Source organism: Akebia trifoliata, chromosome 8 (assembly GCF_017979445.1).
Source record: "Akebia trifoliata isolate Shusen 1 chromosome 8, ASM1797944v1, whole genome shotgun sequence".
Taxonomy (NCBI): Eukaryota; Viridiplantae; Streptophyta; class Magnoliopsida; order Ranunculales; family Lardizabalaceae; genus Akebia; species Akebia trifoliata.
In genome coordinates, this window is record NC_141382.1 from 38,078,742 (window position 1) to 38,150,830 (window position 72,089).

Consider the following 72,089-nt stretch of genomic DNA (forward strand, 5'->3'; position numbering starts at 1 on the left):
CGTAAGCATATCGACCAGTTGATCTGAAGAAGAAACAAAGACTGTCTTAAATGCACCATATCGAACTTTCTCCCTGAGAAAATGAACATTAACCTCAATATGCTTAGTCCTTTCATGAATGATTGAGTTAAAAGTAAGTATAATAGCATACTTGTTGTCACAGAACAACATGGAGGAACCAAAAGTAGAAAATTCTAACTTTGTTAGTAAATATCAAAGCCAAAGAAACTCACATTTGCCAAGAGTCATCGTACGATACTCAGCTTCAATAGAATAACGAGAAACCACATCTATTTCTGACTTTTCCATGAGATAAGGTTACCACCATAGAAAGTACAGAAACCAGAGGTAAATCTCTTATCTGTAAGAGAACCTGCATAATCAGCATTAGTAAAATATGACAGATGTGACTGAGCAGTAGATGAATAAAATAGGCCTAGACTAGGATAAGACTTCAAGTAGCGAAAAATACGATACATAGTATCAAGATGAGAAGTACGCAAAACATACATAAACTGATTGACTATACTAATTGCGAAAGTCAAATCCAGTCTAATGTTAGTCAAATAAATCAAACAACTTATGAGTCTCCAGTAAGATGAAGGATCAGATAAAAGTTCTCTGGATTTAGAATGAAGACGATGATTCTGATCCATTAGGGAAGAGGCAAGACGACCAGCAAACATACCAGTATCCTAAAGAAGATCCAATGTGTATTTGCATTGAGATAACGAAATACTACGGTGTGAGTGGACTACCTCTATCCCAAAAAGTATTTGAAAAGACCTAGGTCCTTAATCTTATAAGTACTTCTCAATTGCCTCCTAACCCTGTTAATCCACTGTGCATCATCTCCAATAATTACAATATCATCCACATAAACTAAAACATTGGTGTTATGGCCATTCACTCCTTGTCAAATAAAACAAATATGGTCAGAGTAGTATCTAGAAAACTCCATAGATAGAATGACCTTAGAAAAATGTTGAAACCATACTCGCGAATACTACTTTAGGCGCTATAGAGATTTGAGAAGGTGATATACGTTCCTAAAATACTCTCATTGGAGAAAAAACCCAGGAGGGGAATCCATATAAATGACTTCTGTCAAATCACCATTTAGAAAGTCATTCTTCATATCAAGCTGGTGAAGATGCCATGAATGACATGTCGCTAAAGAAATAAGAAGGCGGGCAGTAGAAAGTTTGACTACAGGGGCAAAAGTGGTATCAAAATCCTTTTCTAGAGTCTGTGTAAATCCTTTAGTGATGAGACGGGCCTTGTAGCAATCAACAATATGAGATACTTGATTGTGAAAACCCATTTACAACCAACAGTCTGCTCCCTAGGGGGAAAAAAATAAATTCCTAGGTGTGATTCTTCTACAATGCATCTATCTCAATAGTTATAACTCTAGTCCACTTAAGATCATGTAAAGCCTCAGAGACAAGTCGAAGAACCCGAATAGAGTCTGTGTGGCAAGATAGGCTCGATAAGAAGGAGAAAGACCCTGATAGGAAACAAACTGGGTGATAGGGTGATTAGTAACACACCCTCACTTACCTTTGCGAAGTGCAATAGGTAAGTGAAAGTCAGAAATAGAATAAACATGACTAAATGTAGAAGGGGTTATACCTGAGTCCAATAAAGAGGTTGACAAGGTTGGAGAGGGGGGAGGGCGACGAAAGTAAACCTGTAGTGGCGACGAAGATAAAGATAGAGAGAAAACTAGAGATAGTATCATTATAAGAAAAGAATCTTGCAAAGGAAAAGAGTCCTGCAAAGAAAATGCACAAAAATATGGAATATTTTTAAAAAATGTGACATCTAAAGAATGAATAATACGATGAGAGAGGGGATCATAGTACCGATATGACTTTGACATTAATGAGTAACCCAAGAAAATACAATGAATAGTTTTGTCATCTAGTTTGGTGCGATAAAAAGTTATATCCTGAACAAAACAAGTACACCCAAGAACTCTCGATGTAATAGGAAAAAGGGTGTTATTAAGTCGAAAAACATGAAGAGGCACATGTCCCTTTAAGGTGCGGTTCAGAACACGATTAAAGAGAAAAATAATAGTAAGGACTGCTATATTCCAATATGACTTAGGAACATGCATCCATCGCAAAAAATAACAGGCGATGTTCATAAAGTGGCAATTCTTGTATTATGCCATCCCGTTTTGCTTAGGAATGTATGGGCAAGTTAATTAATGAAGCATACCATGCTTATGAAAAAGAAATTGAATCCCACCAGAAATATATTCCCCTTCATTATATGTTTTAAGAGATTTGACAATAATGTTGTACTGAATCTGAATCATTTTAAGGAAATTAACAAAAATAAGGAGCACGTAAGAACGAGAACACATTAAATAAATCCAAGTACAACGAGAATATTCATCTATAAATATAACATAATATCTATGACCATTAAAAGCAATAACAGGGGAAGACCCCACATATCAAAATGAACTAAATAAAAAATTACATGAAATCTATGCATGCGATGCATATAAGAGGTACGCGTGTGTATTTAGAAATTTCACACAAAGAGCACTGAAATTTGTGTCCACTACAATAAGTTTTTAAAATAGGAAATAAGTATTGAAAGTTACCATGTCTTAGTTGAGCATGCCATAAATCTAAAGTCCAGAAAAAAAAGGTATGGTTCCTAATGAGTGCGAGGACGGAAGTTGGAACAATAGTAGCTTGAGCTCCAAACAGGAATAGGCTATCCCTTTCGTACCCCTTGCCAAAAATCCTCCTCGATATCAGGTCTTGAAAGACAAATTGAGTAGGAAAAAAAGTTACACAATAATTTAGAGATTTAGTAATACTACTCACAAATATAAGGTTAAGAGATAGGTAAGGAACATTGAGAATAGAGTTAAGAGAAAAATCAAGGAATAGTACTTAAAGCAACGTATCTTCTCATGGCCAACTTTCCCACAGTAGCTACAAATAAGATCACTTTTTTTATCATGTCCACAGCTTCCACGACCTCAATTCCCCGATCCTTGAGTACATGAGTCAGAGAAATCTGAATTGATTGCAAGAGCCATCTGATCTGTATCTGGAGCAAAGATAATAACAAGAGATTAAGTCTAAAAAGGAACCACATGGCGATGACGCTCATCACTATCAATGGTCGCAAATGTTTCAAATAAGGGTGATATAGGAATGGATTTAGGTCCGAAGTGCCTCAAACTCAGGGTGTAGACCTAAGAAAAATTGAAATATCTGATGTCGAGCAATCCTCTGGACCACATACCCAACTGTATCGGTAGACAACTCAACCATAGACTCATAGTGTGAGAGCTTCTCCCAATAGGATTGAAGGAATCTAAAATAATCTGCAACACTCTGATTTCCTTGGTAGTCTGAGCAATATCCCGATAAAGCTCATAAATCCTCGAGTCATTCTGAGCATGTGCATATTGAAAGCGCCATCGATCCGCGGGGTGTGCGGATCCGCTTTTGACCCTTGAGGTTTGGGAGTCGCCGCCTAGTTCTTACGGTCTACGAACTGATCAATGACTCTAAACGGATAAAAAAAAACTAATCTAGAACCGAAAAAAGCTAAATTCGGGGATCATGTTACGGGGTTGGAAGGTGTTAGACACCAACCCCGCCCGGCCAAAGTCGGTCTCTACTAACTTCCCAAATAAATTACATTGCTAAAAATCTAGATAATAATAAATAAATAAATAAGTTATACCTTTCCGATAGCAAATACTTTGTTCCCTCAGATCCGACAAAAGTTGCTCCTTGTACCGTACTCCCTTGCTTCGTTCTATCTTCGGATTTGATTTTCGATCTCCGAGGCAAGGTATCTCTTCTTTCTTGGATCTGAATTCTTCAAATTTGTTGTGAATTTTGGGATGTTTTTTGAAGGCCTTTAAGTGTTTTTTAGGCTAAAATCGAAGGAGGGATGTTAGGTAAGGAGTTGGGACTCCAAAACTAGGGTTTATGGAAGGCTAGGGGGACTTTTAGACCTACTTCTCTCAAGGTTTATGACTTGATACGAAAATAGGGTGTGGGAACCTCTATTTATAGATTTTTTTAAGGGTTGATTTGGATAGAGTTAGTATTTAATTAGAGTTCTTTTAATTAGAGTTGTGTTTTAGTTAGAATTGTGTTTTAATTAGAATTGTTTTAGGTAGAATTATTTTTTAGTTAGAACTCTATTAAATAGAGTTATTATTTAATTAGAACTTTATTATGATTTTTGACTTTTGGTCTTATTTGATTGACTTTTAATATTTTGACTTTAGTCTTAATTGATTGACTTTTAATATCTTGACTTTAGTCTTACTTAATTGATTTTAATTTTGACTTTAGTCTCACTTATTGACTTTAATACCTTGACTTTAGTCTTGCTTGATTGGCTTTAAATTTTTGGAGAAGCCTCCTCCATTATTTCTTTAATTCTTTGGACCCCCAAATGGAGGGGTCCTTAAAGAAATATCTCACGAACCCTCAACAATTTTGCTTGAGAGCCCGATTGATCGATTTCTTTAGTTCAAAATTTTAAATTAATTTCATTAATGTTTCACTTTATTATTTAATATTTTATTTATTAATTTTGAAATTTTTAATTATGAAAATTGTGAAATTACCGTTTTACCCTCGGAGAGGACTTTTCACATTTTAAGTCAGTTTTTAATGTTGTAGGATGTTTTAGAATCGGTTTTTCGTAAGGAATTCAATGGAAATATTGGTTTGTGTCATTTATGAAATTTTTTTGTATGAAATGGTTGTGAACTTTATGAGGGGCATTTTCGTAATTTTGTCAAATTCTGTGAAAATTGGTGAAATGATTTATTTAATTTCGATTTATTGTTTTATGTGTTTAAATGTGTTTTCCTAATCGTAATGTAGGCTCTATGGTTGTTTTGAGGTTAGGGGTATTTTGATAATTTGATCAATTTTTAGTGATTTTTATCGTGAAGCTTCTTTTTGGTCTGCAAGATGATGATTTCTATCTTTCTGGAGTTGTATTTTCCTAGCGTAGCGTGGTTTCTAAGGTTTTATCAGTTCGAGATACCTCATCCGGATTTCTGAAACACATCTGGTAACAAAATAAAGTAATAGAATACACATCCATCATTGGGAATCATTGCGATCAGGTTGACGAGTTGATTAATCAGGCGGATGCAAAAATGAGGTGTCTACACATATGCCTAAGTGAGAGCTAACCACAAAGAAGAAACAATTTCATGGCACATAAACATAATGTAGATATACTGCTTCATGAAATTAAATAGCCATCCAAGAATGGTGCAATTATCAATTTCCCATTGTTCAAATTTGAGGTTAGTAAATGGTGGTTTAGGAATAACGCTTGACAGCCAATCGAAGTTACCTCTACTACCCAAATAGAGCCCTACAAACCGAAATCCAAATTGAAAATTACGACCATCTAATAGAGCAGTGGTAATCTGTTAAGCGAAAGAATTTGACCCAAGGCTCGTGTGGGAATCCTTGATCTCTTTGGAGGATGTCATGGCGCACAATGGACGGGAAGGTGTTTATGGATTGAAAGGAGATCTCCAACCAACAGAATCTGAGAAGGTTACCTAAGTAACAAAAGTTGTTGTTGCAAACAAATCAACTACAAAGCATGTATGGCTGATCGCAAGTTACCCAACATCACATTGTTGATATTGCAAGGATGTTTAGGCCTGTATGGCTAATCGAATTTCACCCAACAACATTTGTTGTTGTTGCAAGGTTGTCTGGGTTTGTATGGTTGATCGCAAAGCACCCAACAACACTTTGTTGCTGTTGTAAGTTAGTTTGGGGCTTGTAGGGTTGATCGAAGTTCACCAATCAACACTTTACTACTGTTGCAAGGCTATCTCGGCCTGTATGGCTGATCGCAAGGCACCCAACAACACTTTGTTCCTATCGTAAGTTAGTTTGGGGCCTTTAAAGCAGATCAAAAGGCTAGTAAAGGCCTGTAAGGGGTAGTGAAGGCCTATAGGGATGATTGCTATAGACCCAACAACACTTTGATGGGTTAATCTCATATAGAAACCCTAACGTAGGGCAAAAAACACAACACAAATCTCTATTGCAGCATATGAAGAGCTAATAAAATCTCAATCGCAACATGCGATTAAGAAAATATGAATCAAAAAGAAGAAAAAAGCCCCCAAGGGGAGAAGCTCCGAATGAGGCTGCTACTAGGTGATTGAGGTTAAAGTGTAGTGGGATTAGTGAGATAAGGAAAGAGAAAGGAAGAGAAGGAATGAAGATGAAGGACTGAATAGGGGGTCGTTAGGTTTTCTTAGGCTTTAATACCAAGAAGAATTTTAAAAAAGAAAAGTCTGGTCTCATAATGAGAGCTTGACATATATTTATAACCAATAATAAGTAAATGGACATAAATGCCCTTACAACAAAATAAACTAATATTAGTCAAACTAGAACTAACTATTCTAATATTTTCAATAAGGAAAATATCATCACAAAAAATCAGCCTATTCTAAAAATTTTAACCCTAGTTTATAAGTTGAAGAATCGTGGACCGTCAATTTTTTACCATTAGTTTGTAATCATTTTTCATGGGATTAAAAGTTTTGAAATGAGCTGATTTTTTGTGAAGATGATCTCCTCGTCATAGTAGAGATCATCCTCAAAAAAAAAAAAAAAAATCTGCTCATTCTAAAAAGTTGTCCACAATTTTGTCTATCAAACCTTGTCCATGTATGTATGTTCTTCACAAAATATTATACGTAGCCAATGAACCCAATGGAGTTTTTCTTTTGACTTGTGCATTGGATCAAGTTGACTAGACGAGTTGATTCATCAAGTTTTCATTTACCACTAAATTCATTTTCCCATGACTATTTTCCTAAGAATGTATATTCCCTTGAAAACAAATTCCTTACAATCATATAAGCCCTTAAATTTTAGGAAAATTAGTTAATGGGCCCTAAGGGAGGAACTTCTTTGTAATGACCACCCAACTTAGAGGTGGGTAGCTTGGTAACTTAGTTAAGTAAAATCTTTCTTTATAAATACCCCTCTTTCTCACTCCCTTTTATAAATTTTTAAAATATAAAAAATATTCTCTAGGGTCTAGTATAAAACTGACAAAAAAAAATTTCCAATGTCGGATTATCAGCATCCAACTCCAACAATCCACTCTAAATGGCGATCTAATGCTCGCATACACTCTATCTTTGCAACATCATGTCCAATGGAAGGCTCATAAGAAGTAATCCCATTTTTCATAATATTAGGATTTTCATGAATGAAAAATTGTGAGGATTATTAGAGTTCTATACAAAAATTGTATAAGAAAATGAAATGTGGTTTGTCACATAAAATGGGCACCCGAGTTATTTTCAATAAATACCCACCAAGGATTAGTTGAGATGGCAAGATTGACTGGATTTGCTCCCCAAGTCATTATTTCTAATCTCTCTATGTCCCTCCACAAAAAAAGTGACTATTTAATTAGTGACAAATACCGGGTGGGATGGTACGTGCAGCTCGTCAATGCAAAAAAAAAAAAAAAACAAGTTGTTTTCAATAGATAAACAGCTAGAAGTGGTGAGTTTGTCACTTGTGAACTCATCACAAACTCACCACTGCCATTCTCACATCAAAAAAAAAGAAAAAGTGATGAGCTCATTGTTGGGAATGTGTAATCGATGTGCTTATCGCTTGAAATATTCAAATTGACAAGCTTGTTCAAACTTATGAATTTAAAATGAGAAAAGTTGGACAACAAAATAGAAACCAATTAGCAAGCTCATCGCTTGTGTTAATCAACCAACTACTCCAAAAGACCGATCTGTGGGAGAAAGGGAGAACAATAATTATAAGAGGGTCACAGGGCTTAATTGGAGTATTGACACACCCAAGGGTGGAGGAAAATATACACTCAACAACATGGAAGTAAAAAAGCAACGAGCTCACCGCTTCCAAGCCAAGTTGCTCGTTGCTTCTTCTTTTCTTTTCTTTTTTTAAAATAGAAAAGGAAATTAATAAAAATTATATTTTGAGCATTTTAGTTAATTATTCATTTCTCCTTAACCAGGGTGCATATTGAAAGTTTTGGCACAAGTACTATTGGAAAAAAGAAATTATTGAACAAGTTATGATGGCTATTGGGGTGTCATAGTTATCCAGAGCATTGGATACCTTGTAGATTCATATCTTACCAGAGAGATAGATGCATCACAAGAGTACATGTTCAAGAAGACAAGAAGTTCGACATAAGGATGTTTCAGCTTCTTTTGGGTGTTGTTCTAATGGAAGATATACGCATTGGATACCTTTTAGATTCATATCTTATCAGACATAGATGAGAATCATCATAAGAATACGTGTTCATGAAGACAAGTACTTCAACATGAGGATGTTTCAGCTTCTTTTGGGTGTTATTCTTATGAAAGGATGTGACTAAATGCTATTATATTGTACAAAATTTATCATTGTGTGAGATGAATGAAATTTTATTGGTCCATGCATATAGTTTTTTTTTTAATTATCCAATTATACTTAAATAATATTGTATTGTACAAGAATATATTATTGAGTTGTGATTTTCTGACGACCCTTCTGACACAAGCCCTCATATGCCTCCCTATGTGGCATGGGCTAGAACCATAGATTTTTTTAAATTATCCAATTATACTTAAATCATACTTTTCTCACCACCAAATCCATAATCCAGTTGTTTGATTGAGGATTCAATAAGCTTCTTTTTCCAAGACGACCCATGCAAAGCTATTAATAAGCACCCTTGATAAGGAGAAATGAATAATTAACTATAACACTTAAAATAAATTATAAAATTTTCTATACAAAAATTTAGATCGACAAAGTTGTTGCTCTAAAAATTAGATAGTGATGAGCTCATCAATTTAAAAATCCACTTTCCAACATCCATGGACTTTGATTGATTAAGAAAAAATTAAAAAAAAAAGATGTAGAGAGTGCAATCTTTTTATTTATTTTTATTTTTTAAGTGCAATCTCAAGAATGGAGTACAAGAGTATCAAATGTATACCCATTTAATTAGAATTGAACCCAAAAACTCTGTTTTTTTTTTTTTAATTGGAAGTAATTAGAATTAGGTCTTAAGAACCAAATCAATTGATAATTGAAATCAACAGAAATTGAGATATTTTTTTATGATTCCAATTGTAATTTAATTTGTTTGAGAACCAAAATCAAAACTGACCCATTGACACCCCAAGTAGAGTGCAAGGGGTATAGTTTAAAAATCCATATGGTCTAACAAAAATTACCTTAGATACATAATTGGTGAGTGAAATTTTACTTCTAGAGTAAAAAAAAAAAAAAAGTTATAATGTAATATCTATATCATTGATATTAAGGGAACCTGATGAATATTTTTTGATACAGACGGCCATGTCAAAAGACAAAGAGACACGAAATTCACCGTTTTTCTTTTCACCTCGATTATCACCCCCGTTTTTACTTACCATTTACAAACCTCGATTTTCACGCCCGTACAATACGAACGATTCAACCAATTATTCACTCTGCCCAAAACCACCATGGGGATGGATGTAAACAACATGGATGGTTTTAACAACCGGGTCGGTTCTCACCCATTTCGGTTTGAAGCATCCAATCCGATCTAATCTGTTTCGAAACCCATCTCCAACGTATTATTAGATTTACTATACGAATTACACAATTATACCATATATAGTTGGGATGAGGCAAGGGCATTGTCAGGACAAATTTAATGTTTTGAGCCTAACCCTATTTTTACAGACTCAAAAAAATCCTTGTTTTTCAAGTGGATCAGATGGGATTGGGTTAGGGATCTAATGCACTTTGCACAGAATAAAATTAGGTTAGAAAATAGTAGAAAGGGATGAGGTAGGGTGGGATTGGGCATTTATAGATGTTTTAGGCTTTAAAAGAATTAAATTAAATTCTTTTAATTTTCAAAAAATAAAAAATAAAAATAAAAATCTTTTGTGTGCATTCAAACATTTGCCCATCACATTTTCACATGTGCACTAAAAGAAATTGATTCCATTAACACAAATGAAATTTACTGTCATTCCCAAAATTCTTACCTTGGAAAAAATAACTGATGTTCAATTATGGAAAGGAAAATGCTGGACTGACTGTCCTCGACACTGTGCTGACATGGCAGTGTCTCCAAGACCATAAGAGTTTTCACCTTGTATCTAGGGGAATAAAAATATATGGTTCTTGGGACACTGACACATCAGCAGTATCTAGCACTCTTTTAGAAATTGCAGTTTTTCCAAAAGTTTTATCTTAAAAAAATAAAGATATCAAAATTTTACTTTTCAAAACAGAATATAAAAATCACCGACTCTGCAAAAGGCTAAAAACCAATGATTCTTAAGGTTCTGTCCTAATTAGGGAGCCACACCAATTTTTTTTTATAACACATCAATTCAATAAATTAGACATAACATGATATGGATACACCAAACAGTGAGCTGACAGAAGCTAACCTTTGATTTGTTCTTCCATCATTCTCCACTCTAATAACCAATACCTTAAGGATTCAAATAGAGTAGTTAATCAAATTGATGAAGAAAAAATGAAATGGAGGTCCAATAGTTGAACCCTAAACGCCATATTTTATTTCATTGTTTGGTGTGTTATTAGAAAAAGTTGGCACGGCAGTATGAACTCTTTATCTTTCATACTAACAAGAAGCTTCCCAAGGGTGATTTTTTTCTTATTTTTCTCTATTACAAGCTTCAGAGCAGCTTTGGAGCTACACCACGTTAATTACCCAAACTCTCATCACTTTTTGGCCTATGCATTTAAAGGAAAAAACTCGAGTGTGCATACCATACACATGGACAAAATCAAAACTTATCAGGAAATAAAACACCATGCCAAATCTTGTCTTTAATTTTCAGTCTCTTTCTGTGAAGTCTTGATATCTATGTAACAAAGAGATGTGTGGACATATCTAAATACCTACTTCTACACTTGGATGATTGGTTTTCCCTCGCAGACATCGCAGATGATGTGCCCAAGGCCTTCGCAGTATGGACAGCTCGCTCCTTCATCCACCCATTCCATGAACTGCAGCATGAAAGTTAAAAGGGTTTCAAGTAATTCATGAAACAATGTTAAAAGCAAGAAAGGTCAAAGTTAGAAAACACAATTTTACCTGTGGTTCAATGTTTGGTTCGCCTGTTCCATCACATTCTGCAACGGTGCCATGCATATTAGTAATTTAACCTAACCAAGAACTACCACTTAATCTTATAGTTTACACACACGCACACATGCGTACAAACACACTGACAGGAGCACGCACACAAGTTTTTTTCTATTCCATGAAATCACAATGTGTTGCAAGCTTCCAATTTGTAGATTGGTGGTTTAATCATTTCTTTGTAAGAATTATATGCGCATAACCTACAGATAAAGTTCGACAACAGATCTCCCTTGTACTTTGACTAGTACTAGCTTTGTTATAAAATTGGAAAACAACAAGAATGTCCAGCGAGTCAAGTCAACTTAGGCAAGTCAAATTAATAAATTATACTTAAATTTTGTTTTCTGAAAATAAAACCGTAAACCTGGTCTAATTTTTAATTCAACTTGGTTCATTTCTGAGTTGACGAGGTCAGGTTTCTGAGTTGACTTGAGAGGGTTGGTCTAAATGAGTTTCAAGTCGACTCAAAATTCAATTGAGTTAATTTGACACAAAATTCAATAGCGTCAAGTTGACACAAAATTCAATAGCATCAAGTTGACACAATGAGTTTTAAAACACGAGGAACTAGTTTTCCAATTACAATGCAAGGGAGATTACGAGCATTCTGGTATTTGAAACCAAGACTTCCACTTGCCCAGGAAAGACATAATCCCCTTAATGATGCCCTAACCCAGAGGATATACTTCTTGCATAGATCATAATACATATATAAAACAAACAACTACCTGTGCACAACAAGCGGCCTTCCCCACGACAAGCAAGGCACTTTGTTGAAGCAATCCTTGTGCTGCTTCCGCCAGCCTGCTTGTTTCTGCCCTGAAGCCTGGATGGTTCCTCCCACCGATTCTCTCCAAGAAGAAAGACTCGATGGTGAGATACCTCAACATCTGTCGCACTACTTTCTTTAACAATGGTCTGCTTAATCTCTGACATTTCTGTGGCAGAAGCAACTGAAGCTCCATTTGCACTCTCCTAGCACAGCATTATTGTGAATTGAAAATCCATCAATTCCCCATAACTTCACATTGAGGTTTGAAACCCAAAAAAAGGGTGTGTTGTGTAATTTTTAATGTAACATAAAACAAAATTTGGGAAGTCAAGAAACAAAAAGTTCATGAGGAAGGGGAAAAATTGCAATAAAAAATTCCATCTTGCTAATTGGAGAACAATTTGGTCCCCAAAAATCAAAAGGGTCTTGGATTCAAAAGTTATGAATTCAGCTCCCTTAGGAAAATGGCTTTGGAGGTTAGGTTCCAAGGATAATTGATTTGGGTAGAGAATTATCAAGTCGAATATGGGTAGGACTAATTTGGATGGGATAGCGACCGGGTGAGGGCCTCTGATGGGGGAAATCAAAGCTTGAAGATTAGATTTTATCTTTATTTTATTTTTTGTTTAAGGGTTTTATTATCATGTTTTTTAAACTTATTTTCATGATTTATTGGCCCATGGTCTTTGCATAATATTTAAGGGGCAGTTTGATAAATTTAGTTTATCTTTTATTTAAGTTTATAAAGATTTAAAATTTAGAAGAGAAAATTACGAAAATTAAATTATTTATTTGGTATTTTAGTTTTATTAGGAGTCTTGGTTGATTTTCTTTATTTATGGATGGCATTAAGATTTATTGGAAGAGTTGATGAATGAAATAAAAAATAGTTTCTATATTTTTATCATTTGGATGTTGGTGCATTCAACATGGTTAATGCCATGGAAATCATTGGGATGATTCCAAGATAAATATATCATTTTTTCCTCCTTAATCTTTTTTTTATCTTCTATCTTCTATCTTCTATCTTCTTCTTCAATCCATCTTTTCAACAAATTTTTTGTTTATTTGTAAGAGATCAAGAAACCATTAAGTATCCATCAAGAACCCTTTAATCCTTTTAAAAAATCAATCCATAAACTTTGTTTTCTTGATTTTTCAAGAAATCTTGAATTCTTGAATTCTTTTACTTTGAAATCTTGAATTTTAATTCTTGAATGCTTGAATTTTTATTCTTGAATTATTGATTCTTGGTTCTTGAATTCTTGAAACCTACAAACCACAACCCTTAATCATTTTCCTATTTTCTTAATCCTTATCCTACAAACCTTAACCTTAACCCTTCTGTCTACCTTATTGAAAAATACAATAATTGCAAAACTTTTCATTTTACATTTTGGATTTACCCTATCATATCTCAAATCTTTAAACCCATCCCAAACCAGATTTCCCTAACCCCCTTTATTTTCATCTGCTTCCCTCATCATCTTGCATCAGCCTCGTTTGCGCATGAGAGTTTGGCAAGGAATTTCCAAGGTTTGTCAAATTTTTGTAGTAGGGTAACATTTAGTGTGGGGAAGGGATTTAAAGTTCGCTTTGAGGAAGAAAAATGTTTCTTGTTCTTTTTTCCCCTCAAAATGCAATTTCCATCTTTGCATTCAGATTCTTTCAAAAAGTGACAACCAAATAGTTAATGGTTTGGTCTAGGGATGAATTGACATGGAAATTTGGTTTTAGAAGAAGCTTCAACAATGGGGAGATTGAGGCCATCTCTCATCTCATTAGCCAAATTTCTTCCACCTCGGTCCTTCTAGAGGAGATAATAAGATATGGGCATCAAAGGGATAGAATTTCCTCCATTAGCCCATTTTATTATTCATTGTTTCCGCATTCTACCTCTGTATCTCCTGGTGTCGCAATGTGTGTTCCAAAGGTCCGTTCAAAAATAGCATTTTCATTTGGTCAACATTTATGCAAATATCCTAAATATGTACAAGATTATGGTCCTTCGTATCACATAGGTTGACTTCTGTTTTCTTTGCAAATATAGTGGTTAGTCTGCAAATCATATGTTACTTCATTGTGAATTTTCTCATGCTATTTGGTATAATTTCATGTCATTATTCAACCTTTGTTTCCATAGCTCTTTTAAAGGTTGGTAGTCAATGGCCTTGCAGTGGAGAAAAAAGATTCTCCGGAGCCTTACCTCTTTTGCCATGTGTTGTGTGCGTGGGTGGGTGGGTGGGTGGGTGGGTGGGTGGCGGGGGGTGTTGGAAGGAAAGAAACTCCTGGCTTTTTGAAGACTCGAACATTTGATTCAGGAAGTCATCATGTTGGTAATTGGAATATTGTATTTTTGTAGAGCTTTCAAGGAATTTAAGGGAGTCTTCTCGTTGGGGTGGGAGTCGGGTCGTCAAGATCGATTTGTAGGAGCATTCAGTGGCTATCCTCCTAGATTTTTCCTTTGACTAATGATAAATTAATGCGGCAAAACATACGCAGCTGACATGGCAAGGGCACAGAACCGTTGATCTCTTTCTTGTGTATCCCGAAGAAAAAGATCTACTGTTCTGTGCCTTTGCCACTCAGCCGCATACACACCGCGTATGTTTTGCCGCGTCGATTTATCAGGGCTCTTTTCATTTTCCTTTTCCTCTTCCTTTTTTTTCGTTTGTTAGGTTCACCTTTCCTCTTTAGCAGCTCTGCTCAACCTCCATGTATTTTGCTTTTTTTTTTAATTCTTCTTTGAATATGATATATACTTATCCACACAAAAAAAAGAATAAAGTAAATGAACTTACCTTCTCAGGTGCAGCGACAGAGTTTCCTCTCCGATCTGCACTTGTATGCAACTGTTCATTCACCAGTCCTTGCTCAATAATCAACCTTTCCAAAAGTTCTGCCGTCATAATTCCATCTTCAGGGGTACCTAACGAGGCCTGTCAAAAAAGAACATAGAGAGTCTTAGTTAAACATGTTAAAATAGTCAAGAAGCGAACTTCAGTCAAGAGTAACACCTTAGGTATATACTAGTCGTTCCTTTTTCTTTTCTTTTTTTTGATAGGTAGATAGGCATAAACTAGTCGTTCCATTGAAACAGGTTTAAGTAAGCAACTCACCTGCCAAGTTTTCACAGCACGTTCAGTATCACTTGAGAAGCTGGAGTATACCATATCTTCCTCACCTGAATAAAAGCCCAGTTTTAGCAAAGCTTCCTGCCACATTCACACGCATTAATATCTGAATCATACTTTTTAAGAATTGTCAATTAAAATATTATCAATTTACAAGTGAACGTACAAAGATTGTCATGATAACACCAAAACAGGTTAATCTGCTTCCTATTGACCATACACCGTATGATGAAGCAAACTTAGTCCTTGACTTCTTATTAGAAATACCACCAAAGAGCCTAGTGGTTATTCAGGTTCAATTAGCCATAAAATGAAGAGATTGATGAGAATGTGACCCATAAATTAGAGCAGCGAAGCTAAAGTTGAGATGTCCTTCTGAACTTTTATTTAAGAAACCTATATCAATCAAACTAACGAGGGATTTTATAAGACAACAATAAGGCCAGCCCTAATTTACATAGTTGAATGTTGGGAAATCAAGAAACAACATGTTCATTGAATGAGCATAGAAAAGTGAGGATGTTGACATGGATGAATGGTAAGATTAGGACAGAAAAATCAAGAAAGAGTAAATTCAAGGGAATTCATAAGTTCTAACTAGAGATTAACTAAAAGAAATTTAATTGAGATTATTTAGGCATGAACAACAAAGACCAATGATGCATCAATGACGAGAGCTTTGATTCAAGTTGAAAGCTTCATAAGGCCAAGAGAGGGGCCAAAAATAACAATGACAGAGGTTGCATGAAAAGATTTAATACATTTCATGAAAAAAAATTGATTTGTAGCCATATGTCAAACGCATGCTGATACAATTTACCAAAGAAATATTTACTTCTCAAATTTTATTGTAATATATTCTTGTAAACTATTATTTATTTAAAAAAATATATATGATTTAGTATATATCAGCTTATCTAAAATAATAAAAAATTCTAATATAAAGTGGTTCAATCCCAAGGTGTTCATTTGATAAATAATTATTCATCAAAAACAAAAAAAGTTTCTTAAAAGATTAGTGTCAAACAAAAATACTTTCAGGTGCTCTTTTTTTAGCTCCTCTCCATCACTTTACCACTACTCTAAAAAGACATCATTCAAGTTTAATCAAGCTTAGGTAACTATTGAAGAGTATCCAAAAATTTTCTTTCTTAATCTGGTTACTCTTGGATGTGTGACCATCACGTTTTGTAGGTACCCAACAATTGTACTTTGATTAATTTCCCCTAGAAGGATTTGATCATAGTTTCAGATTTTCTAGATTTTTTTTGAGTTTCAGCTTTTCCTTTGGGTTGCACGGACTCTCTTTGGGAACACTGTCACTTTGGAACCGCCTAAACCGAAGATTCCACAATTTTTCAACTAACCTCCCAATTGTTTAATCACACCCCTATATAAGGGCTTCGACTTTTTTTTTTTTATGGTTTTTGTTTTCCAACTCCAAACTACGCCTCTCCATCTACCTTGTACTCTACTTTCTTTATTTCAAGGTTTAATTGTTTTTTTGTTCAACATTGATTTCTCCCTAAAAACCCATCATGTCCAACCTTCATTGTTCTTCTTCTTCCAAAATCTTGTTAAACACTCTTTATAAGAGCAACTCCAACCCACGTCTCTAAAATTTGGCTCCAAATTGGCATTTCTCTGAATTTAGAGAAGATGCTCTCCTCTAAACCAATTTGAACTCCAACACCCCCCCCCCCCCCCTCTTAACATCTAAATCACTATACATTCTCTAAATCTGAGATTGAATGAAAAGAATTAAAAATATGTAGAGGACAAAAATTATATTTAAAACATGCTTTATGAAAAGATGGAAGTCAAAATGATATTTATGTAAAAAAGTGTGGGCAAAATGGGTGTTTAAATTTATGATTTAGAGATGAGCTCCAAAATTTCTTCTAAATCTCTAAATTTAGAGATAGAGATGTCCGAACCTAGCACCAACCGGTCTTGAAATCTCTAACAGCCCCTCTAAATCACTATTCACAACTCTAAAGATCGAGACCCTAAGAAATTTTAGAGTCCGTCTCTAAATCACTATTCATTGAATTTAAATACACATTTCCACCTTTATATATATATAAATTCCATTTTGACTTATGTATTTTCATAAAACATGTTTTAAATATAATTTTTGTCCCTTAGTTATTTTCAATTATTTTCATTCAATCCCAGATTTAAAGAATGAATAGTGATTTAAAAGTGGGACAGGTCGGAATTCAAATTAGTTCGGAGGAGAGCATGTTCCCTAAATTCAGAGAAGATGTCACTTTGGAGCCAAATTTTAGAGATGTGGGTTGGTGTAACTCTAAAAACCCATCATCTTCAAACTTCTAGGATAAAATATTTAACTTCAACCCCAGAATTCTATCTTCTTCAACCTTCAAAACTCAAGAACAAGATAGGGTCTTTACGGAGGTTAAAGATGATGGTATTTTAGGAAGAAACCAAAAACACCATTTGTATAATACCCAAGATTTTCACCATTTTTTCCTCCAAAACTCACCGGACTTTCAACCTTGTCTTGATTTCTATGTCGAGAAAATCAACACGAAATTGAGTTTCTTATCTTAAATATTTAGTTACTATTTTGACTATTTTCCAGTTCCTTCAACATCTCTAACAAAAAATTCCACAAGAATCACACATTTACAAGACAAATGCAAGTAAATTCCATCAAGAAAATAATTAAACAATCAAAACTCGCCTTGAAATTTCTTAGCAGAAATGCACGCAGACCTGCATCATGCGAACCTCTTTGCCTTCCGATCCCTTCCTCAGTGTTGCCCTCTTCTCCACCTTCTCCTCCTCTTTTCTGCTCTCCAAACCCTTAACTTCCTTCACAACCATCTCCTTCACCTCTTCGATTTCCGATTCCAACAGAATTGGAATCGGACCAGAACCACTTTCAGAAATCGAATTCGTTTTCGATAAATTCGAATCAACCTTCTTCAGTACTTGAAGAAGCGACGTGATGTTGGAGATTGCATCAGAAATTGGACCTCCTTGTATAGAATTTTGGCGTTCTAAGGCTTGAATTTGGAGTTTTAGTGAAGAAATTTCTTTCAGGAGGGATTCTCGCTCCAAATTCCAACGTGATTGTTCGCGCATCCATCTTTGTTCTTCCCGAATCCAACGTTGCTCTTCTCTTAGCCATCTTATCTCCTCTCTCTCCTCCCAAGACGATGAATTCGAAGAAGAAGATGAGGCGGAAATTGTGATTTTTTTCTTTAGGGTTTTGCGGAGTTTAAATAGGATTAAATTTGGTTTTGAAGGATTTTGAAGTCCGAGAAACAAGGAAGAAGGAGGAGGATGTTGATGAAGTCTGAAAGAAAGAAAAGAAGCCATGAAGACGTACAGATGGAGCAAATGTGAGGAATTGTTTGAGATAAAATAGAAGAAGATAACTGAGTACATAATTTAGAAACTCGTCCGAGTCATCCCGATCTATGACAATGAATGAATTGATACGGATCCGAGCTGACTCAATCAACGTTTTGATTTTTTGAGTTCAATATTTTTTAAAATATTTTTATTGGCGATCTCACGACTTTCAATTGTCAAGTTGGATAATTTTTAAAATTTTAGAATTCAGACTATTGTGATTATGGTTTCAAAACTCATCCAAGATCAAGATGTATCGTTCGAGTCATCTCGATATCAAGCATAGACGAGACAAATGGACAAATCAAATTTTCAAACAAGATATAAAACCCCACATTTATTTTCTATTTTTTTTAATGAGGCATCTCAAATGTATCAGAAAACTCGTCCAAGATGATTTGGTATTTGGCATGAACGAGACGAGACGTGAAACCAAATTTTAAAATCATGATTGCGACAAATACATCCATCACTATAGTTAATATATCTACAACAATAGCTTTATTGTTGAATTTGTCAATTTTCAAAAAATATTGAAGGGGGCAATTTGTAAAAACTATTGTGGCAGATATATTAATTACAATGATGGATATATTCATTGCAATAACTTGAATTCGAATTTTTTTTAAATTATCAAACTCAATAATAAAAAATGGTGAACTCGACATTGAAATGTAATTCAGATTTTTTTTCCCTTTTTCCAACTTAAATATTGGATAAATCTTCTCCAAATACCCAAAATACATATACCATAGTTGCAAAACAGACACGAATTAGAAAGTTACGACGTAACCTTCAAAAAATTTAGAATCTGAAATTCATTCTTTATTTTTTTTTTATAAGTCATCGAAATAAATCAAAAAATACATCCAAATATTTAAAATTAAGAATATACAATTTTCCATTCATCATTCACAATAAAAAAAAATCAGCAAAAATGATCGCAATCTACGTATGTGAAGAAGATGAGAAAAAGAGAAGTTTGTATATTTAAAAAACATTATAATGAGAGATGAGTTTGAGGGACCATTAAGAAGGAAAAATTTCTCTAAATGGACTATCAAGTTACTGCCCAAAAGTTAGGGATTATTTAGGGAAAAACACCTTACCATTGGGTCTATAAAGTAATTTTTCTTTTAAAAAAAATTAGCCGAGACTAGGGCTGCAACTTGGGCAGGTTAACCCAAACTCAACCCAATTGATAGACGAGCCTAGATTGGGTTATATAGAAAATGAGTTGAACCTGGGTTAGGAAATCTCAAACCGAATTGAATTCGGGTTGAGACTTCAAACAACCCAACTCAACCTGATGTTATATATTCACATATAAATATTTTTATTTAATTTTTTTTATTTAAATTAATTTTCTCTTCTTAAATATATTTGTAAAATTAAGGAAAAAAAATTATAATATAAAAATTAAAGGATTTAGAGATTGTGTGCAAATTTATTTACTAGTGATTATCTTCTTTATATTGTATCTATTTTTTAAGATATAAGATAAAATTTATGTGTTGCTCAAAATGAAATTAAGCCTTCTCAATGAGTCCAACCCTAACTGGGGAGTTGAGCTTAGGTTAATAAACTCTAACCCGATGGTTGGGTTGAGGATTCTACGACTTGGGTTGAGCCTCCAACCTGCCCAAGTTGCAACCCTAGCCAAGATGCAGGTAGCTTTCTTTACGGTTTTTTTTTTTTTTTTTTTCTCTTCCAAAAGTTCTCTTTAAATGAAGAGAGGGACCTAACCCATTTTTTTTTTCCTTTGAATCTTCTCAAATAGAATAATTATTTGAATAATGTATCAGCTGAGATTGATACAAAACATCTAACCTGGTGTATTAGCCCGATGTATTGATTGATCAGAATGTTAAAACTGAATCCATTCTAACTCCCTATTTTTTTTTTCCTATCCTCCCATCTCTTGTTCCCCCCCGTTTTGGGGAGAACAATTACTGTTTCTTGTCACCTTCTTTTTCAAAAATATGGATTTTTGAAATCTAAAATTGCATTAGAGTGTTTCAAGAAATTGGATTCATCTTTACCTATCCCTCTTTTTTTCTTTTTTCCTTTTTTTGAAGTAAAAAATTCCTAAGAAACAGATGAATTTGGTATTTATCTCTTTAATCTGATTTGGTGTGTAATGTATTAAATTCAATAATTGGTGTGTTTCAAGTAAAAGTTCTAGTAGTTCTCTTTGTATTACATAAATAAGCATTTTGAAGTTATACAACCAAATGGTTTTATTACCTGCTCCCAAAAAGCAGCAGCTATTTTCTTCCCACTGCAATAAGGCTTTTTAGGGAGAAACAAAGATATGAAAAATCTTAATTTACAAAAAATAACTTACACTGATTGCTTGCAGTCTCTCAGAAATGTGAAATGAAATGATCAGCATGAGCATTGAAACACTTTGTTGCCGCAACAACCAGTTTTGTTAGCAACTGTACGTACACTGCCACCTGTATTATCGAAGGAATCCATTGGAGATAAGTTGATTCTATCCATCATGTTTATTTTGGGGGCCTCGAGGATTGCCTTCGGCAAAGACAAGGCCCAGTGCATTGACCATATTGCGAGTGGTCTCATATACATCAGAGATCGGTAGTGACCATCAATCGTCCATCCTTCTGGAGTTTGGAACCAGTACCTGTGCGTATATAAGAGTAAATTTCAAGTTTTTGACATATTTTCACAAAATATACTGAAATATTTCCATTTCTGTAAGGCTTGATGATGCAAAATTTAGCCGATAATTGCTTTTTGTAAATATTTCAATGAAAATCATTATTTATTTCATGAAATACTGTAAAAAGTAAATTTCAAAATACAATATTCCGATGGAAATCAACAAATATAGTCAAATCAACAAAGAACAACAATTAGTATTAAAACACATAAACATTCTTAAAGATGATAGGACGTGAAAACCAAAGCTCGATCTTAGATTAACTAGTGATATCTAGGGTTGGAATATACACACATATATATATATATATATCCCCACCGTTTGGGCGGGACTAATCCCGTGGTCACACGCACCCGTGCAACAGGTTGACTCAAGGTTCAACCGGACCCTCAATGGTGGCCCCAAGAAATTCATAACTTTGTGGGGTTTCGAACACTTGACCTACTCTTCCTGAGGAGTTTATTCTCATTCATTACAATGCTCATTCCCAATAATTTCATTTCATGGTAGATTTTACGTTTTACTGCCGAGGTATCAAATCTCTATAATTTTGTATAAAAAAAATTAAAAAATTTAGGTTCCCCAAGTACCACTCATATCCTCCAATTCACCCTAAACACCACTCTGCTCAGATAATAGTCAAGAAAGCCATAGTTCACACTTGCTTTTCCCATGTCAATCCTTTATATTATCCCTTTCTTACCTTCCCTCTTTCTTGAAGCACAACATTCACCAACAATTGTCTTCCTTCGGTGGGTTTCACCTTTTGATGCAATCCCAACAACTAATCAATAGCTACCTTTTGATCAAATAGCCTCCTATCATTTCGCCACAATTTTGTAGACGGTTACCACCAAACTAAACGGATAGAACTCCATGATTTCTTCCGCGTCCTCCACTTTCGAAATTAGAATGATGAATGTAGCGTTACATCCCTTATCATATCCTCCCTTTCAAGAAATTCAATAACATCATTTATAAAGTCTACCTTAACAGTCCTGTCAAAATGTTCTGACCATTGTAAACCCATCGAGACCCATGGCTCTTGATTGTATTTTGTTTCCTACCAAACAACCACTCATACTAAAGAATTGAAATCCACCCCATCAAGAGTTTATTGATAAGTCATCCTAAAAAAATCTCACAAAAAATTAGGAATATCCTTCCCTTATGGTAATCTCCTCCGCCAGTTTAGCCTCATCTGGGGGGTCTACTAGTATTGTTTCTTCATGCAAAGCATGCATATGGATGAATCTCAAAAAATTTATCCCCAAGCATAATTGGATCCTTGATTTTATTTCCAACAAATTTCATTTTTATGGAGATTAGAAACAAGGATACTTCAAACAGACTCACCTCCTTTTTTATCCAATATCTGACAAATGTTTTGTTTTGTCTCAGCATTTGTCCTGATTAAGATTTGAAGAATTTTGTTCTTTCAATCGGTAGAGTGAATTAGAGCTCAATTGGGATTTTCTCCCAATTTCAAGGTATTGATGAAATGTCTCAATTAAACCAAATTTATTTAATTGCTTCATAAAACTAGAACTTGGAGGTGTAAATGCATCAAATATACAGATCTATGATAATTTACAATGGGTTTTGGGGCACAATCAAGGTTTTTTGGTTTAAAATTTTAAAATAGGGGGCATAAATGTCCATGGTTGCACATGAATGATTTATACACCACATATATTTGCCAAAAATATAGCTTGATAGATCAACTTTTCAAAGGAGTATTTCAAATTATAAAAAAACAAATGTTATCAATTCATTGTAAATTATAAATTCAATGCTAAAATCAAACATGATTAATTACTTTTTTTAAGGCTAAATCTTATTTTATAGTTAATAGATAAAAAAGAATAACTTTATAATTTCGAAAATTAGAAAACGATTTGCATTCAGGCAAGCATATAAAATATATAACAAGTAAATCAACATTATAGAAATTCTTATAAGGGTTTCTTGGTTATTTCTAATCTTCCAAGGGTTATTTTGTTATTAGTAACACTCTTATGATGATAATATATATATGAGTGAGAGAGAGAATAAAACAACCTTCTCTCTTCATCTTTTTTCTTCTTCTCCTAATCCTAAAACTCTCAAATCTACTAACATTTTGTCAAATCAACTAAGTTGTAAATAGTCATCATCATCCTCTAAGTCTTAACCCAAAAAATTTGGGATCGATTGTCCTTTCCTCCATTCAATTATGTCTAAATTTAGTAAAAAAAAATATTAGCTTTTATTTTATTTAAAAAAAAAAGAATATATGAAGATGGCTTATGAGTGTCTTTGTGATTGTTTTATCCTTTTCCTAAAGCACTATCAAAACTTCATCGATATCTCCATAATTTTCACCATTTACTAAAACTGCTGCAATTTTAATACTTTAAACACTCACTTTAACAACAAAGTTTGTGGACCTTTTTACACATTATCATTTTCATCGTAATATATCTGTATTTATGAAATAAATGACTAAATTTTGAATAATATAGAAAGTCTATTAAAGCAGGGTATCACTCTCTCGAATACCTAGGCCAATCATTAACATAACAGAATATCTAGTATGAATTAGTTAATAGAGTTCCCATGCCGATAAAACTTAACCCTTGTAAAATGTTCTTTTTTCTCTTCTTTGACTTTGTAGTCACCTCTTTTCTACTCCTGTATTTCTTCGCACCCTTAAAGGAAATCTAACTAGAATAGACACACTTTGGCAATTCTTGATGACATGGCCACACTTAGCCAATGCCTACTGACACATACTAGCCTCAAAATCTTTATCTGTATTCATGTATTGTGATGGAGATACAAGTTTATTAACAAACTATCACTTGTGTAACACTTATTTCTCTTCAAGGATGATGGTATTAAAGTACTTTTGTGAGTGTGATGTAGGGTAGAACACACAAACTTTTAGAGTTTATGTTAAAAATCTGGTTCGAGGGTGAAATCCCAAAAACTAGGAGTAATGAAGAATCTCTATGTCGATCAAAACATACTAGAAACTTCAATTTAAGTTTGAGATTAATGGAAATCAATTGCAAACACTAAAATTAAGAACCAATATCAGACTCTTATGTTCAAAATAAACAAAGAAAGGGAAGAAACGACTCTTCTTTTTCTTTTATTAATCAATCTTTAAAAAATCTAACTTACAGAATTTGTTTATTGGAGCTCCTTACATAGACAACTCCTTCATAACAACTTATAAACCTTTTAAAACACTAAAAAATAACTTTTTAATCTATCTATAATACATCATTAACCTTCTAATCCTATTAGAACTCAATTTGAACACCTAAAAGGACTTATAATTATAACCTAAAAAATAAAAACGAATTTAGAGAACATAAAACAAATTAGAAACTAACTAGGAGAAGAAATTTTCTAAAATTGAAATGGAAACTAACTAGTACTACTAAAGCAACTTAACAAATAGAAACTCAATAAAAGAAAGAGTCCTAAGAGAAGTTGGAGTAAGTCTTGTGGACTGGTCAAAGATTGGACCGAGTTGACTAGGTTTTAACTGATTTGACTCAGTCAATGTTGTTAATTTCTTTCTTCAACCCATTTTAACTCGATCATAGGCATTGAGGTAAGTGTTGGCAAGCCTATCTAACATCAGAGTGAATATGATAAAAAGTATAGTAATGGGTTAGAGACGGCTTGCTGCTATATCATCAGTTAAGCTATGCTTGGATGTTCCAAATGCAACTTCAGCTTTCGTATGTGTCCATGTCAGATGTGCACAAGCCTAGCAAACCTAATATGAATAATATCTACATAATTGTATTAGAAGATATATTAATACACAAGAAATTATACCATAATACGCACCTAAATAGAGAAAATTGGAATGACGCTACAGGTAAATCCACACTTACAAAAAGTATATATATATACTAAAAACATAGGCATGTCTTTGTGTGAAGGGTTTATCATAGTGGGTCAAAACATGTCCAACACGGCTATCATTAAGTAGGATATGATTTTTAGATTGGCTGTTTTATTTTATACATAAAAATTGTGTGTAGAACATATAAGGCTCAGATTTTCCACCAAAGGTTCCGACCATAGAATGTGATGATAACATTGGGAAAGCCATCTAAGTGAATAAAATTTGCAAACCATGAAGTTTATAATCATGTAAATAGATGAAATAAACCAAATATCACAGTATTCGCTAAGAGTTCTAATGGATAGTTATGGAATCTCCAAGGCAGCAGAAAAGCTTACCCGTATCCCTCTTCTGACCAGCCTGCAGTAAAAATACCTTCAGCAGTGGTGAATGCTTGTCCTTCCATTCCGGCTAGGATCATGGTAGCTGCAACACCATAGGTAACACCAGTCCAGATTTCGCGTGACTGCATGCATGACTCATCCACCTTTCCATTTGGGTGCATTCCATTAACAGCGCCCATCCTCCCCCCTTTCACTTTCATGACATTGAAATCATATATTTTTTGAAGGGCGCTTCTGATTTTGGCATCATCAAAAAGGGAAGGCAAACCTGATGAAGCTGTGTACCATTGCCCTGCCAGTTGATCTGCTTGTATAGATCTACTGTTGCTGCTTGACCCACTATCATAATTAAAATATGATCCATTCCACAACTTTGCTTCAAAAACAAGTTTAGCCTTTAAGAATTTTCTTTTAAACCTTTCAGCAAAGACCTTGTCACCAAGACGATGAGCCATTGCAGCTGCAGCTTCAAGAGCAGCAAGCCATAGGCATCCACAATAAGCACTAATACCATGAACGGTCCAAGCATCATATGTTTGATCAGGAATCCATCATTCTCAATGAGACAGTCACCATCCCTGTCAAACTGTTCCATGTATTGCATTGCAGCACAAACAGCTGGCCACACATCCATTGCAAAGGACATGTCTCCTGTTGCAGCGAAATCTCTGTACACTTGAAGCACAAACTTCGGGTTGAGGTCTTTCCATGTACTTGTATCGTGTATATTATACGCATTCATTTCATTCCATGGATCATGCGTGCCCAGATCATGTGGAACAGCTCCTCTAACTTTACGAATTCCTGAATTACCTTCTGCAAGGAACTTTACTTTTCTTCTATCCTCACATAAGACAGCCCTTGCAAAGTCACGCTGAATGCTCAGCTCAATTTTGGGAAACAGAGCTAGAAGAGCAAAAGATGCGTAAAAGTGTACATCATATGTACACCACATAATGTACTCTACTCCTTCCAAGTACAGAAACCCACCCACATCTTCACTATCATTTTGTCGGTCTGGCTGGGTACTGAGATGCATAGGATTGTACACATTTTTCTTCTCCTCAAGAACCATTGACTCGTCATTACATAAAGATCTTGAGCACTTTTTTTCATCATCATCTTTTAAACCATTACCAGCAGTGATTTCGAAACCATTGATTCTATTCTCATCCACCTCACCCTGCTTGTCGTTAACCTTGGCTGCAGTCATTCTCACATTTTCTGTCTCTTTTGAGGATTCATGCTGATAACAACCCAGGTTTGATTTATCATCTGTGGCTGGTAAGTGGCTATCTGTATCAGAAGATCAATAGTCATGATACTGACTGCTTAAAGCTAAAGCTAAATACAAACCACCAGTAGTCACACCTTAAAGGAAAATTCAATGAAGATAAACAAGAAGATAAAAAATAACACAGAGCCGTGTATGATGTTTTCAAATAATATAAACTTGAGGAAAACTGTATCTTTGGGTTGTCTTAAATTTTAATAGTCCACAGAAGCGTTGGTCCCTAGCTGATGTAACTTGAGCCCCATTAGAATATAGTAAATAGTATATTGATAGGAAGTTTATTAGAACGTGGAAGTGTTTCAAGTCCATCATCCACTCATCATTTATGAATATGCATAGATTAGTAAGTACAGATAAATACCGATCCAAACTGTCCCTCCAGCGACCAAGAAGTAAAGCTCATTAAACAATGTGAATTTGTACCTGCAACCATTAGACAAACTATTATAGATATACAATGCAAGTTGGGTCAAGCTCCATAACAACTTTTCGACTTCTATATGCAAAAATAAATTAGAATTCTGGTACATAATTGAAATCCAAATTTCCAGCGGCAAGAAGTTAGCCACAACATGTTATCAGTGCATGCAAGAAAGCTTGCATATATATTACAAGAATAGATATGCCAGTGACGGTCAAGAAGCTAACTAGTACATACAAGAGAGAGAGAGAGATTGAAAATTTTAAGTTCTATTCCTTTTGGGGTCAATCATTCCCTCAACTATTGATCTTTGCAATCAAAAGCATAAAAAATGGGCTCTGATATGCTGAAATTACCATTCTGGAAGCCTGTCATCTCCAAGGATAGGATTTTGCCATATCTCAATCTCTTCCTCCCATCGCTTATAGTCTGACAAAGATTTCCAAATACTGTAAGACTTGTGTTAAATGTTAAATAATAATTATGACTCCATAATGGATCTCTTGAAAAACTTGCAACATGCAGAAAGTACAAACTGGGACTAGTTTCAACACATTATCAATTGAGTCAGAGCTTCACAACATCCGAGATTAATATTGAAGGTATTAATCTCAATATATAATGAATGTGAACAACCCCAAAGATTAAAGATACATACTCATCAACGCATCATGCGCCAAGTTGAGGGCTGATCTTTCGGAGGTTCCATAGAATTTTGTGTACCTCCTGCAATAAAAGGAATGGTGCTAAGAGAATGTTGACTGAAAATAGAATTCCGTGCCACACGATAATGTGTACCAGCCACTACATCACATGTTTAATCAATATATTTCATGAATTTTCATGTGATAAGCAAAATCGGTTCAAGTAGTCAAACTTAAATAAAACAGCTAGCTCTGATACCAAAATTAATAAAGTACAATATTATGGGGAGGGGGGGGGGGGGGGGGGGGGGGCATCAGAATTCATGGGCCTACCCTATTTGGGTCGTGCTTTAGTTGTAGGATTTTAATTTATTTTAATTATTGGGCTTTAGTTATGGGTTTATTTCATTTTTTTTTTTTTTCTTTTTTGTCTTATTTATTCTAGAAGTTTATTATTAGGTTAGTTTAGAAATTTGATTCAAGTCTAGGAACTATTCACGTCACTTTTATTTAGACCTTATTTTGAGGGTCAAAACTTATCGTACTAAGTTGATTTTTGTGTCGTTTGAAAGATTATCCAGTTACCTATCCAACAAGCCCAACATTTTGAGATTCAGATTATTTTTTAGAAAGTTATGATCAAAAGACTAGTAGGGCATCAATTCTACACGGGATTTGCATCTCAAGGTTAAAAGCGTCATTTTTTTATATTATTTTAAAATTAGGATTTTGAGTAGCCTATATATATATATGCTATTGTAATTGATTTCATATAGAAAATGAATGGAATAAACAAAATTACAGTTATTGTTTGGATGTTGATGCATTCAACGTGGTTGATACCATAGAAATCATTAAGGTGATTCTAAGGTAAATATATCGTTTTCTTTAATCTTTTTATTATCTTCTATCTTCTTCCTCAATCCATCTTTTCTACAATTTTTTTATTATTTGTGAGAGATCAAGAAACCATCAAGAACCCTTTAATACTTTCAAGAAACCAATCCATAAACTGTTTTCTTTATTTTTCAAGATAGCTTGAATTCTTGAACTCTTCAATTCTTTAACTTCGATTCTTGAATCTTGATTTCTTGAAGATCATTTTCCTCAACTCTTAATCATTTCTCCCTTCTCTTTACCTCCCTGCTCTATAAACCATTTTCCTTTAACCCTTATCCAATCCTAACCAAAATATCGTGATTCACAAAACTTTATATTTTACATCTCAGTAGCCAATTGGGATTTTGGAAACATTTTTCCTATTGTCGCCAAAATCCTTAACCCAACTCCAAATCCCAAGTCAAATCCCCTAACCCCTTTATTTTCCTCTTCTTCCCTCATCATCTTGCATCACAATAGGGTTTTGGTCAAGGTAAGTCTTAAGGATTTAGGGTTTTAATGGTTCAAATAAATAGCCGGAAAACAAGGATCAACGTATGGGTTTGTGGTAGGGTGATTTTTAACATGGCAGGAACTATATGACTATCTTTACAGGGTTGTATGTAGGGACTGAAACAGGTTAGACAAATTTGGGTATTAAGGTTTTTATGTTAGCGAAATAAAGTAGGCTAAGTGAAGATAATTAAGCATAGTCTCAACACTTCATACATAAGCATACATGATCTTCAACACAAAGGCCGATAGAATCGAGCCACCAAAATAAGAGAGATCTCACCTCTAGAAATGGCCAAGAAGCAACCAAGAAAATACCCATCATTCTATTCTATTCAAAAGTGAAGCAATTACATGATACTTATAGGGGTTTATGCATAGGATGTCTCATACTCTCTTTACACATTAGACTTCCAAATATTGAAAAAAATAGATACTACAGAAATATTAACTCCTAGAATATATATATATATATATATATAGGCTCCTATTAACCAAGCAACTTCTTTATGGAAATAGGAAATTTTGGATAGAATCCTCTATTAATATGAGTCTAAAATCTAAAACTTAATGAACAACCAAAAATATATATAGATAGATAGATAGATAGATAGATAGACTTCCAACTAATGGAACCCTAATTTAAAATCCTAGTGAGCGAAACACGTTACCCACAAACTCAAAATTCCTTCTTAGGTTGTGATGAGACACACTCATGTACTGCGTAACATTTCTAAGTGTTTGTCCAGTAAAAGACACCTAATTTTGGGACCTGAATGATTTGTCAGGTTCACACCCAATCTTCTTAACTCATAGCATTCAATCTTCCCAAGGAACCCCCTTTTGGGATTGTTTAACAAGCAGCACAAACATAACCATCTCATGGGCTTAATATTACATCTTGCTGGACTGTTGCATCAGCCTCTAGAATGGTCTGATGGAGGGGCAGGATCAAAGGCTTAACTTCAAGGATGATAGACGGGATAAAAATAAGCATTTAGGTTTTAATGGGGGTTTAAACAAATACACTGGAAAATAAGGATTAGGGTTGGGTCTTATGGCAGGATGACTTTTGAAAAGTTAGGGACCATAGTATTGAATTTCAATTTTCAATATATTTGCACGAAATATTTCCATTTCCACATTACCCAACATGAAATTTAGTAAACAGTTGCTTTTTGTAAATATTTCAGTGGAGTGAATTTCAACCAAAATATTTTTTTTTTAATTATAAATATAATAAAAGTTACAAATTTCATATATCCATGTTTTAATTAGTTGGATGCATGATTAATTTATTCATACATATTCAACAAATAAAAATATAATAACAAGTGAATGTATTTGTACTTAATAGTATATTCATTTAAGCAAGTGTTTTACATATTTGCAGGTGCCAACTAGCTTAGTTGGTAATAAAGTCTTTGGCTGATGATACCAGAGACCTGGGTTCAAATCCAGCCAGCAAAGAGTTACTGAACTCATTAAAAACAGGCTTACAGATAACTGAAAAAGTGTTTTACATATTTAAGTGTATTGAGTTAATTTGACATTGTTATTATTTTTTTCATGTAAAGTATATTGTTTTTCGTCCCCTGGCTATCACATAGTAGCACTTGTATGAAGCAGAACGTTGTTTATTTTCATTTCTACACCCTGTATAATTGTTTACTCTTACTAAGTGTTTTATCATTTCTCACAGTTCAAATGAAAATTTTCTCAATATTTCACTTACAAAATATTTCCATCATCTCCAAAACTTGTATTAATTTTTATATTTATCGAAATATTTTCATTTTCAGGCCAACACTGAAATCGAAATTTAATTCCTTGGTAGGGACTATAAGACTGTTTTTGAAGAGGTGCTTCTCGATATTAAGAAGAGTTGGACGAATTTGTTTTTTAGGCTTTTTATAGCAGAGTTCCATAGCAGAAATAAAGTACGATGGATGTAGATAATTAAGCAATCCCACTATGTAATACACTGACTCATACTACACACAAGCTGATTGAATCGCACCTCTAAAAGAAGCTACCATGCTATAAATCATCATTCTAGAGTGAGCCGCAGCCCACAACTAGGCTGGTTCACAGATAAAAAAGAACTTTTAGACTGTATATGGATTTTGAGTCTAGTTATGAGGTACAAAAAGCCAAGAAAAAAATGATTTCCAGCATTAGGTTTGTGGACCTAACTCCTGCTTCAGAAACATAACAGAAGTAAACTGTAGTTCTTGGTTTCAATTTTTTCTTACCACAAGACATTCTCTTTACACTCCCTACCAATGCATGCACAACATGTTTGCATGGATTAACAATTGGAAAATCAAAAAGGAAAAAAAAAATGAAAAACAAAATGTAAGTATCTTGATGGGTGACAATCATCTAAATGTTCAATCACAACACCGTGATCACAACATAAACCACCCAAATAGAATTCAATGACAGAGAATCTTGGAGCATTAGCATGCTAGCCATCACCCCAACCTTACTTTTAACAAGTGAATAAAATCTTAATTGTCAAGTGAAAACTTTTAGAGTGATTAAAAGCAGCTGTGAATGAGTGGTACGATGCCACAAGTAGGCACATACAGCACAATTGCAAAACAAATTACCTGTTATAGGAACTACCCTTCTGAAATTTTATTTTTGGAGATGACCACGCTAACGAAAATGCAATAGTGCACCTTCCATGAGGTTCTACCCATGTAGAAGCTGAAACTGCTGCGCAGGGTGAATCTCCAGGCGAGGATGGAATGCTAACGCCAGCATTGAAGTTTTCCCGATCAAAATGTCCATCCTTGAGACATAAGCATTATTGTCAGTCTGGTCTGAGCAACGCCTTAGTGTGTTAAAACTTCACGAATGTACAAACACAGTTTACGTATAAAGAGAACACCGCTAATAAGTTGATATGGGAAATTTAACAAAAGCTCGAGCAAGAACTTAATGGACACAACATTTTGTGAAGTCTGATAGGAAACGGCTAGAGAATAAAATTCAAAGTCAAACTACGAAGAAATATATTAGGATGTCAACCACAGTGGAAAGATACTGATCATAATATTTTAACTGATAAATGGCCAGCTGCAAAGACCGTGTCACATTTAAATAAAATTTACAAAAAGTAAAAAAGATTCAGACCAATAGTCATATAATGTCCAACTAGTAAGAATGATTACTTGTGTCATTGTGCTCCACATATCCTTAGCTGTAACGTGACTTTGTTCAGTCAGCCCAAAAACTGGCAAAACAGTCACATTTACATTCTGAGTTTCGCATGCAGCAATAGCAAAAGTGACAGGAGGGTTATCCTTTGCAGTCCTGTATATTTCCAATGTACTCAGAAATATTAGTACTTGATAATTTGAGTGAAAAAAAAAATTAATAGCAAATTCAAAATAAGACCAACAAAATGAATGGAGATGTGAATGAAGATACTGGGTGAAGAAAGGAGATTCCTGACCTTACAAAAATTACAAAGATACTATCAGGTATGGCTAATGCATAACCAAAAAAAGGACATGTAAGACAATAAGGAATCTGTATGTGCGAGGAAATGCAGAAGGGATGAGATTTCATGAGAGGGTGACGAGGACTCGCCATCATCACAAGAAATGACCTAAGGGATATATGCTAACCAACCGTCATAACAGAACAATCAAGGGTTGACAACTTGCTTGTGATGTAGAAGTACACCGGAGACTCCATCTTCACCACTGTCCAAAAAAAAAAAAAAAAAATTAAAATTTGGCATCAATTACGAAACATAGTATACTTGGCTTGAACCCATAGCTCAATTGATTTAACGTATTGCAATGCAACTTTGTGGTCGTGAGTTCAAGTCTAACTCACTATCCAAGTAAGAAAACATAAAACAGTTAACTATCTCACAGAAGTAGAGGACATGTACTAACATGAATGGTTCATTAAAATGATCTCCTGATAGGTGTGAGATTCCTCCAATTGAATTCTGTTCAAACCAAACAAAACATGATATATCAAATCCTCAGAATATAGACTCATAGCAAATTTGTAACATAATACGAATTTTAGAAGGAAAGGATTCACTTACAGCCCAGGTCAAAAGGAGGCTGACTTTTGCTCTTTCTTTCCCAGTGTTTACCAACTAGAGAAGAAATGACAATCTAATGAGCATTCCAAATATCTTTATCCAGAGTTCACAAAAAGATAATCAAATTGGATCATATTAATAGGTCTCAATCGAAAGATATGCACAATATGACAATTTAATGCAAACTCCTCTTTTTTCACCAGCAAAGGGAATATGAAAGAAGCACACTGACTTAAAAAATTACAAGATAATTGTATTCAGAATCTTCCATAGCACTTCAAAAGGTACTATGAGAACGTGATCAATGGTTAATTTTAGAGGATCAAGACATATATGGCACATGGAGGATGCTATGGCCCAAACTTTTGAGTCTTGCTCAGCCAATATTCCTTGTGAAATAACCACCAACAAACACTGATAAGAAATGTCTTTACTATAGGCTCCCATTTCATTGATGCAAGCACCGATGATCATCGAAGGAGGAAGCAAATTCATTAAGTCCAAATAAAAAATCAAGGTATCAGAAGGGGCATGACACAGGAAATGCAGATGGACCTACATCGTAAAAACCCATAGCACTAGTAAACTACGTCAAAAGATAGTAAATAATACCACTAAGTGTTCCTGGGTGTTAATTACTTCATATTTCCTGGGTGTACTGTTACTCCCTTCTTTATAAATATTTAACTTCAATTTACAGCTTAAGTATTTACTTGAAATTTGCCATGGAAGCAACTTTGTCAATATAACGAGTCATAAGAGATCTCATACAAAGTAAATAGTAAGATAAGCAAGTTGAAAACAAATACCGTGTAAACAAATACAGCAGTTGGGAGACTGCTATCTCGATAATTGTGGGGTAAGAATGGTGATATTTGACGACATGAAACCTTCAATTCTGGATCTGGTTCACCTGGAGATAAAAGTTCATATTTAAGAGACATTTCTCCGGGGAATACAAAAATGTTAGGATGAAAAAAGGCCTGAAAGTGGAATAGTTTAAAAGAGAAACAGTTATAGGAGATCAATACAACAACTATACAAGTGAATAGTACCATCGTATATTGTCCATGCCCTTGGAAATAAAGCATGGTATGTGGAATGCTGACCACTCAAATTCCAGTCCCATGATGATATACCCTGACCATCAGGTTTCCTGAAAAAAGAACAATACCAAAACCCAAGGCACAGGTACAAGAAAAAGATGTTAGCAGCTAATCACGCTGCATTGTAAACTTAAAAAATCCATAAACTCTGAAAGCATCTCATCTTCTCGGTAGCAATGGAGCTAAACAAAATCCACAGTATAAAAAATATGGCAGCATCCACAAAACTAAATATCAACATATTTCTACAAAATATACCTAAATATTTCCATTTCCATAACTTGACCAAGAGTTTTTTTTATTATATATTTTGGTGGAAATCACTATTCATCTTTTGAAATTCAGTTAATACTAAATTTTTACCAAAATAATCAAATCTCATATATAAAACTACAAATTTCAGTGGAATATTTTAATAAACAGGAAATTCGAGGGAAATATTCCTTTTTGAAAAAAAATTAATTCTAAACATATTGATAAAATTTTAAAAAATAACAGAACCTGGAAATTACTTGAAGAAATGACTTATATTTACATGTAAATGGATTATGACTAGTTAGGCATCAATGTATTATCTTATTTTGATCTATTTTAAGCACATTAGCATATTCATTTAAGCTATACATATAATCGTCCATGTGCTAATCATTGAATATATTGATGATTTATTAGTATATACAGTGTGCAGATGAAGAATGTAATAATCTGTCTGTCTAATCATGCAGTATACATATTAAGATTTATATGGTTAATGTGATATTATTGTTCTCATTCCCATGCACAAAATAAATGATATTTGGTTAGCTTAAACGTGTAATGTAACGCCACTGATCTTAATTTACGCAGTAAATGGTACCAGTAAAGGTCTTGTTTCATAAGATATACTGGAAAGTAAATCAATCAAAAGAACAGTAAGTAGTTCTCCTTCAATGAGGGGGTTGTCACAATCACACATGCTCTTAAAAACTTGTAATAAGATTATAGGAAATTAACAATGTTAGGATGCAAACATGTAGTGAGCTCTAGGATTTTGGTTTCATAAGGAATCTTAATAATTGGAAGTGTCATGTGGTTGCGCATCCCCAATTAGTGTTCTCTCTTATTCCTATGCTTCCAAGGGAGGAAGGCGAACTGGTTTGGACTGCAAAAGGCAATGGAAATTTTTTAAGTTAGCCTCACTCTATGATTCTCTTTTACCTACTGTATCCACCTTTTATCCAGCTTCATTTGGGGACCAAAAGTTTCTTTCTTCATTTGGACTCCTTCTTTGAACAAATTTCTTTGGATCAGGTTAGGGCCAAGGATTGTATTTGCAAAAGAAGTAGGGAGTTAATCGATCATCTTTTCATCCACTACCCTCTAGCATTCGAAATATTGTGTCATTTTCTATCACTATATCTCTTGGTGCTTTCCAAATTCTCTATTGTCTATATTCCATTGTTGGAAATCCAATTAGGGGAGGCAAAAGAGAGGATGCTCTAGTCTATTACCCCTTTTGCTGTGTGTTTGGGTATTTGGAAGGAAGGGAATTCAAGAGCGTTCAATGGGAAGGCTCACTCTTTGCAAGAGATCATTTTTAATATTTTGGGTTTTATCTTTATTGTATTAGAAATATTAGAATAGTTAGTTCTAGTTTGACTAATATTAGTTTATTTCTATTCTTTCTCTGGAAGGGCATATATGTCCATTCACTTATTATTGGTTATAAATATATGCCAAGCTCTCATTATGAGACTTGACTTTTCTCTTCTAAAATTCTTCTTGGTATCAGAGCTTAAGAAAAACCTAACGCCCCTCTTTAGCCCTCTCTCTTCGTTTCTACTCCTTCTCTCTTCTTTCTTCTTTCTTATCTAATTAATCTCACTACACTTTAAACATAATCACCTAGCAACAACCTCATCCAGAATTTCTCCCCTTCGAGGGCCCTTTTTTCTTTTTTGATTCATATTCTCTTAATCGCATGTTGCGATAGAGATTTTATTTGTTCTTCACATGCTACAATAGAGATTTGGGTTGTGTTTATTGTCCTACGATTGGGTTTGTTCAATTTTTCTGCCTTTAATAAGGTTCCTACCCTTGCTGCTACCATATGAGAGTATCTCTGGGTTTGGTTTAATCCTACAACAACAACAGAGTCCAACTCTAAGACCTGCGACAGTAGCAAAGGGCTTCCTTGTGACCTACGACACCTATTCTGGGTTTGGTTTAACCCTGCGACAACAACAAGGTCCAAATCTGTGATACCTCTATGACCTGACGACACCTATTATGGGTTTGGTTTAACCCTGCGACATCAACAGGGTCCAAATCTGCGATACCTTTGTGACCTGACGACACCTACTCTGGGTTTGGTTTAACCCTGCGACAACAGCAAAGTCCAACTCTGTGACCTGCGATACCTCTATGACCTGTTTTATTACCTCCATCAACAGTAAGGTGTTGTGTGGAATCCTTCGACAACAAGGTGTATGTGACCTGTTTTGTTACCTCCATCAATAGGAAGGTGTTGTGTGGAATCCTTCGACAACAAGGTGCAGTTTTTCGGATTTTTCGGGTTTTGTCGATAGCAATCAATAGTATTTTTTTTCTTTATCTGCCCTTCAACAATACTACTACGGAGATCTCCCTTCAATCCAAAGTGTTTTCATGCTCATAGTATGCAATGACGACGACTCACGAGACTAAGGACCCTACCACAATCCTTAGGGCTAATTTCTCAGTCCAGCATATAACAAATGCCCCACTAAATGGTCGTAACTTTCAGTCTTGGTCCCGGTCTGTACCACTTTATTTGGGTAGTAGAGGAAAATCTGGTTGGCTGTTAGGCATTATTCCTAAGCCACCCCTCACCGATCTCAAATTTGAATAATGGAAAATCGATAATTGCACCACTCTTGGATGGTTATTTAATTCCATGGAGCAATGCATCTACACTATGTTTATATATCATGAGACTGTCTCTTCTTCGTTGTCAGCTCTCACTCAGACATATGCACATGCTTGAAATGACTCAAAGATTTATGAGCTTTACTACAATATTGCTCAGGCTACCCAAGGAAATCAGAGTGCTACAGATTACTTTGGATTCCTTCAGTCCCGTTGGGAGGAGCTCTCGCACTATAAGTCTATGGCGGAGTTGTCTGCCGACGTAGTCGGGTATGTGGTCAAGAGGATTGTTCAACATCAGACATATCAGTTCCTCATGGGTCTATGCTCTAAGTTTGAGGCACTACGGACCCAAACCCTTAATACCACTCTTCTATCTTTCTTATTTGAGACATTTGCGACTATTGATAGCAATGAACGTCATCGCCGTGTAGTTCCCTCTCAGACTTAGTCCCCTGTCATCATCTCTGCTTCAGATACAGATCAGATGGCTCTTGCAGTCAATTAGGGTTTCTCTAACTCCCTTACTCAAAGATCCGGGAATCGAGGTCGTGGAAGTCGTAGACTTGGTAAAAGAAATGGTCATACGTGTAGCCACTGTGGGAAGATTGACCATGAAAAAGCCTACTGCTTTCAGCTCTATCCCCACCTGTTGAGATCTTCTGGGCGACAGCTCCGTGCTACTATTGTGGAATCTACCTTCGTTGATCCTGCTTCCCTTGGAACTATTAATTTGCCACATCTTCAGACACAAATTACAGCTATTGTATAGGATCAAATCTAGGCTCAATTCCCTCATCCTCGACAATCGCATCTATTACTACACCTCCAGGTACCTGTTCTGCATTTCATGTCACTCAATCTGGCTCTGCTCCTCTGACCTGTGTCATTAATTCTGGTGCCTCTGATCACATGACCGGTGAGTCCAATCATTTTATTTCTTCCATTTTTTTCTACTACTCATAAGGAGGTTCGCCTTGCTAATGGGTCTCTTACCCCTATTCACAGTAAGGGTACTATCTCCTTATCCCTTGGTTTCCTTTTGATTATGTTTTTCATGTTTCTCGCCTATTCCTTAACCTTATGTTTATAAGTAGTATTATCAAATCTCTAAATCGTTCTGTAACATTTTTTCCTACTCATTGTATCTTTCAGAACCTGACGTCGAGGAGGATTTTTGGCAAGGAGTATGATAGGGATGGGCTATACCTATTTGGCACTCCACCTACTGCTGCTCCAGCTTCCGTCCTCCCACTCACTGGGAATCATATTTTTTCTTCCAAAACTTTAGATTTATGGCATACTCACTTAGGACATGCTAATTTTCAGCACCTATGTTCTTTCTTTCCTATTTTAAAAACTTCTTACAGTGGACACAAATTTTAATGTTCTGTGTGAGCTTTCTAAACACACATGTACTTCTTATATTCCTCGCATGCATAGATTTAATGTTATTTTTTATTTAATTCATTATGATGTATGAGGCCTTCCCCTATTATTGCTTTTAATGGTCATAAATATTATGCTACCTTTATTGATGACTATTCTCATTGTACTTGGATTTATTTAATGCGTTCTTGCTCTAAGATGCTCTCTATTTTTGTTAATTTCCTTAAAATAATTCAGACCCAGTAACATTACTATCAAATCTCTTATAACAGATAATGGAGGGGAATATATTTCTGATGGGATTTAGTCTCATCTCTATGAGCCTGGTATGCTTCATTAGTTAATTTTCCCATATACTCTTGAGCAAAACGGGATGGCGGAACACAAGAATCGCCACCTCATAAACATCATCCGTTGCCTTCTACAAGGGATGCATGTTCCCAAGTCATATTGGAATATGACAGTTCTTACTGCTGCTTTCCTCTTGAATCGTGTTTCAAACCGCACCTTAGGGGGACAAGTGCCTCTTCATGTTCTTCAACCTGATAGCACTCTCTTCCCATTACACCGAAAGTTTTTGGGTGTACCTGCTTTGTTCAAGATAGAACTCCCCATCGTACAAAACTAGGCAAACCTATTCGTTGTGTTTTCTTGGATTACTCATTTATGTCAAAGGAGTATCGATGTTATGATCCCTCTCTCATCGTATTATTCATTCCCTGGATATCACATTCTTTGAAAATGTTTCATATTTTCGTGTTTCATCTTCTTTGCAGAATCCCTCTCCTATTGTGCTACCATCCCCAGTTTTCTCTCCATATTCATCTTCACCGTCACTGTAGGTTTACTCTCGTCACCCTCCCCCTTCTCCAACCTTGCCAACCTCCTCCTTGGACTCAGGTATACCTCCTTTTACATTTACTCTTGTTCCTTCAATTTTTGACTCTCACTTACCTATTGCACTTCGCAAAAGTAAGCCAGGGTGTATTATTGATCACCCTATCGCATAATTTGTTTCATATCAGGGTCTCTCTCCATCCTATCGAGCCTATCTTACCACCATAGACTCTATTCGAGTTCCTCAATCTGTATCTGAGGCTTTACGTGATCCTAAGTGGACTAGAACCATGACTATTGAGATGGATGCATTACAAAATAATCACACTTGGACACTTGTTACCCATCTATCTGGGGAACGGACCGTTGGTTGTAAATGGGTCTTTACTATGAAATACCTTGCGGATGGCACTGTTGATCGGTATAAGGCGCGACTAGTTGTTAAAGGATTTTTGCAGACTCCAGAGAAAGATTTCGGTGCCACCTTTGCTCATGTCGCCAAACTTTTCACTATTCATCTTCTTATCTCTTTAGATGTTTGTCACTTATGGCCCCTTCATCAATTTGATATGAAGAACATTTTTCTGAACAGTGATTTGACTGAGGTTATTCATATGGATCCCCCTCCTGGGTTTCGTCTTCATAGGGAGTATTGTGAGAAGGTATGTCACCTTCTCAAATCTCTGTATGGCCTGAAACAATCTCCACAAGTTTGGTTCAGCGTTTTTCAAAAGTTATTTTTTCTATGGGGTTCACCAGATGCCACTCAAATCATACTTGCTTTGTTCATAGAGGATTGGATGGTCATTGTGTCATTGTTCTAGTGTATGTAAATGATATTATATAAAGATGATATTAGGTTATGCTTTTGAGGTTAAGGACATAGGTCCTTTCAAGTATTTTTTGGGGATAGAGGTAGTCCGCTCACGCTGTGGTATTTCGTTATCTCAACACAAATACACATTGGATCTTCTTCAGGATACTGGTATGCTTGGTTATCGTCCTGCCTTTTCCCCAATGGATCAGAATCATCGTCTTCGTGCCAAATCTGGGGAACTTTTATCTGATCATTCATCTTACCAGAGACTCGTAGGCCGTTTGATTTATCTGATTAACACTAGACCGGATTTGACCTTCGTGGTTAGTATAGTCAGTCAGTTTATGCATGCTTCGCGTACCTCTCATCTTGATGTCGTATACGTATATTGTATATCGTATCCTTCGTTACTTGAAGTCTCATCCTGGTCTAGGCATATTCTATTTATCTACTGGTCAGCCACATTTATCCTATTTCACTAATGCTGATTATGTAGATTCTCTTACAGATAGAAGATTTACCTCTGGTTTCTATACTTTCTATGATGATAACCTTATCTCGTGGAAAAATAAGAAACAGAGTGTGATTTCTCGTTCTTCTGTTGACGCTAAGTATCGTGCTATGGCTCTTGACACATCTGAGCTTCTTTAGCTTAGACCTTTGCTAACATAGTTGGGATTTCTTATTGTTGATTCTTTTTCGTTGTTCTGTGACAACAAGTTTGCTATCATGTTTGCATTTGACTCAGTCCTTCACGAAATGACTAAGCACATCGAGGTTGATGTTCACCTTCTTAGGGAGAAAGTTTGATCTGGTGCACTTGAGACAATCTTTGTATCTTTTTCAGATCAACTGGCCGATATACTTACAAAGTTTGTTGGACCGTCTGTCACTAACTCTCATCTTACCAAGCTGGGCTTAGTTGATATATTTACCCCAACTTGAGGGGGAGTATTGGAAATATTAGAATAATTAATTCTAGTTTGACTAATATTAGTTTATTTTTATTCTTTCTCTGTAAAGGCATATATGTCCATTCACTTATTATTGGTTATAAATATATGCCATGCTCTCATTATGAGACTTGACTTTTCTCTTCTAAAATTCTTCTTACTGGTCGAAATTGTTTTTGGCCTTCAGAGTTGTTTTCTTTGAGGATTTTCCTTTTAGATGAGACTCTCTTTATAGGTCCTAATATTTTATTTTTGGTTTGTAGCACTTTTGAAGGTAGGCCTCTCAGCTTCCTCTTCTTCTATAATAAATTACTTAATCTATTAAAAAAAAAATTATAGGAGATTAATTGCATTAGATCAAATTCAGCTTAGTCTATGTAAATCAATTGCCAGTCATCGACCTTTTAGAGTTATAAATCTTATCTTAAAAAAGCATTTAAATGGAAAACCTTTCTAGAAGTCCTCTTACCCTAAACCTTTATGTTGTCCAGGAGCCAACACTGAAGAGTATTTTTTTTTTCCACCATCTCTAGATATGAAAATCTGCAGCACCGAAAAGATGACTAAGAACAGCAATTGTGGGAGACGATTCTTGAATCAATAACAAAATCCAAGCTATGATCCAAAACATAAAATGTAATTTGTTGAAGTACAAATTATACTATGTAATAAAATATGTCTCAGAAAATGTGCGTTCTTTCTTACAACTGATGGCAGTCACAGACCAAAACAATGTGTGGCATTATAAATCATCTTAAATAATCAACAGAAATAAAACAATTAATCGATGAGAACAGTAATTAACGTCTTGGATGCCTATGGGAATGACAACAAAGATTTTTTGATAGATAAAATAACATTTATGCATGATACATCAAAAGAAATGAGGATGAGAGGACCATTGGATACAAGAGTAAAACAGAAAAACAGAAAAACAAAAAAAAAACCCAACGACAACAACTATCTAATCTACACACAAACCGAAGAGGTCTATTAAAAAACAAACATTCACGACAGCATTGTTTAATATGCCAAAAATGAGGGGAATCTATTCATCACTTTTTTGCATTGTAGCTTTTCAAGAACTTTGTGATGCTAAATATTGGTAAGTTCGGAAGAATGTCGGTCTTTGCCAAATTCCTTCTTGGACACTCTGAATGGTGGAAAATTGGCTTTCAACTGCAAGGGGGAGCATTATGGAGATTAATTCTCTTCGTGGTATGTTGGGCTATTTAGAAGGAGAAGAACAAGAGAATACTTGAAGGAAACGAGTAGGATACATGCAAAACCCCACCAACCACACATACCAGGCAAGATGGGAAAATTCCCTATGGGTGGCCAACGAGGGGGCTTGAACTCAAGACCTCCCCCTTTTTGGAGGGATGCCTTGGCCTCTACGCCCAATGCTCGTTGGTTATATGGTATTAAATATGTATAGGCTTATTTAATTACAAGTTTATAAGTCATCAATAATAAATATAAAGAAAAAAGCTACAAATGAGGGCTTTCCACAAAATACCCTAAGTTGTTTTTTTATAAATGAAATAAACATGGGTAAAACTGGTCTTTTTTGCCATGTAATAACAAATAATACTATTTAGTGCAACTTTCAATAAATATAAAGAACTTTTAAAGTACCTAATTAAAAAAAATAAAATCTCTCTCTGTCTCTTCATTATGAAGAGTTTTACCATCTGCCAGGGTTAGCCTAAAGTCCAAACTGATGCACTTCAAGAACATCAATTATATAGCTGGGAAAGACTTAAGATTACGAAATAATATTATTGAGCATCACACATGCCCTTCCCCTAATATACTTAATATGAACTGAAGTATTTCAAAAATATAATTCTCAGCATGGACTGGAACTGCATGGATTTGTTGATGTACAGGATTTGCAGGGGTCAGTGTATCTGACAAATCATTATCTGAAAGTTCACACCAATGATGAGCACCAACACACATGTCCATGACTTTGTTACGCAAGTTCAAAATAATTGATTTTTTAAAGACATGGTACCGTTTTTCAATTATAATTTTCTCCTTAAGATGCATATCAATTCTTGTGAATGTTTTTTAGGTCAAAATTTCTTTATTGGACAATTCAAACAATGCCGAGGATGCACATATTCCAGATATGTATATCTTCCAGGAAGAAAACAGAAAATAGCAGCAAATAGCGTGTAGATGACAAAATAAATAAGTAAATGATGAGCAGAAATTTTACAGAAAACTGATTGGCCATTATGGGAGAAGCTTCGCATAAACCAGGAATAATCTGCAGCTGTCTAAATTCTCCTCTAAAACCTCTTGATATGCTGCCACTTCTGTGATTTAGTAAAGAGAAACTGATGTCACTATGTAAGTAATTATGGTATAGAAAGAATCGAGATATCATAATTCACCCTGACATACCCCATCCCTCCAAGTGGGACTCCTTGTGATGCTGATGGTTTACAACTTTCTCGAGTAAATGGATCAATGGGTGCTTTCTGCAAAATTTAATTTTTCACTTCAAATTTTCATTACTTAAATTAAATGTAAATAAGTGGTTTCAAATGTGCAACCATTTCATTTGATCATGCAAAACCAATTTCTTTTTCCTAACAGATAAAAGCAAATTCCCCTAAAACACAATGACAAATAGATTATCCAGGAAATGAGAGAATTACCCTCCCCTGAGAAGCTTCTTCCCTAACATAAGACCAAAGACGTAGACCAAGACGAATCTGAGATTCAAGATCCCAAAGGAAGCAGCAGGCAAAAGGTGAGAAAGAAAGATACTCCATATAGCAAGATAATTAGGATCTATTTGTTTTCATGACCACACAAATCAATCAACCAAACCCAAATCTTTGGAATTAAGCTTTGATGATGATGAACCAAATAAATCAAGTTTAAAAGAATAAGACACTTCACCATCTGCATTGCCTCCATAAACGTAACACTGAATTCTTTCAAGATGTTAGCATGGCTGTTTAATCTCCTCCTCCAGGCCTGTTTGGGTGGGGCAGCACTATCGAACTCCAGCTTTGAGCATGCACCACAAAAGGATATTAGTGAAGGTACAATAAAAGAACTGATGAGAACTAATTGCTTGTCGGCGCAAGAGGATATAGATTTTCTTTACTGGTACAGGATAATATAGAAATTGTAAACATTCAGGAACACCAATTTGAGATCTTTCCGGAACTCACTATTTTCTTCTTTCCACTATTTCATGATAGTAAACTTCTATCGCCATGACAGTTAAGTAGCTATCACATTCAAGACATCAAAACTAAACTCGGACTTGGTAAGGCCAATGCCTGATACTAGCTTAAGACTCGACCCCATATTGAATCATAATCAGTCACATATTCAATCAATAAGTGTCTGTTTGATTGCTGAGGAAAACCATGAGAAAATTGTTTGCTCGGCAAAAATCACCTGTTGAGCAATGGTTTTCTCAGCAAAACATTTTCCAGCATTTCATTGCATGTGGAAATCAATTTTGAAGGGAAACTAATAGGAATCCAGCAGTGGTCAATGTGTAAGAACCTGCCTCAAATTTCCTTACCTATGGGAAAATCCTTTTTCCGTGTGTAGGGGGTGGGGAAGTAAGAAAATGATTTTCCCACAATCATGTGCAAATCAAATGTTCTCGGTAAATCAATTACTCGGAAAATGATAAAGTGAATGCCAGTACATGCACATGAGAAATTAAATGCTGAACATATCACATTTTCTGGGAAAAATAATTTACCCAGGGATTGTCCCAGGAATCAAACACCCCCTAAATGGAAGGTTTACTACATTATTCATTTTTTCAACAGTCTACTCTTGAGATCTAAGTCCTCATTAAGGAAGGAGTACCTTTAAAATGAAAAAATGTCACTATTTAAAAGCAGTTTGAATTCAGAAGTGTGCGTGGGTAGGTGCACATGTAGAGTGAATTGAGGTTAGAAATTTTGATGTTCAACTTGAATTGGAAGTTCTCGATGTAGAAATATATAAATTGTTCTCAGGTCATGCATCATTTTTTCTTTCAAAAGTCAACCACTTGAGCAAAACTCTACAACTTGTTTTGCATACTCCATCGAAAATATCAGTAGTTTATAAGAAAAAGAAGGAACAAATAGGAAATTAGACTACACCTTTCATGAAAGACGTGGTTCTTATATGAAATGCATCCTCCAGCAACTATAGACTATAGTTTAGTTTTGTAGGAAACTGCCGAACAAACAATTTTTTGGCTAGGAGAAGTATCAAATGGTATAGTTCATTTGTTAGTGGCTTCGAGGATTAGAAGCTTGATTATAGCTTTCAAATTGGCTGTTTTTGCATTAAGTGCTACTTCATTAATCTTATTGATTAGTGGTACCCATTGTATTTGATTCTTCTGATGATCGGTCAAGTAACAAAAATATTGTATTCTCTGGTACATCATTATGGATTGGATTAGTCTAATGGTATCCTTAGTTCTCTCATCTCTTGAACCTATTTGGTATTTACAGGATTAAAATATAAAATGATCCTTTTTTAACCAATTGAGTCACAAGTATCTAACACATTCATATCTAACAACAGAGCAATGATGAAACGTATAGCTTGTACAAATCCTTCCATTTTCCAATTTGATCCAATCTATTCGTTCGTAGAGTTATTTAATCAATTGAAGACATTTTTGGAACACCTCTAACAAAGGGACACAGTCAATTTTGAAAGAACTCGTGACTTGTTTGTATTACAAGTTTCAGATCCTAAGATAAACCGAAAACCACTAATCAGAAATAAAAAATTCAAACATTTGAAATATCAAAGCAAATAAAGCAAAATAGATTAAAAAGGAGATATAATTAAAATTAACAAACAAAACCACTGAACAGAAATAAAAGTTTAAATTTTAGCATTTGAAATATCAAAACACAACATACAAAATAGATTGCAAGGAAGTTGTAACTTGTAATTAAAACCAACATACAGTAATAAACTCAAGAACTCAAACAACATGATCAAATATCCTCTTTAACAAACTAACTCTCAAACAATATTAGAACCAATGGAAGCTCACCAACTGCAAGGTAGCCCTGCTGACATACTCTTCGGGCGGCCATGAGTGCTTTCTACAGTGGAAAAGGTTTCCGCTAACCATGTCGATCATAGTTATTATAGATCAAAACTCTCACAGTAATCAAACACGAGAATTCCTTCCGATCTAAGATTCTCAGAATCGTGAATCATCAAGATTCTTCGCACAACCAACTGGTTAAATTAAAATTTGACTTCTTCATAACTGTAAAATCGGCAAATTCATTCAACTGAAACCTAAAAACAACTGCAGATAGATCAAAACTCTCACGGAAATTCCTTCGACCTAAGATTATCAGAATCGTAAATCATCAAGACTCTTCGCAATGTAAATCGGAAAATTGCTTCAACTCAAAATAATGAAACCTAGAAGCAATTGAGGATAGATCTTAGGACTTAATTCTCATATAATGTTTCAACCAGATTCTGTCCGAAGGGATCACGTAATACTCAGAAAAAAAAATCAAAAATATGATAAATGCAAACTGGATCAAATAGTCTGAGATTGAAGCAAGATCGATCGGAATCTAAAACCCTAAGGTTTAGTTCCAAGTTTTGTAGTGAGGACCGATCGAATTCAAAATCTAACTTAACACACTTCAATTTACAAAAAATTAACTAAGAGAGAGAGAGAGATTCGAGTCTAAATTCTAAAAGGGATCCGCCGTCTGTGACGAAAACCAGAGCGGAGGCGCTCGAGTTTGGACTTCTGGATTTCTGGTGGAATTGATTTTTGGGTAATTTCGACATACCCCCTACTTTTGGGGGGAATGTTATAGATACCCCTCTATTCTCAAAGTAGGCTAATAAATAAACAATGACCCAAACAACGTCGTGTTTAACTTCTAGCCAAAAACTCCAAAACCCTTGAATTTTTTTTTTCTCTCCAATATTTTTTTTTTTATGAAAATGGATTGTATTAATATAACGGATATTTTTAATGTGGGGCAAAGTGCATTAAATGCACGTTGGGATCTGATATTTTTATCAAAATTGCCCTCAAAAATTTTGTTTTTGACTAAAAATACTTTTAATTGCGTGCTCCAGGGTGTATTTAATGTATTTTAGGACACATGATAAAAAGACCCTAATATGAATATGAAAATTAAAAAGGGATTAAGGAAATAATATAATCAATTCAAGAAAGTCAATTCTCCAAAGTTCATTGGGCCTGTTTTAGAAAAAATAACACTTTCCTTGGACTTTTGGTTTGGATTCTAGAATCAGATTCTTGGTCATAATCGGATTCTAGAATTCGATGCATTATTTTATTTGAGTTAACCACCTAATTTTTTCATAATCAAAAAGTAAACAATACGGAGAATTCAAAAATAATTCTCAAGTAGTTTCTTCTAATTCTCACACACTATTCAAGTATGACTGAGCCTTCGAGACTTAAAAAGATCTTAAACATTTATGAGGTATTTCGAGATGCGAGAGAATCCCCAACCAATTATTTGTGAAGGAGTTAGGTTAGAAGGATGGTATATCTTACTATCTTAAGACTATCAAGTTTAGCAGATTGGAAACAAATACATAACTCCCTCTTATTTTGAATGAAATTCGTCATTCGTCTACAAGACTCAGTCACAAAGAGTGGGCCGTCCTCGTCAACCTCGTGTTACGCCTTACTCGATTCTTTATATTCTTCTTAGTGTTTGTCATGTTTTCTTTTCTTTTTTTATTCTAAATATTATAAACCTATAGTTGTGGAAATCTATTTTTTATATAAAAATACATAACCATCACAATTATTTGGGTAATTTAGACATGCCCCTTAAACAAACAATTCACCTGAAAACTAATAGAAAATGACCTAAATGTTACATCTTTCAATATATGGAATAAATATTTTTTACTCTCATTTTCAACTTTAAGATGTGGAATTGAGTATTTTTTTTCATTTGGTCAATTTTTAGAAACAATAACACCCAAACAAGATTTTGGAATCTAAAAAATCTGTTTTTATAATCTAATTTTAAAATCCATAATAAAAATCAAGAATCACGTTCTACAATTCGAAACAAACACCCAATAAGAAAATTCCATGACCACACCACCATATGGCATTCAAAACTATGACGTGATGCCCTTAAGAATTTTTTTTTTTAAAAAGTGTGACTTTTAATCATTGGATTTTAGTTTTATATTTGGGAGTTTGGTGGCAATCTATTTTGAAAGCCCTTGATGAGGTAATTAAAAAATGTTTAATTTTTCAAAGGGCTAATTCATGTGGGCCCAACAATCCTTAAAATGGAAAATTTCCTTACTAGCCTAGTCATGCTAGTCTAATTCTTTTATTAATCTAATGCCTTCCAATCTTTTTTGTTTTACAATCTCACTATATGTGAAAAAAAATTTATCTAAAAATTATAATAGAATTTTAATTTTAATACCCTATTATAATTAAATCCCTGAAGATAATTATAATCAATCTTATTCTTGATAGAACTAAATTAAGATATAAAAAAATAATAATTAAGGGAAGAAAAATCTGCTAAAGATTAGGAGTATCGTATAGGTAAGGACCCTATCATTTTTCCTCATCTTCAACCTTAAATATCTGTACTAATGTCGAAACATAATAAATAAAGAAACAAGATAAGATTTTTAAGAAATAGAGTACTTAGGATTTTGGTAGAAGAATCGATAATTTTCTAATTTTCTATGAGAGATTGAAGACAAAGGCAAAAGACCTTCGACAAGAGTTTACTTCATTTTGATTGAGGCATTTATCCACGATAATTTTCACCACAATTGAAACAAGAAAGAAATTCTCAAAATAGAAGATTTAGATGTTAAGAGGTAGACTAGAGGTTGCAGATGAGGTCATTTATGTCATTTTAATTAGTCATCTAGTGTAGATCATAGTCAATTGGTCAAAGACGTGTGTCAGCGGTTTGAAAACACGGGTATGGGTGTCTACAAAAATTCAGCAAAAAGCAATCACACTTCATTTTAGTATCCATGCGTTTGGATTTTTCTACATCATCACTCAAAAAGTTTGAAAAAGAGATAGCACTGGCATACTCTAATTGAAAAACTAGTCATACGTGACAATTTAATTCGATTTAAAGTTATTTAAATATTACTTAGAATAATGATTTTCTAACCCCCAATTTAATAAATATCAACAACATGTCATGTCGAGCCTGACTACACTCCACCTAACGGTACAGCACTCTCTATCAGTAGAGCGCCTTGCGCGATATGACTTTTTGGCCGTATCTTGTAAGTGACAGCGACATTGGGTTGGCGGTGGAGGAAGACTCGGCATTCAGGCAAGTTCTTCACTCGATTAATACTTGACTGACGTGGCATAGACACAAAACCATAAATCTTTTTTCTCGGGGATATACAATTGTATATTTAAATAAATCATAATTATATATTTTTTTTTTTAAGAAGGATTTTAATTTTTTTTGTTTGTTTTGATGTCTGGGTGTCTGAAGTGTAGGCTTGACTAGCGGAGAAAGCAATTGGCCTGTTAGAGAGCCATATTTTGCCCAAATCCCCACATACATGCAATACCCCCACAAACCCCATATACCAAGTAATTAAGTTGGGATATATCCATGTGGGTAGCCAATGAGAAGCCTTGAACTCAAGACCTCTCCCTTTTTGGAGGGAGACCTTGTCAATTTTAAGATGGAACTGTAAAGATGCCTAAGTGGCAATCCTGTTGGTACCCATTTATAAGGGTAGTTGTTGCACCTATCACTTCTTGTATGTGCATCTCTAATTTGAGTGCATCATTATAAGTTATATAACTTGATTACTATACCACACCTATTAAGTGCAGCTACCTACTAAATCCATTCATTTATCATTCTTTGTCTTCAATTCTTCTTCTTCTTCTTCTTTGCATCTACAAAGGTTTGAACGAGGATTTCATGATACAAGAAGCAATACTCTTGGAACAAGTAGTATGGCTCATTCTAAACATAGTTTAAAATATGAGAATCTTTTTTTTCGATTTTGCTTGTGTCAACAATCACTCTCTTAACATGGTTTTGTTTGTGACACAAATACCTTTTGACATTACTAAAGCCATGTAAACACTTGCTTATCGACACAACAAAAAATTCATTTTTTTTTACAAAAATTAAACCTGAAAATAAATCAAACGATAAAAGACCACCTTCCCGATGTAATCATCTAACATTTTAATCTTAAAAGCTTTAGGGTGGAGGAATCTAAGAAATAAAAATGTGAGTTGTTCATTTCATCTTCTACATACAAGGTGCAAACGAAGAGGTAGTGGGGTTTCTCTTCATAAATGTCAGTGCACAAAAATAGGGATGACATTTTGGTATTTATTTTCTTTTTATATTTTCAATTAAGGTAGATGCAAATAAAGCCATCCGTACTTTTAAAGAAGAATAGAATAATCTTTGTTAGTTCTTGATAGCATAATTAAAATAAATTTAAAACTAAATTTATAATATTTATGAACTTATCTGACTTAGATGTTATAAGTAATGTTATTCATTCAAAACATAACAAAAATTTCAGATTAAAGTTAGACGTTTATAAATGTATTAGGACTGTACACTCATGAGAAAAAAAAAAAGTAGTCAACCATGAAATTCACACTATTAAACATCAAATCCAATAATCAGGATAAAAGACGTATTTTGATGATATATAACATATTCCTAAGATAAACTTCAATGGTTATATTTTGCATTTTAACAATCGAGATTATATGTTTGTTTATGAGTTTACAGATCTAAATTTTTGTGGAGGATATTTTTCGTGTAGTATCAAAGAGTGACATATGGCATATTGAGACCACAAAAGGGGAATGATGAACTTCAACACTCGAGTTTCTACCAAGTAGAAAGGAGATCAAAGATGATGAATACAGGAAGAATCCAACCTATCAAATCTCACTTCTTGAAGAGACCGGACGATGAAAAGTCAGGCGATGAAAAGACTTAAATGCAAGGAGAGGTTGACTCTAGAGTTCGGACGTAATTACGTCAAAACACATAAGAGAGATTTAGTCAATTGAATCCCCAAAAAATCAAGGATTCGATCACAATAATAATAGGAACTTGCGCGGATAAGGTAAGACCCCTAATTGAAAGAGATGAACTAACATGAAATATGGGATAGGTACATTCTTAGAAAAAAGAAACTACTAAAACAGATAAGGGAGAGTTTTGAAAGAAAATTGTGAAAGATCATAGGGTTGAAACTATATAAATACAAGGTAATGGGCACTAAGGAGGTACACATTCCTTCTCTTTTACAACTCTTCTCTTATTTTTATATTAAGGACTTGACTTGAGTTTCGGAGAGGTATTGTTAGAGGCACACCCAAAAACATAGGAGGATGGATTTAATCAGTTAGTGAGAATCTCAAGATAGTGTAAATTTTATCTACAACCTTCATAAACATTATGTAACATAACTTCTTTAACTTGTTTGAGTTGACTCACAAATCATCAAGTTGACTTTATATGGACAATCAGTTTGAGTCATTTTTTGAGTTTCAAGTTTTACAACATAGCTAATTATTGACGAGTGAATCCATCTATACATTTTGAGAAATTACATTGCCACACAAACTTTTCCTTATCATACACCTATCCTAGAATTAATTGATTTTCAAGGTGGTTGGAAGTATTTTTTTGTTTCTCTTCTTCTGGCCATTCTCTTCAATTAATTAGGGTACCCTTTTATTTCCCCATCACCTTGTCCCATGCTCTCCAACTAAATCCAAAGAGTGGAGGAAGCACAAAGATGAAAAGGAGAACCAAAAGGTCGTGGAGGACGAGTGAGTCAATGTTGATGGGTTTTTCTCTATTATTTTATATCCTAAGATCTTTTTCGTATGGGGTTTTAAAAAAAATCCTACAAAAACTTTACGGGTCTATTTGATTGCAAATAACTTATTTTTAAGCGAATATGAATCCTTTTGGAAAAATGGTTGGTTATGGGAAAAATGAACCTAATGAGAAAATGATTTTCACTGTTTGGTTGTACCTAGAAAAATAAAAAAAAAAGAGAGTTGATTTTTACCATAATTTTCAAAATTGTTGATTGACTCAACTCAATTGAATTTTGAGGTGACTTGACCCTGAAATTTGATGGAGCCAACACGTCAAGTCAACTTGAAAAATATCAAATCAACTTGTTGATTGATAGAATAAGTGAAAAAATAAATTGAGTTAAGTTAGAAACTCAATCGAATTATTTGACTATATACAATATTTTGTTAAAATATAGAAATATTTTATTTTATAATATTAGAAATTATTTTAAAATCCTTATAAATATAATATATTTTTGTTTGATTTACTTGGGTTGACCCATGAATTATCAAATTGACTCGACTCAAAAAATGCCCGAGTCGAGTTTTGTTTTTGGGATTTTAGGTTTGGGGGTAGAAGCAACTGTCCACAGGATAATTAAGAAGTGGGAAAATTATTTTGTTGAGATGAGAATCCGTTTTCCTATCATGGTGAATATCTGTCCAAATTAAGTAGAAAATTTAATTTCAAAGAAAATACATAATCAAGCAAATAAAAATTATATTTTTCAAAAAAAGTTATTTTCCTTTTAATGTCCATGGAAAATCTAACCGATATCAAGATGGGATAGAAAGAGAAAATGGAAAAATGGGAGAAGAAAGAGAGAAAGATAGAGACTAGGACATTGAGATGGGAAGGTGTGTGTGGTGTGAAAAGAAAGTTTAGTTTGACCAACTAAACCATATCCAAGGCTTAAAGAGTAGCACATCATCGAGGTTGGAATGGAGGGATCGTTTGGTGAAAATATACACAAATATCCAACGTTGAAATTTGATTTAGTAATTTAAACTTCTAAGGGAGTTGCCAAGAGAACATTTTGCAAGGGGTTAAACTTAATATCACCTATTTTGTAGGGGGTCTTAAAAAATTATCACCTATATAGGAATCATGATTTTATTTATTTATTTATTTTTTAAAATATTAAAAAAGCTCAATAATTTTGGCAAAATGCGTAATTTTTTATAAATTACTATGTAAATTTTTTTTGGAACAATGCAAGTAGGGACATATTTCTAAATGCACTCTTGAGCTTTGAAGCGGTATGCTAATAACTCAAGTATAGTCAAATCTCTTTTTTTAATGTTCGATAAAATGTTGAACTCTAATCATTGAGATTAATGATTTAATTTGTTGAGATGAACAGTTCAAATTGTCGATCTCAATGGTTCATAAACATCAATCTCAACATTGGATCACATATTAATCATGATTTGAATTATCCATTAAGAAATAAAAAAGTGTACTAAATGAATTATCAAGTTACCGCACAAAAATAAGGGAGTAATTAGAAAGAAATCCTTTCGCGATAACTAGTTTTCCTTAGTTTTAATCAATGACCAACGTATCATGTGATTCAACTCTATAACACACATGTACTAACAACAATGTAGAAAATATCACATCTTGGTTTTATTTACGAAAAATACTTAGGACTCTTGCAGAAAATTTTATTCCCTAAACCCCATTCACCACATTTCTCACGATTGAATGATCTAACTGTTTAATCTCATTGTTTTCGTCCAAAAAATTTAGATTTTCGACATCTCAATTGATTTTCGAATATTCCATTCCATCGAAAAGGATTTAAGAAGGAAGGAGAAATCATTTTCAAGCTTTTTGAAGAAGTATGTAAAAATTAAGGTTTTTCTAAAAAAGAATTCATTTTTGGATGAAAATCAATCAAGGATAATTTTTTTTGTTTGTTTGTTTGAAATCATCTAGACAAGTAGTTATCTCAAATTTTTAGTTGATTTTTTCATGTATTTTATTTAGAAAAATTCGAAAAACGAAAATGATTTTGCAAGAGTTGAATTCAACATTATAAACTGGTGAGCTCGACAATAAATAAAAATTTGTAAGCTCAACAATAAAAATGTTGACCTCGACAATAGATAAAAGGGAAACTTACTCAAAGGACCATGTTGGAGGGAATTTTTTCTAAATAGTCCATAAGTTTTGGGTGATTTATTAATATTCCATTTAGTAAACTTTTCTCTTTCTAAATAGTCCCTGAACCTTTTCTCCCACATTTCTCATGATTGAATGTCCTAACCATTCAAACTCATCGTTTTCATTTAAATAAAAAAAAAAGAATTTTTGACATCTCAATCGAATTTTGGAGACTCAATTCTACTAGAAAAGATTTAAGGAGGAAAAAATCATTTTCTAGAGTTTTTTCAAACATTTTAAAGGTATATGTAAAAAAACTAAGGTTTTTTCACTTTTTTTTTTTTTAGTTTTTGGATGAAAATCCATCAAGAATGATTTGTTATCTTAAGTTTTTAGTCGATCTTTCCATGTATTATAGTCGAAAAAACTCAAAAATTGAACATGGGTGCATTTTACCAATGTCAAGTTCAACACTTCTTTAAAAAGTGATGAACTTGATAGTAAATAAAAAACATCGAGTTTGACAGTAAATAAAAAGTAGTGAACTCGACAGTAAGTAGTCATGAATTCAACAATAAAAATTATGAATTCGACACTAAATAAAAAAGCAGTGATTTCGTCAGTAACGAAAGACCATTAAAAAGAAAAAAGTTTATTAAATGTCCTATCAAACTACCATGCAAAACTTAGGGGTTATTTACAAAGAAACCCTTTCATGATAGTACTTAAGTGGTTTTCCCTAAATAAAAATTGGTAAGGATGCCAATTACGAGGGACCATTGAGAAAAAAAAGTTTTTATTAAATGGATTATTAAAAAACTGCACAAAACTTAGGGACTATTTAGAAAAAATCCCTCCATCGGGGTCTTTACGTAATTTTTCCTTTTATTTAAACTGAGTTGCAATAATTTATTTATTTATTTATCAGTGCCATCCAATTTGGACCACTGGCTGACCGACGTACCACCGACCATAACAGGAAAGTAAAGAATCTTTGAAGGCGCCCACCCTCGTTAAAGAATTGAAGGGACAAGTCTCCTTTAAATGATACATGGCCCTTATATTTTGGTGAAAATTTAGATACTCCCTATGTTTTCAAACTTATGCCATGCCCCTTAAATTTGATTTTCTATCATAGCCTAATGATATCATAAATGATTCTTAATAATCTAAAAATCAGTATCTTTGACCTCTTAAAGATTAGATTATGATAAGGATAATAAAGATGGTGACAAAGATGTTTGGGTACAATTTTTAGTGGACCATGCTGGGTTTAGTTGGGGTCATAAATAACCCAGAGCTATTTGGGCCTCAAATTTCTAGTTTAAGTTTAGCCTCTCTAATAATTAGTCCAAATCAAGAAAAAAACCACCTATGTCCAAGCCCAACTTGCAAGTATTCAGACCTATTTATACATCAGATTGGCGTGCAAATTTCCTTATATAAACTAGAAGGTTGCATGTGAGGCACATGCGTCTTAAGGGTTTATTTGTAATTTAAAATATTAATTAAAGTGTGATTTTGAAGATTTACAATTGTAATTTTTTTTAAATTTTAATTAAAATGACCCTTATTATATTTCATTTAAATGTTAAGGTGTGTAAGGAATTCAACCCGAAATTTCCAATCTGTGAGAAACAAGATATAGAGAAAAACACACGTCGAAGAAGAAAATAATCACAGACACAAGATAGTATTTACGTGGTTCGACAATTTGCCTACGTCCACAGAGTTGCAGAGATTTCACTATTTTTGAGAAGAATTACAAAATACGGCTCCAGTCTCAAAGACGATAACCAAAACCTTAAAAAAACCCTAATCACCAAAAACGACTTCTATATAATGCGCACAAAATACACAATGGGTTACAAATCGGGCCCAAAAATTTTTCCCGGGGACGTTGCCCTCTGGGCCCCAGGAGGCTAATCTACAAGCACTCCGGCTTGGGCCTATCGGCCCAAGCCTCCACTCCATGGACTAAGCCTCAGAAAATATCCCATCAAAATACCCGCAAACATTATTCGGGTCGGTCGTCAAACGGATCAAAACATAACTAGGCTCCACAAAGCCCAACAAAGGTGGAGGTATTTTTGAAATCAAATTTTGGTGTTCAACCATTCTTTCCTACTCCCTCTTCTCTCATTATAATAGTAAAGATAAATATATATAAATAAGGGTCAAGATTCCTTAACTCCTAAGACTCACTCATGAAAAGTACACACGAGTCCAACCTTTTAAATGCAAAATACAGTGATTGAGATTTATCCTTGGGATAAGTATCTCTGAGATTTGTGTTATCAAGATACTCATAAATCTCAAACATTTTATTTTTTGATTAATGGGTTTGGGATCAATTGTTTTTTTTTCCATCGGTCATTCATAGGAGTCAACGCATCCCAACCCTATACATAATAAATATAATTATAATATATCGGGCCATCCAAGACAATAAATATCCCAATCTCAAGAAATACGGTCTTACATAGGCTTGATAATTAAATGGGCCTAGCAACATTACCAAAACCCAATCCATGATAGGTCAAGTCGATATAGGACCCATTGACAACCCTATATTTGGGTATGACACCCATTTTCATTGATTATGAGAAGGTCCACAAGCAATGACGGAACCAGGATTTTTTATCAGTGGGTACTAAGCGCTAATGGCGATTAACTGATAATCTTGCTTTCCTTCTATAACAGTTGGCCACGTCTATGCAAATGACGGTAAATGATTAATCTCCAAAAGAGTGGCAAAAAATTTCCACGAAAACCATAGATATTAGGACTATTAAAAAAAAAAAAAAAACTTGGTTTAAGCTTAATATCCTTGAGGGATTGAATGTGAAAAAACCAAGAGTTCAAAACAATCCATTTTGAAGACTAAAATTAATGGTAAGAAATGCTTACTAGGACAACAAATGATTAGATATCATACCAATACCACTTAAAACTACAATTTTAATTAAGTTCTTCCATGATTTGGTTTCTTATCCTATAATTACACAGTGCTAATGATTTGCATGCATCACCCAAATTCTTAAGAAAGTTCGGCAAATGATTTGCGGCACAAAAAGTATTTTACTAAAATACAGGAGAAGATGGTTTTCTTGGTAAAAATAAGAGAAAAATCAACCAAAAAGTAATAACTTCCATACATTCTCACTACTCACTAGAACTATGATCAGCCAACCTCCACAATTAACAGTTAATCAATAAGAGAGGGGGAAAAAAAAAGAAAAATAGAAAGAGAGAAAGACAAACAAGAGGTCAGTTCAGCTTATTGGAATGGATGGAAGCACAAATATGTGCTTCATGGGATGAGAAATATCCATATTGTTGCCCCCTGCATGTTTGACAAACTCAGCTGGTGTAAATGAGCTTCCATGGCACACACACATGATGCTCACTTCTCTTTTAGTGCATCTGTAGAGGAACCCATTAATGGTTTTCCCTCTTGGGCCATTCCCTGTAGTGGAAACACATGGCATTTGTGTTAGGTACTGGGTTTGATAGGCATTTGTGTTATGTTCCACCGTTGATCTCCTTGATTGGGTATTACTACTAGTAGGTGGTAAAGGAAATGGATTCTTAGTAATTGAGATGGCTTTGTTAATGGGATCATGAGGATTGGAGACACAGTTTGGTTCCTCATCATCATCAGCTTCACTCAGTCTTGACGATTGGGTGTTTGATGAAACAACCTTTACAGTATCAGAATTTGCTTCGTCCGCGGCAACGACGCCTTGAGTTGATTCTGAGGAATCAGTGAGCTCCGATTTGCATTGTGTATTGTTTATGGCCGCGTACTGTGGCAACGATGTGATTGTGTCACTGCTCCCTCCTGCAAAGATGAACAACAATTACATTTTCAATCCCAATATCAAATAAGGTAGATTTCTAGGTATAAAAATTGGAAATAAAATTAGCCCTAAAAGGGTTTTCGACATGAAATTGAAAGCAAGAGCATTACAGTAATTTTTTCTTGGTCTCTTATTGAAGATCACGGTCAAATAATTTTGAAACCCATTTTTACCAAACCATCCTAAAGTCCAATGCGATTCGAAGATATTGTTCAAAAGGAAATGCAATCAAAGAGAAACTCACAACACCATCACCACCACCAACAACAAGGATCAAAATGTTACCGTTGTCATGATTCGACACAGAAGATGAACCGCTCCCTATCGATTTACTCGACTGCACCTTCAATCTGTTCTTCTCTAAATCACATTCAGCCCAATAAGACATCATATGGTAAGGAAACACAAATCGGTTCCCAAAAGGAACGAATTGCGCTGGTATGATCGAACAAGGAGGATAGGAACCAAAAGCAGGCAAATTTGTAGCATCTAGGGTTTGGTTTCCATAATCAGATTTGATTTTCTTAGAAAATCTCTCAGATCCTTCGTTCTCGTTTTTCAAAATGAAGTTTCTTCTTCTTTTTCTCTTCTTCCGTGCTTCTTGTCTCCGTAACGCTTGAATCTCGCGCTTCGTCTTCTGCTTCAGATCTAGGGCATCAAGATCTCCACTAGAAAATTTACATAAAAAACTCTCATTTTCTCTTCTTAGATCTGTATCGTTAATCTCGCAAGATTCAGCTTCGAATGTGATCGAAGATGAAATCGATTTCTGATGATGCTTCGATTTCTCGAATTTTCTGAAAATTCCACCGATCGATAATTCCAAGTTGAGATCAATCTCATCTTGATTTAGCTTTGAAACTTCCATTTTGTTTCGAAGATATTTTGCAGAAACAAAGCTGGAGAATAAGTGACAGACTAGAAGGACTCACTCAAATAAATAATAACATCTAAAGCGAGGGAGTATATGCCACGTGTAAGTAGTGAAGAGAAGTTCAACTGTTTAACGACACGTATAGAAAGACGTTTCACATCAAGCGACAAATTTACGAGTGACATAGAGACAGAGATAGATATACCACATTTTATCGGGATTAATTAGAAAGAATCGTCCTCACCCGAAAATTTCATATAAGTCGTTGGTGAGTAAAATTTTAAATTTTCAACATACCCCTCTACATCTCGAAGCGGATCCTCTGTACCAACCTGTAACACATTTTAAACGGGTGAGAGTTGGGGAGGAGCTAGTAAGGAGCTTGGGGGGGGGGGGGCAATTGCCCTTTGAGCCAATCCATGCCTCATTTGCCCCCACCCCATCACCTCCCTCCAATTTTTTCCCCCAAACCCCTTTATAGTTTTTGAAGATGCGATTGTCTCTTGATTGGGCCATCTCTCATGGATTAATTGGAAAATACCTAAATAATCTTTTCTTCAATTTTCAATAAAAAATCTTTGAATTTCTCTCCAAAACATATTCAAGCTTTTCAATTGTACCATTAATTATAGTTTAGCCCCACTACAATAAAATCCTGGCTCCGCCCCTCCATGTCATCATCACACATGACCATTCATATTCAAGCTGCTTAACTATACCATTAATTGTAGTTTGACCCTACTACAATAAAATCTTGGCTCCGCCCCTGGGTGAGAGAGTGTCACATCGACCGATAAAATTAAGTCTCACATTTAAAATTTGAAGAGCTCAATATCATGTTCATGATCACAAGAGGCTAAGATGTTAATTTTTTTTTTTATAAATATCTTTTTCTCAACCTTTTAAAGTGTGCTACAAAAGATTTGCTTCCTCTACATTTTCGTATATGTTAGAGATGCCCCTGTGTTTGCAAATTGATGACATGCCTCTTACCATCACTTATTGACATATGCTAAATAACATAAATGTCCTCATCTTCAATCTTTTGTCAAAATTCACACACTAGCACGTTTATTACTGTATTGCACGCTTGCATGTCCCTAATAGCCAACGTGGCACTAGTGCGTGGCCCGGTCTCCTCGGAGATGCGACGTCATTCATGAAAACCACAACTCCAATCACGTACCGTAAGGTATATAAAACTGGGGAATCAATACCGTTTGATCAGGTGATTCTGAAAGGTATTTGATACACCCATGTTGGAGCGACCTGAGCCTTTGTCCTATTGTAAGCCGCACGGTCACATGTCCCGATTGCCAACGTAGTACTAGTACGTGGTCGGTCCCCTCGCGGGATGCGAAAACCATTTATGAAAGCTACAACTCTTGACTCGTACCCATAGGTATGTAAAAGATAATCCAAGTACATCAATTGCACTTCTTGGTCAAAACCAGTGCCTAAGCAAGATCCTGCCCCGCTGTACCCTACTGTACGAGGGGGATAGATTACGTCTATTCTAGACGAGAGGTACTTAAGCGGGCCTTTGCTCAGCATCGTGCGCCACCTCTCAACTGGGGATCAAACTGGCTGTTTTGGCTTCAGAGAAGTGAATTGAAGTTTTAGATTGTCACCTATACGGTATATCAAACCAAGTCACCACGTACCGTCTGATTGAGTACGCTTGAGAGGTATATAGGTGTGCTTGGGCAAGAGTGGCCAGATAAAAATGCATTGCAGTAGTAAGCTTAGAGTCTAGAAGCCTTCCCTGTAAGTCACGACTCGAACTTATCGCGGGTGTTCCCGGGTTGTTGTGAAGAAACTTGATGTGATTGATGATGTGCGAATGATCAAAGTGTATGATTGTCCTCAAGGGTCAAAATTTTGTTTTCAGAAATTAAAAGGGGTACACCGACCCAATAAAGAATCCAGTTCTTGCAAAAATTCAATAATGACCCAGTCCATCTCGATCCAATGATCATGATAGGCCGGGCCATTAAATCAAAATGAAAATCAAATTTTCAAAAAAGAAAAGTGTTTTCAAGAAAGTGTTTTCCATAAGAACAAAGATTTCAAAAAAAGTAATTTTTACATAGACCTTGGAAATGTACTGAACTATTCTCTTGTGTCAACTCAGGATGCTGGCTGCAGGCAATAACCCAATCGACCAATTGGTCAAAACAACCATCACTGGGATGCACACCGTAGAGAAATTCAACTTTGCAAAATTCATGTTGAGATGCGCCTTGTACTTCACGAGTTTGAGATAGATTGGAACCTTTTGCACGCTATGGCTAAGCGTTGGAATCCTTATCTTCACATCTTCCACATTGGGCATATGCACTTGTGTCCTACTCATGAAGACTATTGTGGTATCATGGGGATATCTACTTCAGGTCCTCTAGTCAGGCCTTCATTGAAGACAGGATATTCGGGTGACTCGCCACAGGCCTAAACATTTCAAAGGAAGAAGCCAAGGCCTTAGTCCGTAACGGGAGATTGGATTTAGTACCCTTATTGAGTCCATACCACTCTCGTAGTCATCCCATCAATGTAAAACCAGAAGCTTGGAGAGCCACTAGAGACTATCGATTATGTTTAGGGATCCTAGCCCAATACATACTGACCTCCAAAAGCGAGGGTCAAACTGTTCCTGAGTCTTTCATAGACATAGCTTCCCAGCTCTCTAGAAAAGCCAATCCCGTACCTCTTATTCTAGCTGAAACCTTCTCAGGTTTGGATGCCATAAAAAATGGTGAGGGAAGGGATTTCAAAGGAAGCCCTCACCTACTTTATATGTGGCTCTGCGACCGTCTCAAAATTGTGGACATTCCTTCAACCCTCGAGTATAGGCCAGAGCACTTTTCCAAGAGAAACATGTTAGTGCGTCACAACTCAGTCAAGGCTTGGGGCAAATGGTTGGATTCTCGTCTTGCACGTCATATTGGTTTGAGATGCCCTTGGTGGATGACGGACTACCCTGTTTTAGGTACCAAAGGATCCTATTATGTCCGTTTGATCGGACTAGATGAGACATCTTTTTACCAACCTGCTTTGATCCCAGAACAGTACGGAGTACCTATAGAATTTTCGCTACCTCAACACAAACAATTCTTTTCTCCCGAACCATTGACTGAAAAGTTAGTGCATCTCATTGAGAAGGCGTGGAACAAGCGCACCTTAGGGTATCCAGATGGACCAGCAGAGTTCAAAGAGTCAGTCGTTAGAACTAAAAGAAGCAAGCCTAATTGTCCCAGCAATCCTGATGACGATCAAAACAAATCCAAGCGTCCATGTAAAAGAATGTAAAACAGGTTATTTGAAAGTTGTAATTCAATGAAAATCCTATTTGTCAAACAATTTTCAATAGTTCAATGAAATTTCTTTCAGTATATTTGTGGATAATCATGGCATAAATTGTTTAATGGGTTGGTGTACAAAATTCAAAATGTAATCTTCTTTTTCAAAATGTTTTACCGACTCCGTGTCGATGCCAGCCCCATGCTGATGTAATCATTTTAAATTTTACCGACTCCGTGTCGATGCCAGCTCCGTGTTGATGAAATCATTTTAAAAATTTTACCGACTCCGTGTCGATGCCAGCTCCGTGCTGATGAAATGTTTTTAAATTTTACCGACTCCGTGTCGATGCCAGCTCCGTGTGATGAAATCGTTTTAAATTTTACCGACTCCGTGTCGATGCCAGCTCCGTGCTGATGAAATCGTTTTTAAAATTTGTACCGACTCCGTGTCGATGCCAGCTCCGTGCTGATGTAATCGTTTTTAAAAATTTTACCGACTCCGTGTCGATGCCAGCTCCGTGCTGATGTAATCGTTTTTAAAAATTTTACCGACTCCGTGTCGATGCCAGCTCCGTGCTGATGTAATCGTTTTTAAAAAATTTACCGACTCCGTGTCGATGCCAGTCCCATGCTGATGAAATCATTTTTAAATTTTACCGACTCCGTGTCGATGCCAACTCCGTGTTGATGAAATCGTTTTTAAAATTTGTACCGACTCCGTGTCGATGCCAGCTCCGTGCTGATGTAATCGTTTTTAAATTTTACCGACTCTGTGTCGATGCCAGCTCCGTGCTGATGAAATCGTTTTTAATTTTACCGACTCCGTGTCGATGCCAGCTCCGTGCTGATGTAATTCTTTTTCAAAATATTTTGCCAGTCCCGTGTTGATGCCAACATCACGTTAATGTCGGCTCCAAGCCAAAGAACTCTTTCTTTAAAACTCGTTTGCTTTAAAATAAATAACTTTACCCGACCTAATGAAATGTCAAGCATTTTTCTTTTTGTAAACAAGATAGTAATGCTTGGTCTTCTGTACCCAAAGGTGGCCAAACGAAAGAAGTACAAACAACCTGAGAAGCCTCCGTATTTCCTTCGATCTACATCAACTATGAGCAACTCAGAGGACCCACAACCTGCGACAAGTGAGCTTGCTGAAGCTAATGCAATGATAGCGAAGTTAATAGAAACAACGAAAAGACAAGAACAAATGTTGATGGCTGTTTTTAGTAATACTAACTTCCTACAAGCGCAAGCCGCTCAGCACCAAGCATCTGGATCAAATCCGGAACCCCTTGAACAGACACGACCAGATCAACAGACCACCACACCTACGGTGCCAATGTATCAGGGCCCCCCACTTTACATCCCACAGAATCAACCACCTCCGGTGGTAATCCCAGATGATGAGTGTGACTTCAGGGTGCCTGAGGCCAAAAATGCCACTGATAACAAAATGGCCCAGCAGATAGAGTCTCTCCAAGAAGAATGAGACGAATGAAGGGTGCAAATACTTTAGGAGGGACAAGATTCAGGGACCTTTGCTTTTATCCTAATGCACAGTTGCCGGCCAAGTTCAAATGTCCGGAGTTTGAGAAGTACAGTGGGGTGGGGTGTCCTCTGTCACATCTAAAACTATACTGCGGATCCATGTGCCAATACGGCGAAGATGACAGGCTACTGGTGCAATTGTTTCAAAGAAGCTTGACAGGGCCAGCACTTAAATGGTTTTCCGGATTGGACCATACGCTTATCAAAAGTTGGCAAGACTTGGCTGAAATGTTCTGGCATAATTATCGGTTCAACACAGATGTAGGTTGGATCGAAATGATATGGCCAAGATGACTAGAAAGCAAAGGGAAACAGTAAAAGAGTACGCCCAGAGATGGCGGGAGTCTGCTTCACAAGTGAGGCCCGCAATGACTGAACAAGAGATGAACACCACGTTCATCTCAACACTAGGGCATGCCTTTTATACTCATCTAGTTGGACACACCACAGGCACCTTCTCAAATTAGTTCAAGTGGCAGACCGGGTCGAGGACGGGATCCGGACTGGTTTAATATTTGACTTCACAGCCCTAAGTGCAGCGGCAGGGACATCGGCACAAAAGAAGTTCGTGCCTTTTGTCAAAAAGAAAGAGGAAACTCAAGTCAACAATATACAACCCAGCCAACCTCTTTTCATTCAGGCACCAGTTCAGAGGCCGCAGGCACCACAAGTCCCTTGGGCGCCAGTACCTCGAGCTGCTTGGGCTCCAGCACCACAGAACCCCTTTCAGACAGTTCCTCTGCAAGCACAACCAGCACCACAGTATGGGCAAAACCAGCAGGCACGACCTAACAGGGTAAACAGAGTATTTACCAGATTGCCCATGACACTATCAGAATTACTGCCACTCTTACTCAGAGGAGAATATCTGGTAAAACGTCCACCAAATCCTGAGGCTGTGAAAGGGCCAGGGTACAACCCTAACCTGCTCTGTGAATTCCACATGGGTGCACCAGGTCACTCCACAGATCAATGCTGGCAGCTCAAGCATCAAGTACAGAACCTGATCGATAAAAAGGCTCTCATCCTAGATGGGCCTGCCAACCCACCCCAACAACAAAACATCAACCAAAACCCCCTACCTACTCACAATGGAGAGGGGAGTGGGCATAGGGTAAATGTCATCTGTGGAGAACTCGACTTCAATCCCTCGGATTTGATAGCACCTATCGGTGCAAAAGTCAGGGTACGCTTCACGAAGGAATCAAGGATGTCAACGGTTAACACAGTCAACCGTTATACAGATTCATCGCAGAATTCACAGCTACCTCTCAGAATGGCCAACCTCACTATCCATCCCCCTCATCAAAATACCGCTACCCGACCACCTTTAGTTATACCTTACGGATCACCCCATCATCAAAATTCAACCCGACCTCCCCTTGTTATACCCTACACACCACCATATTCCCAAGGATCAACTCGACCCCCTCTCCATATACCATACACCTCGTCTTCACGACCACCGCTCATCATCCCATACACTCCATCAAAACCATCGCCACCACCTCTCATCCTCAATGTAAAACCCGATCCACCTCCCATGACCATACACTCACCCAAACCATTCCCTTATAACTCTATCCAGGCAGTTCCCTGGAGTTACGAGACAACCATCACCACAACCTCCGGGGTTGAAGCCATGAAGAAAGCAATGGTGGCCGACATTGGGCATATGACAAGGGCAGGACGGTACAAAAAAATATCGAAAAATGGGGTGACCGACGAAGAGAAAAGAGAAGCAAAGGGAAAGGGTAAGCTGTATAAGGAGGAGAAGACGGAAGAAAAAGTGAAAGTGACAGACGAAGAAGCCACAGACTTTATTAAGCTCATCCTCAAGAGAGAGCATAATATAGTGGACAGATTGAACAAACAGCCAGCTCAAATCAGTATCCTAGGTCTAATACAAAAGTCAGAAGAATACCAAGAAGCATTACTGAGAGTTTTAGAAAAATCGCATGTACCTGCAACCACCTCACCTACGCAACTAGAACAAACGATTGGCCAGATAATGGCCCCCAATCCCATTATTTTCACTGAAGATGAATTTGTGCCTGGAGGAACGGGGCACGTCGAGCCACTAAACATCATGGTCATATGCAAGGGCATGATGGTTGCCAGGGTGCTGATTGATAATGGCTCAGCGCTTAATGTTTGTCCACTTGAAACCTTCCGGAAGCTCAACGCTGATTGGTCTCATGTGAAGCCCAACAACAAGGTCGTCCGAGGCTTTGACAGCTCAAGAAGAGACTCTTGGGAGAGGTAGATTTACCCATCACAATAGGCCCGTGCACCTTCGAAGTAACATTTGAAGTCATGGAAATACCGACAACCTTCAATTTATTACTGGGCAGGCCATGGATCCACATAGCAGGGGCAGTACCTTCTTCTCTACACCAGAGAGTCAAATTCATCATGGGACAGAGAATGATATCCGTTTTGGCAGAAAACTTGATCCCGCCGGCAGAGCTCCGGACGTGCCATTTATTGACATAGAAATGACGAAGGACAAGGCACTCTACCATTCGTACCAATTCGCGGCTGTCAATCACATCGAAAAGGGGAAGGAGAAGGTAAGAGCAAAGCTATCACGAGCAAACCTTATGATTGGTCGGATCATGAAGAGGGCAGGTTATCGACCCAAGCATGGGTTGGGACCAGGAGGAAGAGGAAGAGCTACACCGGTCGAAGCAAGAAAGGATACTCATTATTTTGGTCTGGGGTTTAGGCCCACAAAGAAGGATATAGCAGAAATGAAAGAAAAGAAAGAAGAAGAACTTCGACTAGCAAGAAAGCAAAATCGGGAATCGAATGTCTGGAACCTCGGCCGAGTCCCTCACATTAGCGTTAGCTTCTCAAAGTCTCATATCAGACCCGACAACCTATCGGAACCACCATTGGCAAAAAGGGCAAAAACGGTAAAAATCGCACCACTGCACTTTCAAGAAGACTCAGTTGTTGAGTCCCAACCATCCTTCGTAGAAGGCATTGATGTTTTATTCAATGGGGATTCCAACGAAAGTCTATCCGAGACCGTTTTAAAATCACCAACGTGGAAAATCACTACGACCAAAAGGAAGACTCACCTTTTCAACGGGCATTGACTGGGCATCAGTCGTCATCCCACCAAGCTTGGGAGGGACCATGCCCCAATCTGACAAAAATCAATCGGAGATCATGGTTATCTCCGAACCACCGACCAAATCACCCAACACATCACTTTCACATCTCATCCGCCCCCTCAGAGAAGGGAAGTTCTGAACAATTGGGAGGAATTCCCATTGACCCTTGAGGCTGTTGAGGCCTCCAAAAAAAAACTCCGTTAAACGAATCTAGTTTGCCCGAGGATCATAACGAGCCCTCGTCCTTGGGTAAAGACTGTTTTGAGGGCTCCCTATCTTTATTAACGAATTCGCATGATTGTTCTTCTTATTTCAGGTATTCGAAAAGCAACAAAAAAACAAATATTCCTCAAAAAGCAAAAAAATCAAAAATTTATCAAAAGTCAAAAAAATCAAAAAGCTTTCAAAATTGTAAAAAAATAGATATTTTCCAAAAAAACAAAGTTTTCAAGGGATATGTCTCAATCAAATGAGCACCTAGATAAAACAGAATTTGAAAGGGACGAGTATGATTTCGATCTTGAACTCGACTTTGACCTCATGGGGATCGAAGAAGAGTCTGAGGACGAAATGGAGTACCCGCCTAAAGAAATCAAAGACTTGGTAGAACGTCACGAGAAAGGTGTTCAGCCAAACATTGAGGATACAGATTCAATCAATCTTGGTACCGAAGAGGACCCACGAATTGTCAAGATCGGAGCCTTATTAACGTCACAACAAAAGGAAGAAATGATCAAACTCTTACAAGATTATCAAGATGTCTTCGCATGGTCGTACAGGGATATGCCGGGATTGGACACAGATCTTGTCGTGCACAAGCTACCAATTGCCTCCGGAAGCAAGCCGATCAAGCAGAAATTGAGAAGATTAAAGCCAGAATGGACCCTCAAGGTCAAGGACGAAGTCATGAAACAGTTCGAAGCCGGATTTCTTGCAGTCTCTACGTACCCTGAGTGGTTGGCTAATGTTGTCCCAGTACCCAAGAAAGATGGGAAGGTACGCATGTGTGTTGACTATCGGGACCTAAACAAGGCCAGTCCTAAGGATGATTTCCCACTTCCACACATCGACACTCTAGTCGATAGTACAGCAGGGCATGGCATGTTCTCGTTCATGGACGGCTTTTCAGGCTATAACCAAATAAAAATGGCGGAAGAAGACCAGGAAAAGACTGCATTTATCACGCCATGGGGTACTTTCACTACAAAGTCATGCCATTCGGGCTGAAGAACGCAGGGGCGACTTACCAACGGGCAATGACCGCACTATTCCACGATATGATCCACAAGGAAATGGAGGTCTACGTAGACGACATGATTGCTAAATCCGGCATTGAAGAAGATCATCTGGTAAATCTAAAGAAGTTGTTCGACAGGCTGAGGAAATACAGTTTAAGGCTAAATCCTGCAAAATGTGTATTCGGGGCAACATCGGGCAAACTACTGGGTTTCATCGTCAGCAGAAGAGGCATCGAGATAGATCCGGCAAAAACCAAGTATATCCTCGAGATGAAAGCACCCGTTTCAGAGAGAGATGTTCGGGCATTCTTGGGAAGAATACAGTATATTAGTCGTTTCATTGCACAGCTTACGCCTATCTGTGAGCCAGTCTTCAAACTACAGGAAAGACACACCGAAGAAATGGAACAAGGACTGTCAGGAAGCGTTCGACAAGATTAAGCAATATCTGCTCAATCCACCAGTCCTAGTCCCTCCTACTCTAGGGCGACCTTTGCTGATGTACATCTCGGTACAAGAAACGTCAATGGGGTGTGTGCTAGGGCAACACGATGAATCAGGACGGAAAGAACAAGCCATTTACTATCTCAGCAAGAAGAAATTTACCGAGTATGAAGCAAAATATTCAACACTTGAGAAGACTTGCTGCGCATTAGTCTGGGCATCTCAACGACTACGCCACTATCTGCTTAGTTACTCAACTATGCTTATTGCTAGAATGGACCCCCTGAAGTATCTTTTCGAGAAACCAGCATTAACAGGTCGCACTGCAAAATGGCAACTATTGTTATCTGAGTTTGACATCACCTATGTCACTCAAAAAGCCATCAAAGGGCAAGCAATCGCCGACCACCTAGCCGAGCACCCGTTGCCTGATTACGAGCCATTAAAGACGAACTTTCCTGACGAAGCCATACTGATCACTGAGGTTGAAGACGATAATGAGGAACCAGGATGGAAAATGTACTTCGACGGAGCGGCCAATCAGAAAGGAAACGGAATAGGGGCAGTTCTGATCAAGCCAGGTGGATCCCACGTGCCAATCGCAATCAGACTAAAATTTCAATGTTCCAACAATGAGGCTGAATACGAAGCATGCATAGCAGGGTTGAAGGCAGCACTGGATCTCGAGGTAGATGAAATCGATGTTTTCGGAGATTCAAGCTTAGTAGTCTATCAGACGACTGGAGAATGGAAGACCCGAGAGCAAAGACTGGTTCCTTACCACGAGTATCTGGAAGAACTAAGCTCACGCTTCGATAGGATTTCATTCACGTACATGCCGAGAGCTAAGAATCAGTTTGCAGATGCACTAGCTACACTTGCCTCTATGATCAACATCTCGGAAGACCTAATCATCGACCCTATTGAGATTGGAATTCAAGATGAGCCAGCCTATTGCTTACCCGTCGAAGTAGAAGAATCTGAAGAAAAGCCATGGTATTCTGACATCAAGGCATATCTTGAAGATCGAACACTTCCCTCAGACGCAACGCCAAATGATAGAAGGACCATTCAGAGGCTAGCAGGACAATTTTTCTTGAGCAACGGTATTCTGTACAAGAAGTCGCACCATGAGATCTTACTTAGGTGTGTGGCAGAAACAGAAGCGAAACGACTAATTGAGACTGTACATGGAGGAGTCTGCGGACCTCACATGAATGGTCATATGCTTGCTAAGAAGATCATGAGGATGGGATATTATTGGTCGACAATGGAAAGTGACTGCTATCAGCATGTCCGCAAATGCCATCTATGCCAAATATATGCCAACAAGATCAATGCCCCACCTTCAGAACTACATAATATGACTACTCCTTGGCCCTTCTCACTCTGGGGCATGGACGTCATTGGGCAGATCTCGCCAAAAGCTGCAAATGGGCATCGTTTCATCCTTGTTGCTATCGATTACTTCACAAAATGGGTAGAAGCTGCATCATACGCCAATGTTACCAAGAGCAACGTCATGAAGTTTGTCAAGAACAACATCATTTGTCGGTATGGACTTCCAAGCGGATTGGTAACTGATAATGCTAAGAACTTCAAGAACAAAGATATGATCAAAATGTGCGAAGACTTCCAGATCACCCATCACAACTCTGTACCCTACAGACCTAAGATGAATGGAGCAGTCGAGGCAGCCAACAAGAACATCAAGAAAATAATCGAGAAGATGGCAGTTACATACAAAGATTGGCACGACATGTTGCCTTTGCCTACACGCCTACCGGACTTCGTTCAGAACTTCGACTGGGGCAACTCCGTATTCATTGGTCTACGGAATGGAAGCAGTCTTACCCGTAGAGGTTGAGATTCCTTCCCTCCGAATCTTAAAAGAAGCAGAGTTAGATGAAACTGAATGGATTCAAGCTCGGTTCGATCAGCTGAATCTGATTGAAGAGAAACGCCTTGCAGCCATTTGCCATGGACAGATCTATCAACGACGAATAGCTCGTGCCTATAACAAGAAAGTTAAGCCTAGGATTTCTCGCCAGGAGACCTGGTCTTAAAGAAGATTCTGCCAATCAAGAAGACGCCAGAGGAAAGTTCAGACCAAACTATGAGGGACCATTCATCGTACAGAAGGTAATGACAGGAGGAGCTCTGATTCTCACAGAAATGGACGGACAAGTCTTCCCGCAACCGATCAATGCTGACACTGTTAAGAAATATTACGCCTAAGACCTGACCCTGAGATGACGAAAGGCCATTTTTGTTATCCCAAACAAACCATCACACCCTAGTCAACCCTTTTGAGCCATCACGTTCATTTCTTAACCTAAGACTGGGGTAAGTCAACAACTACAAAAAAAAAAAAAAAAAAAAAAAAAGATCAGAAAGAAATAGAAAAATCAAAAGCATCAAAAGTACTCCTGGCCCGCATGAGGATAAACTGTGAACGGCTAAAAAAAAACAAAAAAATCAAGAAAATCAAAAACTCGAACACTTGATCTTGGCTCGACCCAAATCTCCAGCCTAAACAAGTTCGAGAGACGCTGGGAGGAGACATAGATCACTTTTCGAAACAAAAATAGACGAACCCCATGTTTATTCCACTTTAGATCCAGACCTTAACCTTTTTGTAACCTTCCACTACCATAAGCCTAAGCCAACGTTTCGTCCTACTTAAAGTCCTTTTTGATCAGGAAATGTTCTAGGGCAACATAACGACAGTGGCAACACCAATGATCTTGCAACTTGGTCCGGACCTCAAAGTCTTGTCAGTCGTTGGAAGACTCGAGAGGGGAATCCAGATCTATTTACTCAAAAAAGAGTACCCCTACAAGAGTAGAGTCGTCGATCTTGCAGCTCAACTTAAGTCACCAAGCCACAAAGACTCCGAGCAGAATTGTAATGAAAAATCTAGAAAAATACAAGCATGGTCTGAAAGGGCATAGTGAAAACCTGAAAGGGCGCTATGAGTAAAAGAATCAGACTATGGCAAGATCAAAGCCACCAGCACGATGAAAATCCCAAAAAGGACGTCGATGCGTAAAAATGTGGAAACCGGGTCTGATGAAAACCGTAATTGGCATCAGGGGCAATAAAGGTTAAAAAAAAAAAAAAAAAAAAAAAAAAAAAAAAAAACAACTCCTGGCCCGCAAGAGTATAAACTGTGAACGGCAAAATCTTTCCAAAATCCCGAGACCCAAAATAGTCTTCCAATACCATAGCACTGGGAATGACTCTAAAGGAATCAAAAGAGTAATTGACGTTTATATCCTCTGTGATTGGCAAAAATACCAAGATCGTCGCAACCAAAGGTTTTACAAACTTTGAATTTATCGTACTCATTTGATAAAGATATTTCATAAAATTTAAAAAAAAAAAAAAAAAACTACTATTTTGGCCGATGATGAAGATTCTAGGACTTATT

The 72,089-nt window shown here is 36.1% G+C and overlaps 2 protein-coding genes and 1 pseudogene across 3 annotated transcripts; all 3 read right to left on the reverse strand.

Annotated features, from left to right (window-relative positions):
• Window positions 1-10,871: 10,871 nt before the first annotated feature.
• On the reverse strand, window positions 10,872-18,507 carry PTAC5 (plastid transcriptionally active 5). Its single transcript, XM_086451787.1, has 6 exons — window positions 17,869-18,507; window positions 15,112-15,207; window positions 14,794-14,931; window positions 11,949-12,195; window positions 11,170-11,207; window positions 10,872-11,081 (listed from the first exon to the last, which is right to left on the reverse strand). The coding sequence occupies exons 1-6, from the start codon at window positions 18,475-18,477 to the stop codon at window positions 10,980-10,982; spliced, it is 1,230 nt and encodes a 409-aa protein (XP_086307913.1). The 5' UTR covers window positions 18,478-18,507; the 3' UTR covers window positions 10,872-10,979.
• Window positions 18,508-20,677: 2,170 nt separating this feature from the next.
• LOC147396715 (uncharacterized) lies at window positions 20,678-47,111 on the reverse strand (annotated as a pseudogene). Its single transcript, XR_015180912.1, has 18 exons — window positions 46,321-47,111; window positions 44,187-44,297; window positions 43,940-43,996; window positions 43,683-43,759; window positions 43,495-43,594; window positions 41,737-41,810; window positions 34,335-34,435; window positions 34,089-34,192; window positions 33,280-33,333; window positions 33,122-33,177; window positions 32,885-32,923; window positions 32,387-32,528; window positions 31,820-32,004; window positions 27,827-27,894; window positions 27,525-27,597; window positions 27,109-27,170; window positions 25,448-26,749; window positions 20,678-21,160 (listed from the first exon to the last, which is right to left on the reverse strand). The product of XR_015180912.1 is annotated as an uncharacterized LOC147396715 (transcript).
• Window positions 47,112-57,215: 10,104 nt separating this feature from the next.
• LOC147396716 (uncharacterized) lies at window positions 57,216-59,048 on the reverse strand. The gene is made up of 2 exons (XM_086449151.1): window positions 58,417-59,048; window positions 57,216-58,112 (listed from the first exon to the last, which is right to left on the reverse strand). The coding sequence occupies exons 1-2, from the start codon at window positions 58,997-58,999 to the stop codon at window positions 57,544-57,546; spliced, it is 1,152 nt and encodes a 383-aa protein (XP_086305277.1). The 5' UTR covers window positions 59,000-59,048; the 3' UTR covers window positions 57,216-57,543.
• Window positions 59,049-72,089: the final 13,041 nt, after the last annotated feature.

What these genes read in the sequence shown, in the direction of transcription:
- PTAC5 (XM_086451787.1), bottom strand. Translation starts at nt 18,477, where the DNA reads ATGGCTTCTTTTCTTTCTTTCAGACTTCATCAACATCCTCCTCCTTCT. An exon ending in CTGTCGCTGCACCTGAGAAG is followed by an intron (nt 12,196 to 14,793) that starts GTAAGTTCATTT and finishes ATGCTGTGCTAG; the next exon opens with GAGAGTGCAAATGGAGCTTC. An exon ending in AGGCCGCTTGTTGTGCACAG is followed by an intron (nt 11,208 to 11,948) that starts GTAGTTGTTTGT and finishes GCACCGTTGCAG; the next exon opens with AATGTGATGGAACAGGCGAA.
- LOC147396716 (XM_086449151.1), bottom strand. Translation starts at nt 58,999, where the DNA reads ATGGAAGTTTCAAAGCTAAATCAAGATGAGATTGATCTCAACTTGGAA. An exon ending in TGTGTCGAATCATGACAACG is followed by an intron (nt 58,113 to 58,416) that starts GTAACATTTTGA and finishes TCATCTTTGCAG; the next exon opens with GAGGGAGCAGTGACACAATC.